Below are 60,948 nucleotides of genomic sequence, written 5' to 3' on the forward strand. Positions count from 1 at the left end.
TTTAGGACCCAGATTACTCCCAGATTTAAGAGCATCTTAGTCCGACAAATACGACAATAACAACGGCCGCTTGCATGTTCTGCAAAAAAATGTGCTTTGTTGTGTATCTGACGGACAAACACCAAACCAGTTCCACATCACGGAAGTTGCACCATTTTTACAAACCAATTCTGTTTCACTCAACAATCGGCCATGTGCGTATGAAAACAAAGGCACTGCGCATGCGCGTTTTACTCCCATTCTATCGCGATATTTCATTTTCCTATCGTTGCCTAACATTATACCGGTATTACCGTGAACGGTATAATATGGCCCAGCCCTACTTCTGAGGAAGCACACTGCTGAAGCTGACCGACTCTGACACGCTCACTGGCTTAGATACACAAAAAGCATTTTGGTGTGCAACAACATGTCAGCTAAATAAGACAGGAGTCATGAACCAAAAAAACCCCAAAGAAATTGTGACTCAAAAGATTTGATTTTTTCTTCTTTTTTTCCTCTGTAGCTTTTTTTATTTAAAAAAGTGTTAAAAAGGAAAAATGAAAATGAAAAGAGCCAAGTAATCGAGTTGTACAGATGGCTTTTCATTTTGAGTACATGTCTTCACTGACAGTGTTGCACTGCATCTTGCTGGATGAGATATCAAAAATAGAGAAGCTATTATTCACAGGTAGGAGGGAACAGAAGACTGTGACGTGGATAACCTTCAATCCTCTGTTAGAAAAAGGACATTATCATGGTGCAAAGGGTTACCGAGGCAACAGCAGCACCAGGATTTTCAAACATCTCCAGGAAACGGTATATACCCTTCTCACACACAAAATCAGTGTGTGTGTTTTTTTTAAAAGATTAAAATCTCTTGTAATCCCATATCCATCGTAAAATAGCAGTATCTGCAGGCGGCTCAATACACTGTAACATTAGAAACACTGCCCGCGGCTGAAAACAAAAGAGAAAAAAAAAAAAAGTGAAACTGCTTGTGTTAAATATCGAAAAAAAGAGACACATATAACTCTCACTCTCACTTCTTTGTTTCCTTCTTCTTTCTTCTCCCTCCAATCCCTCTTCCTTACATGCAGTTCATGTCCAGGTTGGGATTTCCCCAGGGTTCCCCTTAGGACCCAGGTCGGTAAAGGCTCTGACAGTGTGAGATGAAAGCTCTGCTGGAGGTACATACTGATCCACTACGATGCCAATCTCAGCTTTTCTGCCTCCTTTTTTTATAGCTATTTTCCTTGGAAAAACAACTAGGCTGATACCAGGAAATCGTCTGGTTGCACAATAAGCGTTTGGTCTTGTTGGTAAGCAGTGCCTATGTAGAGGAATAAATGAAGATTTAACCTGTCTTTGATGGGCAATTGCCGTCTTATTGCTTATAATAGGAACATCTGAGGGCTCTTCAGCAGATGGGCTGCAAAGCAGGAAAACACCAGAGAAGACACAGAGGGCAGTGTATGAGCTGAGTTTTTTTCCATACTAGGAAGTGCCCCACCCACACTTAGATCAATGCCCCAGAGACAACAGCTACACTCAATGGCTGAACAAGGAAACAGTTGCAGAGAAAAAAAGATTGGGATAATTCAATGTAGCTGCCACATGCTGGACATGTGGCCACATTTAAATACCTTAACAACAAGATCATGGAGCATGTGATCAAGGAGCACATTCATGTTCCTTATACAGGCACTTTGTGAGTCCTGAGATTCCAGCGCTTTCCGGCGCTGCTCTCAGAGTCTGGTCTATGAAAATACGATTTTTATCTGTGTTTGTCTTCCCACACATTTTGCATGCAGGGAAAAAAAAGAAGCAAAGCAGTATTTGCTTTGCACGCCGTTTGTGGATGTGTCTGTGGTAGCCGAGTCATAGTGTTGCAGACTTTGCAATGTCCACATGTCGTTTCCAAATTAAAATGGGGATAGTGCTTCAGCTGAGTAACGAGCTTGTGTAAAACAGGCTTCCTTTTTCTGCTGTAACTGTACCGGCAACAATACATACTTTAACCTTACATCATCTACAATCCCTTCATAAAGAGCCTCTAATCACAAAGTGCAATGAAAACTGTCTCCATGGAAATACATTTTCCAACAAAGTCTCCTGGCCGCCATCTCCTCAATACTATTTATAGAATGACCACTAGCTAGCCGACAAAAGATGAGTAACAGTGTAGTGAGAATGGAAATGTCTCGTATCTCCACTTCTCTACGCTGCTTGTTTTTTTTTCCCCCCTCACAGCCTCATTTCAAAACAAAGTCTTTAAACGAGCGTTCACACAAACAGCTGACTAACACTCTCCAGCCTCACAAGAGGAAAGCAGGTTTTATGTGAGTGAAGTTGGAAGACGCTCGCTTCTGTGTTCAGAACTGATGCGAGGCAGGCAGGATGTGCACACATGCACGACGGCAGACAGCAGAGTGCAGACAGAAGGCAGCGAGGGTCATCGCTAACCTCCTCTGACAGAAGGTCACGGGACTCACAGTCTGCTGCTTTTTGACCTCCGTGTGTGGAATAACGATGAAAACGCCATGAATGTTTTTTTAAGGTCAGCAGCTTCTACCACAATGTACATATATATGTGTGTGTGTGTGTGTGAGAGTGTGTGTGTGTGTGAGAGTGTGTGTGTGTGTGTGTGTGTGTGGGGGGGGGGGGGGGGGGGGGGGGGGGGTTGCACAGTTACATGTGTATAAATTAATAAACATTCCCTTCCATGCCTGTCACAGAACAAAGTGCTGGACTAGCATTGCATTGCTGTAGCAGACACAATGCACAGCCTGATCCCATCATCTGAGCATCTCACGGGCCTCTGCATCTCTGCCTTTAACAGCCACAGCCTGGACACACTCTCACAGCTCGAGGGAAAGGTCTTCTTGAATCGTGCAGCTATTGCTAATTAGCATTAGCCCGCATGAACATCACACATATTATTATCACAGCGCAGCTGCGCTATAAAGAAGACACGTTCCTGCAAACAGCATTGCATTAACTTAATGACTGAAAACAACAATTACAGATGTCGGTTTTCATTGGCAAACACAGTTACTCAGCGACAGCTAACAAGACTTGTTGAGTTGCAATTCTTTTATTCCACTGATCCAAGGTGCTGATCTACTATTAAATGCTCCGTCTTGAACTGACGGCCTGATACTGCTGTCAAGAGTCAAAAGGTAAAGCGCTCTTTTGATCCAAAGAACTAAAGCATTTCTAAAAATCAGCCTTGCAGTCAAAGGCATCATCAACAATGGATTATAGCAGCAGAGCTATTTACATAAGCAATTCACTCAGTGCCCTGCTTCCCAGAGGTGCCTTTGAGAAGAGAGAAGATTGTATCTCTCACACGTCGTCTCCTCTAAGTCCTCTCTGACATTTCCCATAGAAGAAGAGGACAGAACACAGTTTTCTAAAGGATTGGCGAGTAGGCCGTGATGCACTGGCCAATGAATCTGAATCAGGTGACAATATACATGCAAGGCATCTGCCAACTAAGAGTAATTTTTGAATGTATTGATTCATTATGGTCATTGTTTCAAGCTAATGGCCAGGACTGCTTTATAGTGCTTTTAAATTTACAAAGTTTTGTATAGTTTATGCACACATTAAATGAAAAATTCTAGACAGGGCAATAAGAATGTGTAATATAACATTATATATTATTAGAGCTTCTGCTGGAAATGTTGTTAACCCCAGCGACGTCAACCAGCAGGCGATTTGGGGGGAGGGGGTGTTAATGCTGCATTCAATTAATGTTTCAGCCGCTATAACACTAAGTGTGCGGCACAGACAGCATAATGGAGCTGTATTGGTTTAGGTGCATCTCTGCACGCACAGTAGGGGTTTAGTTCTTTCTGTACCAGCTAGAAAGCACAAAATCACTGTTAACACTGTTCTCATGTGTTAAATATTGATCTAGCAGGAACATAGACAGCGGCTAAACAGGTGAAGTATTAAATTACAACATTTGCCTGGTTCTGTATTCCTGTTATATGCTTTTTATGTTTCTATCTAAAAGGTTTCCATCTCAAAAAAATTACCTAGTGTTTTTCAGCCCAGTGGGATATCAACTTGAGCCACCCGGGCCATCGAGCTTGTAAATCATTGCATAATACAAAGTTTTCGACAAAGAACAATCTCGTGTTACCGGCACACAGATCTGGTTTCCAGTCGTGCTCTTGCATTCACCTGAAAATAAATACTTGAAATGCAGATATTGACAGTGTGTCATCCATATTACTACAAACACTATTGCTGAGCTGATAATACGCCAATCCCTCAAAAGAGACGTTCATCCAGCGAAAAGGAGACTAGATGGATTAATCTGAACGGGATGTGGTCAGCAGTGAGGGTACAAGAATAGATCAAAAACACTCAACAGTGTTTAATGCACAGTTTATCAACAGCAGCAATACATTAACACTTCTCTGACTCATATATAGTGTGATATTATAATTTGGCCATATCTCACAGGCCCCGTGACGATTGGCACAATATCATCATAATGAGATTATTAGATCAAAACCTCATGATCACGCAGAAGTATAGAGCACCATTACAGTGACCCTGTTGGTTTGAACGAGCCTCTAAAACCCCACCCATAGTGTACCACATAACCCCTCCGTGCTTTGTCTCATGTCCAATACCTCAGTTCAGCTCTCTGGATCAGTTATGTTTAATCCACACGCGTCTCCAGTCATTGACCCACTAGTGCTGATATAGGAGTTAATTAAAAGAGACAAGGCTCAAAGCTCAGACTCCCGATTCATTTAAAACAAGCAATTGAGAATTCAGAGGAGAGGGGCTTCTATCGGCAGGAAAACTGTTAGAATTAGGGCTTGTGAAGCCATGCACGGACACAAAAAGTAACACAAAAATAAAATAAAATATGAGCTTAGGTTACTAAGCTGCCCTTGCTGTGTCCTGGTGAAGATATATTTGTCTCTATCTGTTCCAGCCTATTATAAATATAACAATGGGACTTGAGGGCTTGGAGTCCATTGTTGGACAGAGGTGTGCATCTTTGTTTGTCTTCTCCATGGTGAAACCCCCATGTGTGCGCTTGTGTCTACCATGGCACCGGTACAATATGGGTAATCACAGTGCAAACAAACTGGGCGCCAGGCCGAACAGAGTGTCTTGTTTTATGGGGCTCATTGACTCCCCGGATGTGCTCAGACTCTGATCAATCTCAGCTGAAGCTCACATCTTGACTTCTAGTGGTGTAATGGGGATGTCATAAGCATCCTTCACAAAACACAGGCGGCTGATTTCAGACAGAGAGCGGGCTGGTGGTGCAAAAGCAAACGGGGCCAGAACTGAAGTTTGCGAGTCAGCCCTTTGGAGCTCTGGGGGATCAAGTGCTAAATTGTTGAATAATTAAATCAGATTTGGCAATTTAATGCATAATAACATAAAGCAAGCTAATTTTTCATTTGCTGCAGACTTCTTTCCTGCTCGTGCCTCGCAGAAACAGATCATTATGAACGTTATGGCACCCCACAGTTCTGCTCTCACACTCTACACATCCTTTTTCCTTCTTCTCATTCCCGTCACGTGGTCACGCATGCAGATGGCGATAAAGTTGCCATCATGGTATTTATTCCAGCAACTATCTAGCGAGTGCTACAAAAGAAGAGCAAGCACAAATGAAGCTCAAGAAACACACAAGCTGAGGACACGAGAGGAAGATGAGATTATTCTGAAAAGTAAGGACTTCCGCAGCCTCCAAATCTATTGGAGTCCACAGTACAATTGATTTAATATGAGATAAGGATTGATTTATTATATAATAAAATAATACAACATTCTTGGTCGTCTTTATTTGTTTGTTTAAAATCATGTGAATCTTGAAGTGTGCTTTTAAAGCACTCCTCTAAAAATAGTTGTATTTGTGTAAACAAATAGACTTTTTACATAATCTTCCCTGCTAGAATATTCTTGAGGACGACGCACATCAAATCTGAGCGCTTCTTTAATTTGCTTTTGGCCCAAAGCATGAAGTATCAGTACATGAGCGGAAGTCTACAAAACTCTGTTCTGACAGCTGTGGCTAATGCATGGCGACCGTGAGGGTAAAAGGAGCAAATAGAGGCAATGCTGAAAAGAAACAACAACCAGCAGACATCACGCCACACTGAGCCACCATGAGGAGACAATTTCTCTTAGGTCGACACGCGCTACCACTACCCGCAATGACCTCGACACAAGGATGATGTCACAGTGGCCCTCGTATCCTGTTTAGCCATGACTGGTGAAGGCCTCGCTTCACTAGTAACACAGCACGAGCAGGTTTTGTCATACAGATAAACTCTGAAACACATGCAAATTTCCCCCCAGCAGTTCTAGGTCCTGTGCCTCTCAGAGATCAGCTGGCTTTATCAGAGGAGACATTGGCTCACACGCTAAAAATCACCGGGACAAAAGACGTGCAGCCAGCTCGAAAATGTCAAGCTCTCGTGCCATTAACCCCGAGCATCGATCCAGCAGGAACAAAAGGACTGCTTATGAGCTTGTGCGAGTGTGCCGTTGTGTGTGCCGTTGTGAGGGGCCCGAGTAATTAAGAGTGCTATTAGCCTTGTTTAAGTTTGTCGGGATTCCGCTTGGAAAGTGAATCCACTGAGTCATTTGTACGCCTTAGTTGGCTTTCAAGGGCTGCCTCCAAAATCTGCAACACATGTTTTATTCTATTTTGGTTAAACTATAACTTAAAGGAGCACAACTGTGCAGTGAATGGCCAGTAATGTACTACCTATTCCTCCAAGAGACTCTAATATATACATAAATAATTTACAAAGTTACTATGCTTTGTCAGGCATGTAAAATGTGCTACTTTACCAATGCATGAAAGAGTCCGTGTGGAAGTGTGCATCTAAAGCTATGCAAAATAAATTCTGAAAAGGTACCCTGGAAGTCACAAAAGTGCTTCCAAGCAACAATATTTTTTGTTTTATTTATACATCTACTAGTTTCCTGGAAACTGGATAATGATCTTCTGAGTAAAACTCCAATTTCGAAGCAAAGACGGTTCCAGAGTTAGACACATGCAGGAATCTTTCCAATTCTGCTGTCAAAGTAATGGGAAAGTTGTAAAGGGAAGCAGCTAAGTTTCTGTTCTGTGAAATAAAGGTGAGCCTGAGGCCAAGGGAATCCTCACATCATAGATTCCCAACGTTCCTCTGAACCACTTTCCAAACATTACTCCATCAGCAAAGCGGGGCTCATTCGCACATGCTTCCATTTGTAATTAAGAACTGCCTCACAGTTGACCGATATCCCAGTTTCTTCTTTCCTGCTGCCTGTCGAGCAGTCGCGATTCTCCTCACACCACCCTGGTTATTTTCTGCGTTTCACTGAAAAACTGTAATTTCTAAACCTGTCATTTATAAACTCTAGAAAGTAATACTGGGCAGGCTCAGCTCAGGGAATCCAACAATGACTGGACTGATATGAGAAATTCAAGATACAGGAAGCTTTGAGACGTTTATACTCCATGGTCATATGCAAACAAAAGTAGGGCTGGGCCATATTATACCGTTCACGGTAATACCGGTATAATGTTAGGCAACGATAGGAAAATGAAATATCGCGATAGAATGGGAGTAAAACGCGCATGCGCAGTGCCTTTGTTTTCATACGCACATGGCCGATTGTTGAGTGAAACAGATGAACCAGAATTGGTTTGTAAAAATGGTGCAACTTCAGTGATGTGGAACTGGATTGGTGTTTGTCCGTCAGATACACGACAAAGCACATTTTTTTGCAGAACATGCAAGCGGCCGTTGTTATTGTCGTATTTGTCGGACTAAGATGCTCTTAAATCTGGGAGTAATCTGGGTCCTAAACTCCGTATGCTTCAGGTCAAACAACACTGCAGCATCACTTAGAGTTAAAAACTGTCTAAATTCTTTCATCTTTAATAAAACGATCAGCATTGCTGCTTTACCAGGTGTAACTATAAAGTTTAACTTCCAGGCATCCATGAAAACAAAAGTTATTACATTTAACGGAGTTAGAAGTTAGCAGGAAGCTAGCGGAAGTTAGCTCGCTAGTTTCGCTAGTTACCTAAGCATGATATTGCATGTTCTGACTGAGAGATTTCTGAAAAAAATCAAACGTACAGCTCTGCTATCACTTCCAACATAAATGAAGACAGGAAACTAAACAGCAGTGACGTTTGTAGGGTTACTGAAGTTGGGCTAGCTGGTATATAATGATGTGCTACGTGATCGCTAGCGACACAGCTATGTTAGCATAACATAAACAGTGAAGCTGGAGGACGAACACTAACACTTTTCCACTTATAAAAGTTAATGTGAAGGTTCTTCATGGTTAGAGACAAATGTAATCGCATGGCAGGATGCTGTAAACGGACCAAACTTCAGTCAGGAGAACAACTGAGATAATCCATCCACAATACGAGGTTAGTCATTAATATACTGCAACAACAAGGGAATAGAGCAGCTGCCAGAGAATTCAACATTAATGAATCAATGGTACAGAAGTGGAGGAAGCAAGAAGAATGAGTTTAATAAAGTTTGATTTATCTGACTGCTTTGTTTCGCTTAATGTGCCTTATAATCCCGTGCACCTTATGGTCCGAAAAATGCGTACTGCACACTGCAGTTTAATGTTGCAAAGCACCTCTTTTTAACTTCAGTGGATATTATACATGGTTATGCTCAGGATATGTCAGCCCATTTCTACTGGAAATGCCTTTTGGTTAAACTTTCAGCAAGGAATTTGCATTTGCACTGTTACATTTTTATAAAGCTTTAATGTACATAAAAACCAGCTTCTTGTTTAAGTGAAAATAAATGGAAGGTTGTCTTTTTGCGCTAGTAATGTTGTGGAGTTGTATTTTGTCTCGCATCAATTATATCGTCGGTTATATCATTATCGCAAATTTTCAAATATATATCGTGATAAATATTTTTGGCCATATCGCCCTGCTCTAAACAAAAGTCTTGCAAAAGGAGGAGAAAGACTGCACTCATGAGGTGCAATTTACATCCTAATGAAATAAAAGCACCCACTCTTTTCTTTTTTTATTTAATTGTCACCCCAGACTGTCAATGTGTCTACACAACATCCATCCAACTCTGCAGCTGCTCTTAATTCACCATGAACTTGAATAAACGATGCTATACCCAATCAATATTTCCAGAAGGAAAGGTCAACCCAAGCTGTATTTTCCAGACTCTTCATAGTTCTTCTGAACTGGTTTGTGACAGGTTGCAAATGTCCAGGTAAGATCCAGGTAAGAATTTACCCCGGTTACGCATGACGATGCCATGAAAATGACTGTGGACAAAGCAATGATTTCAGCGCAGCAAAAGTGAAGTATAGGTTAACAAAGTGACGGGACAACACGCGAGTCTGGAAACCGTTTCCCATAACTGTCACATATTTTTGACGAATTCGGGTAAAGCCGACCTTCACACAAGCTAAATCTGCCCGGTCTAATTTACACTGCTCATTTGGACCCAGCATTCCCACTGATTTGTCACAATAATGAGACCAATCTCATAACTAATGGCCTGAAAGGCAGGGCAGCTGATGACCTTCGGGCTCTAGTAGCAACCTGCCCTCCTGGCAGAGGATGCCACAAGCCCCCCGATCTGAGATGAGAGAGGGTAACCAAGCGATGCCTCCATCCATCATCACATTACGCAAGTTGGCCTAATTTAATGTCCTTTTCAGACCTGACTGCAGACACGCTGGGCCACACAGAAACATGGAAAGCAGCTAATTAGTCTACGCCAACAGCAGAGGTTCGCCAGTCATTTTCCACTTCAAGGATGAAATGCCATCCGGATTACTAATGAGGACTTTGTCCATCACGACAGTCTCACCCATTGCAATGCCAAACGTCACCATAATGAGGCGATAACTGAAGCATGCAGATCCTCGCTACAGTAAGGTGCTGGATCATTAAAATAATAACTGCACGGTAAATGCAAAACAGGAAACAGATCGAGTGCTACAGTAGCGACCACACTCGCTAAATACATAACACGGCAGACAGCAAACAGGCTGCAAATGATTGGAGCTCCTCAGAGCCTAAAAACTGTTTTGTTTTTTCCTTCTTTATGCCGATGAATTTGCTAAAGTTCACCTTGTTTTTTTAAAGGCAGTAATGCAGAACGTAGTAGTTAGAAAATTCACAGCTGGAGTATTTAGAACATTAGGCACACACGCTTCTACGGCATCCTTCTAACAGGACTAACCTACAACTGTATTTTAAAGCAATACTCTCCAAAATGAAGCCAGTAAACTGTAGAGAAATGAAAAGAATATGTTAAGTTTCTTTTTTTATATTTACAGAATTGTACTTATTATACTACAAACAATGACATACATATGTAATGTTACACAAATTTTACTACATGTTCATTTGTGAGTGTATGTGTGTAAATAGAGCAGTAGGAACAGAAAAAAATCCCATGTGGGGCAGCCCACAGTGGGTTAACAAGGCAGAGACAGCAGCCAAAAAGAGAGCACTGGGTGATTTCTCTGGGGCGCACACAAACCTCAGAAAGAAGAAAAAAAAATGTCAAACACGCTTCTTGCTATGGGCCGTGTGCCTGTGCTCTCAGCAGCTCACGGATCATTAAGGGCCAGTGAGCGTCAACTAGAAAGCAAGTTTGCTAAAAGATACGAAGCAGTGTGAATGAACACAGCGGGTGAGAAGCTTCGCCTCCTAGCACGTCCACACACGTGCACACAGGTACACGTGCACTCACTCACACACAAAATAAGTATTGGACACGTCACAAATTTTCTTGTAAGTGAACACATTTCTAAAGGTGCTTTTGACATGAAATTCTCAGCAAATTTTGACCAGTCAAACTCTCCTGTCAGTGTAAATAAGCTTAACTACACATTTAATCTATGAAAGATTTTGATATAAGAACAACAAGTGCAAGTTCAAATTGATGAAGAAATGCTACGTCAACATCAGTACGTCTCAGAAAAACTGAGACGTACTGATGTTTATGTAGCATTTCTTCATCAATCTGATGAAGAAATGCTGCTTTGGGTTGAAACTGTAGGAAAAATATCTGGAAAATCTCAGAAAACGTTTCGTTAGCTTTTGTTATTTAGTTGTTTATCTATTACTTATTTACTTTGGTTCAGTAGGAAAAGCTGAAAAACACAGTTAAAAGTCTAAAATGTATATCATCCCTCACATTTTCCAAAGCTGCTAAGCTGACCAGAGTGGAGTCTTTGGCTGGTTGATTCTGGCCCCTGGGCCTTATGTTTGACACTCCTGTTTTAGCTGAACTGTTTCACAAACTTGTCGACCTAACTGTAACAGACACAGTGAGTCACCCTGCCAAAATCTGTAGATGGAAAAAAGGCCCATCCGCCACATAACTCCTGAACCACAGCAGACCCTGGAAATTACTCTGGCTACCACTCGACAGGGTGACCGCCACCAGAGCTGACAGGAGCTCTGTCATTACTACGGCCGCTAAAGCTATCAGCTTTTCATCACCGTAATAAGATGACAACACACACTTGTCATTTTGTCTGGTGTTAAGATAATCCATGATCTTTTCACGACACTGCCACGAAATGCCAGGAAAGGTGCTGCAGCATGAGCCTTACAGACAGGAAAGAGACATAAGTCTGTACTGCCTGAAGCTTCAGAGCGAGTATGCGTCCACATTCTGGTGTTATGAGTTACTGAGACGCATTTAGACCCAGCCAGACTAGTTCATGTCCCTGGCAGAATATAACCCACAGTGGTACCAGTTTACTGTCACGTCAGCTTAATAATTAACACCCTAGATACGTTTTACTTCAACTAAATGAGGAAGTGCACCTCTTTATTTTCAGCTCATCTCTAAATTAACTCTTTATCTTTTATTAGGCTACATGCACTTTTACCTCAACCTTGAGTAAATGAACTATTTTGATTTTATGCTGGCCCAACAAATTAAACTGCTGCGGGTGCTCGGCTTGGCCTGATTGCTGGATTTGTTTTGATAAAGACGCATGATATATACCCAGAAGCCACTTTTGCTCTAAAAAAAAAAAAAAACAATCAAGAGATTTCAGGAAGTAACTACGAACTTGGTAAATATCTTTTTGGGAATGAGGAAAATCTATTTAGAGGAAATCCTTTTCTGTCAATGTGGCATGCTGTGTATTTTAACAACATTTACTTCTTCCCCGCTTTATTTGTTCGTTTAAATCAGGATTGGCAGGAAGAGTGGATGGCACGACATAACAACTGGCACAACCGGCATGTTATTATCTGGTTTACCTGTTTCGACCTTTCACACAGTGTTGCTCTGTTAATAACCAGATGATTTTTGGACAGATTTTATGCAAACAAAACCAAAAAAAACAAATGCATGCGGGTCACAGCTTGGAACAATGTCTATACGTTAGTGGGTAGTGAATCCAGTCACAGTGTCTCAAGACACCCGTTTGACTAAGATAGGTTCCCAGTGAATCGGGGTAAACTAACATGCCCGTCTGGCAAAACAAGATTGGTTGCCTCGTTGTTATTTCCTGTTCATTACTCTGAAGCTCACTATCTCAAACTCATAAACACTGGTGCTAGTGATCTTGGCTAATCAGTTTTTCAAGCTCATTATAGGAACAGATATGGTTTAGACTAAAAGTCGAGTCACACTGCAAACTTTTAAAACAGTCTGAATATAGCCAAACAATAAGGGCACTGCTGACGGTTCTTTCAGATTCTTCATATGGGATGCGTTGCATGAATTGCTTTCATGTATCTTTCTGACATGGTTTCACTTCAGGTTTTTAGGGTTTTGGGTCATCTATGATAAAACTAAAACAGGACTTTATAAAAGTGAAATCACTTAGCGTCACGATAACCGTCACTTACAAAGACAATGAAAGCCCTGCGAGAAAACTCAGATCAGCTTTCTCACCCACTCACCCAAGAAAAACTCATCCCACTAAAAACGCCCCTGTGTATAGATAGTAATCCAATATCAGCTATGTTGACCACACATTATTATCACTTCTCTCCTGCTGAGCTACTGGCCATGATGTGATAACATCTGAGAACAGAAACGAAGGTCATCGTTGTAAAACCCAAATGTCATAAACAAACGGTCTCTGAATTGCCATCAGTTATTTTTCACACAACATGGGGTCATACACCTGCCAATCATCTGACTGCAAACTGAAGACTGGACTCATTAAGTAGCAGATAAATGGCAGCCGAATGGACATTTCCCCCATCACTTCATACCATATACCTGTTTCCCCCCTCAGTCTGTAAATGTTGGATCGCTGAGTCTGAAACCAGTTTGTCCGTGAATGGTAGAATAACATTGATGGAACTGCCATTGCGGACACGTCTATCAGTCATTCAGCTATCTTATCACCCTTAGCACAGCCACAAGCTTAGAGTCACTCTCTTATCACACTAATCCGGACAAGTTCAGAGCTGAGTCTGTGAAGGCAGCACGGATAAATTAGTTTACTCCTTTACTGATTGGATTAAAAGCCAGGAGCGGGCCTCGGCCCCCCCGGCCCCAGCTGCTCTAGTCTCCAGCTGTTCAGCTTTAATGAACATAGGAGCTTTAATGTAAGTAAATGACTACAAAAAACAATATTTAATGCCTTTTATTGCCACATTTTCCATTAAATCACATATTTTAGATGCAAGATATGAACATATTGACTATCTCGCAGTACAGAAACTCCTGACTGATTTATAACCCTTTTACAAGGAGTATTCCCAGTGACTCGCCACTCCTACTACACATCAGGAAAGCAGCATCATATATGACAGCTGGCTCAATATTAATCTAGTGCAGGTTAAATGCAAGCATATGGAGTACACTGTCTCCTTTGCAGCCCCATCATCAGAGCCATTACACAGCTCTACATTTCAAGTTAGGCTCTAGAAACCATATTTAGGTCTTCTTTGAAACACGTGTGCATACAGCCTGCATGGAAACTGTATGCATCCCACTGCAGCTTTAATCAACACTAGTGCCGAAACACGGTTTCCACTGGAAGACTCACAAATGAATACAGAGGCTTGGCTGTCACAAAGTGACAGGCCCGCGTTAGGGGCCGCCGCAGCAACGCTTCACTGGACGGAGACACAATATGACAGACAAACAACACTACAAACCTGGGCAGCCTGAAATAAAATGAAAACTTATTAGCGGCCAACTCTGGCAAGAGACAGTGAGTAGTAACGTGCTTAAAACAGTTAAGGCTTTCTTAGAGATGGAAGAGGCCAAGAATATCAATTCAGACTCAAATTTTTTCACTGTAATAGTTCACAGTGGGTGATAGTTCACAGTGGGTCTAGTGTGGAGATATGGAGTGTGTGTGTCTCTTCTGACAGCTCCTTAACCTCCGGGCTGGCCTGCTTCGCTGAGAAGGAAAGCCTCATTTAATTTCATAAGGCCTGTGGAAAGTGTGCCTGAAGATGGTGTCAGAGATAGAGAGAAAGACAACAAAACTCTCAAAACATTACATCAGTACTTCTAACTACTGCAAAGACTTCCACATTCCCAGAACCCCATCCTGGGCTTCTCCTCCCTCCTCAGGCTGCTGCTGGAAAGACTCACAGTTTCCTCTGCCTCTGTGACACCCCCCCTTCTGACAAGGGGGGAGGGGCGGGGGTGACAGAGGCAGGAAAACGCTGTGCAACTATTGCATGGTAGTGACAGCTCTGTAAACGCAATTGCCTTCCTGTTATTGTGAGCATTGTTGAGGGTGCATCCATTACTACAGTGACCATGTAAAGAAAAGACCTGCATCAGCTTGCAGGAATACCTAGGATTTCCCTGATGAATGGGGAAACACCCACAGGGAGGGGAGAAACAGCAGGCTGGCTGGAGAGTCTGACATCATCCAAGTACAGACTTCCATGTTTCTGTGAAGCCTCATGTGTCAACACTGAGTGCATCTATGGATAACTCTCTTCAGCTCTCTTGCAGACACACACACACACACACACACAAGCACAACTTCCTCCTCAGGTCTGGACAGATGTTCATTGTTCTGAGTTTCTGCTGCTGCACAAACACACACCAGGTAATAGCAGAGAGATGGGGCTAACCATCAGCCACGGGCTCTCAATCACACCTTTACTGCAAAAGCACAAAAAATAAGGCATCCATACCCTTCCACAGTCAAACCAACCCTAGCAGGTACTGCAACCTAGAAGCTCAAACTGGGTCTTATTCTAATTCATATTCGCTGATCAGAATGATACTGGGATTAACATATGCCTGCAAAGTTGAAGGATTTCTTCTGGGTTTTGGGTTTGTTGTTTTTTTTTTTAAATCACGGGTTATGAAGCTTTTGAGAGGCGAATGTTTGAAGGCTAGTTACAGTAAACGGCGGGGCAGCAGCAGCGGGGTGTCGATGGGTTTCAAGTGCTCCAAAAAGCTGCATTGCCTCTCTGTCAAACCTCTACGTCCCACCGTGGATTAAAATATCCACGCGACACCAGGTTGGGATACGTATCATGACTCGTCGTGTGCCTCACCTTTACGTGAAGCTCGACCTCAAAGAAATAAATGAAGTGGGGGAGATATTGACGCTAGTTAGCTTCACTTCCTTAGCCAGCCCCGCTTGCCTTCTCTCCGGTCCAGCCTCGCCAGCTCGGTCCCTACCCCTCTCTCTCTCTCTCTGTTTCTCTCTCTCGGAGCTGTCTCAGACGTCCTGGGACTTACCGGTCTTATATGCTGATGATGCCGCTGTGAAGAGACAACAAGTGCGGGGCGGCTGCTGGCCACCGCTCCGCTGCTCCGGGACAAGAGGAGTACTGATCTACACACTTTCACAGCCATCTCTGTAGTGAAAGCTCGCCGTGAAGGAGACTGCTGCGGGCGGGCGGACGGAGAGGCACCGAAGAAGCACAGAGGGAGGGGTGGGCGGGTTTGCGGGGCTGGACTATGATATACACATGCCCAGTGTTGCACCAGTGTGCTAAGATAATGCACTTCTGTGCGCACTAGTTCAAAAAAATGTATGTTATGCGAAGACTGCAGTACACCTGTCTCCAGTGACAATATACCCTACTGCAATTCAAAAAAAAAAAGAAGTCTGGTGATAGTGGCATGGGTGAAGGAACTATATACACACATCTCGGTGAAAATCATTGTTTTTATGTCTAATGTGTTTAACCAAATAAGAAAACATGTGTACTATGTTTTTGTTGTTTTTTAAAAAGAGGGTTTCATTCTTAAAGCTTCACACTTAACACAGTGCACAGTGCAACCTGTCTGAATGTCTTTCTGTCACTCGTCACTCTATCCATCTATAGCCAAATATCAAATATAACCTGTCCTTCAGTCACACTTGTGTTCCTGGATCAAATATAAGTGAACTGATCTTCAGCGGCTTTTAAACAGGCAGGCTTTCATTACATTTCAGAGCTTCTGTGGCCGTTCAATGGGGCAAGCAGTTTATGAGGTGCACTGTTTTCTGGAGAATCATCCATCCACTGCAAATTCAGCTAATGGGAGTGCTAATGGGTCTGTTTGGTCAATGAATGTCAAGGAGACTCCCCACCGTGGAATGCAACCTGTTTTTGTCTGTAATCTTTGACCAAGCCCATCATATAATACCACCTACCACACCTGTGTTGGTCAAGGGTGAGTCCAGATAGGCAACTCTTAAAAGACAAAAACAAACACATTTTGTGTAATTCACCGCAGTGATTTATGTGATCACATGGTTTCTTATCACAATTTTAGATCCAAAGTAAGGAGCAGAAAGATAAGGAATGAGTCAAATTCGTTGTTTTGTTGCTTGTCTTATGTTTTTTATAATGTATTTATTTCAAATACAGTAGCAGTATGTCATTGCTCCTGAACTCATCCCAATTCCTTCTGTACTTCCTCAGGTGCACTGCATCAGGCTGTGTGGGTGATGCAATTTAAATGCAAATTCCCAGTCATGGACAAGGATCTGCTCAAGGCCTCAAGCCTGCATCGATTCACAGGGCGGATCTTTTGTGTGGTGCCAAACACTACCGTGCACTGGCTCAAATAAACCTTTAGACGTCTGCTCTAACTGTGTCACGGCGGTGGTGCATTTGCACATGATGCGTCAGCAGTGTAAACTAAAGAGCTTGCAGCAAAGAAAAGCTACCTGCATGTATTAGATTTCATTAGAGCTAAGACGTGTATGATTTGTTTGTACTCCAAACTGTGTCCACAGCATTAAATCAGCTAATAAAGAGAAGCTATACATATCAGACCGTGGTGTTTGATCTCAGTGTAACCTAAAATGCCCTACATGCCACATTATTGTAACAGCACAACTTCTTATCTTCCTCAAAATCTACAGTTATGATACTTCGGGTGAGTTATCACCAACGTAAAGACACTAACACTGCAGGTGCAAGAAAATAAGACCAGGTGACACCATTCCTTTTGAAAGTAACTAAGTATTTAGATATATCCAAACCAAAGTGGGAAAAAAAAACCACTTTATGGAAAATCTCAATGATACCCCAGTTAATTTCACTAAGACACTCGTGTTAATACACAAATTAAAATAAAAATTAAATTACTGATATAAATTGGACATGACAAGTCTCTACAGCACTAAATTTGTGCGACTCAAATAAAACCACTGCTGACAGTAATCTTTTTTTTCCCCCAGTTATCCTCATATGATTGAATTTTTAATTTAATTTTAATAGAGACGGTACAGATTTGAAACACCCTCTGCCACCATTTCTCAAGGTCATGATGAGTGATTTGAGGAGAGTACAAAATGAGGTGTGTTTGGTTGCCACGTAAATATGAGTGTTCACACATGTCTGTACTTGAATGAAATGTCGCCCAGCGTGAAAATACAAAAGAGCTCCACCCGTGGTTTTATGAAAGAAGTAACGCTCAAAGACAGCATGCATGGGTGTGCAGACGTGGAATACGTCAGAGAAATAAGACTGATGTTAGTGGAGCCAGCTTTTGTTCTCATGTCAAAAAAAGAATAAAAAAGAAGGTGTTGTTGTTGTTGCAGACGAACAACACACCTTCATGGATTTACAAAGGTGTTCCTCAGTGTGGTTCTCAACAGTGTGACACCCTCTTAAACCAACCAAAATTAAAAGAGTTAACAACAGTGTCTAAACATCCTTCTAAAAACAGTTGAGGTTTGGTCTTATCTCCTGCTCCACCTTTGCACTGCCACATTTGCAGGATGGCTTTGATCAGTAGTGGAAGGAAGACATGTTTCTGAATATGCTTCCATGCCTACAGAAACATTTTTGGCCTGGATGTTCATATTTATTTATATGTAGGCTGACATTTGCACTGCATGCATTCTTTTTTTTTCTTGTCTCACAAGTTTCATAGAAACTCCATTTCCATTCTCTGAACTGTAGCCCATTAATTTTGTACAAAATGTTATAAACCAACTTTCATGTTATACATGTTTATGGGTCAATAAAGGAGTCAATATGAATAAGAGCACTGCTGTGGAGTTCTAGGTGACGCTGAGGTTATTGTAGTAAAACTAATAACATCCAATTTGAAATTTCAGTATTTGACAGGTTTCTATTGTGGCATTCTGGTGATACATTGTGAGTCCTAATGAACTCTATGCTGAGGAGCTGCAGGCATATTTAAACAGTGTCCCTTATTTAAGAAAAAACAAACAACTGTAGACTAAAAGACAGCACAGATACAATTTGTTCTAACAAAGATTTTATGAAAAGATAAAAGGAAGGGGAATGGGTGACAATTTGCAAAGGAGGAAGGCAGCAATATTAGTTGCGGTGTGTGAGCATGTGATATTATTATACTGTTGATAATCACTTCAAGTTTGTATCACCTGTTTGAGACAACACACACAGACAGAGACACAAACAATCATAGAGAGCTGACTCAATGAAGCATTTCACTGAGTTATTATAAATTTATAGTTTAAGCCATGACACCTGGTTGCATAAGCATTGCATCCTACTGCATGTAATGCAAAGATTGTATGACCTGAGGCTGTTAGGTGGACATATAACGTCTTTAAGGCTTGTGTGTTCAATTTCAGATATATCTTGCGTGTTCATTCATTTCACTTAGTAGCTAAGGGATAAATGTTATCAATCTAAGTCTGACTAATGAGAATAATTAATATTATTAGAACTCTTCTGACATTTCTGGCATTTCTAAAGGCCTAGGTTGTGCATCATTATGAAATTTGGGTGACATTGTTAGTGGATGTGACAAAAGCCTGCAGTCATGAAACGTCCCAAGGCAAGCTCAGCCGCTCTCCAGTTTTTCCTTTCACATTTTGCATGCAAACCACCAGATATGTTGGCTCTTCAAGGCAACAATTATAACTGGCACACTGTGGAGAGGCTCGTTATTTAATCTGGAACTCTATAAAGACATATGACTGAAATCAGACACTCTCTTTCAGTTCAGTTTAATATTGTTACATAATACCAAATGAAATTTATTTTATTCTAAAATTTTAAACCTGAAATAGAATTGTTGAATCTGTATTTAGGCCTAACATTAGTAGGTACACCTTACTTGTACTGGGTAGGAGCCCTTTTCCCCTCAGAATTCTTCATGGTATTGATTCAATAAGGTACTGGAATGACAGCATCACACAGTTGATTCAGATTTTTGGGCTGCAAACCCATGAAGCGACCCTCCTGTTCTTCTGCATTCCAGAGATGCTCTATTGCATTAAGATCTTATTACTGTGGAGTAAAGTGCACTCATTGTCATGCTCAAGAAACCAGTTCGAGATTATTTCAGCTGTACAACATGGTGCGTTATCTTGCTAAATGTACTCATCAGAAGATTGGTACATTGTGGTCATAAAAGGATGGTATGCTATGCTGTGGTGTTTAAATGAGGCTCAGTTGGTTAAAAAAAACAATCCCTCACAACATTACACCACCAGCAGCAGCAGCCTAAACTACTGCTGTGAGGCAGGATGGATCCACGCCTTCATGGTCTTTACACTAAATTCTGAACCTACCAGCCAACTGTTAGAACAGACACCGAGACTTGTCCGACCAGGCGATGTTTCCCCAGTCTTCTATTGTCCAGTTTTGGTGAGTTTGTGTCAATTGCAGCCTCTTTCCTGTTCTGAGCTAATAAGAGTCCCACTTGGTGAGGTCCTATGCAGCTGTAGCAGTGTGTTGTGTGTTCACAGATGCTCTTCTGCATGCCTTCCTTGTAAAGAGTGGTTATTTGAGTGAGTTGAGTGCATTGCCTTCCCTTGAAGCAGTCTGTCTGTTCACAAAGAGAACTGCCACTCTCTGAATATTTTCTCTTTTTGGACCCTTCTCTGTAAGCCCTATAAAAAAAAAAAAGTAAAACAGTTGTGCTGTGCTGACCATAATGTACCTATTCGATTAGACAACTTAAAGTCCCCACAAGACTTTTGATTTTCCTTTACTTACACTGTAATTCCGCCTAAACCTGGACGGAGGGATGATGGGAGGGTGCCTGTGTGAAATGCATGGGGCTGGTACGGAGATGTTGTCCCACCCTCTCTGAAACACGGAACTATTAGCGCAGTACTCCATCACTGCAGACACACTGAGCAAAGACGTACTCTGAATCGGTGAAGACGTTATTACTTTGGACTGAGTGGTGTTTTTATCGCTGCTTATGTAAGTAACCGTGCCTCCTATGAGCTATAAGAAAGCTCCGTAATGACGCAGTGTGTAACAAAACGATGAAATAGCTGCTAGTAGAGCTAGCACTTGCCATTAAATCTAACGTTAACTAGCTAGCTCGCCAGCGTGAGTTACCCCACGAAACAATTACTTGACTGCCGAACTAACCAGCTAAATATTGACATTAACAAGTGACTGACGATAGAAGCATTTAGTTTATTATTGGTTAGACGGGTAGCTGCTAACCTTGTAGCCCGTCATGCTGTTGTCAACGAAGTTAACTTGCGGCTAAAAACAAAACACTGGGATCACTATCAAATGAACAGCTCTAGCTGTTCGTGTTTCCGTTTCAACATGCCAAACGCAACACTAACATCACCTTAACCAGTGTTTTTGAGCCAGTTGTTGACAGCTAGCTGTTTTTGTGTGTGTTTTTGGTGTTGTGTTAACAGTGGGCCATGTCATATTGAACACAAACACAGGAAGGTGTATCTTTCAGTTGTTTGTCTAAGATTATTATTATTGCATGTTTACACGAAACACCCAGAGACTAAAATGATTATGCTTCAAAGGATAGTGCAATGCTAGCTCTTACCCAAAGAAAACATTTCCTAATTTATTTGGGAACAATACATAGCTTTTTTGGGTTGGGTGTCGCAAAACACCCATTAAAAATTCAGGTCTGCATCTTTGTCTTTTATGTTATGTATATGATTTTTAAAAGCTTGGATTGAATTGAGGAGCACAAGTATGAGTAAATGTATAATGCATGTATGTAAGAGGCCATGTAAGGCTTTAGAAGTAATTTCTGTAAGTTTAAAATCAGCTACCAGGCAGCCAGTGTATTGTAACAAAGGTGAGAAAGTCCTGACCCAGATACACTTGACAACGATATGCAGTTTCTGAAAGCTTTAGTTATTTCTTTTTAATGAGGTACTGGTCCATATATCCAAACTGTTCTTTTTAAAATTCTGAATGCTCTTGATACTTCTGAAAATAACCCCATCTCTCTGTGTATGTGTACCCCTAGGGTGGGAAAAAAAGATCCCCAAGCAGCAAAAAGAACTGCTATATTTGCTGTTGTTTAACTGGAATGAATCTGTGGTCTCACCTGAGATCATAAAATGTAATTTTTAATGCCAGAGGCTATTTAGATTACACCCCCCCCCCCCCCCCCCAAACACACACACACACACACACACACACACACACACACACACACATTTTATATTAAAAAAAGCTTTGCTTTTAGGTAGTGAAGAATAATTGTTGAGGACATTGATTTACCTGCTCCTTCTTCAAGTCCAGGTCCAGTGTGCCTTGTAACTAGACTTACGATGATAGTTTTCTATCATTGTAGCTTCAGCTGAACTTAGCATTGAGCTTCTGGGAAAGTGTAAAAGCAAAACTCTCTAATTAAAAATGTGCTGGATTCAAAAAATTAGACTGAATTCTTGAAATATGATGTAAATTAATCATTTTTAAACACTCATAAATACATGAAAAAAGTTGCCTGATATCGTGAGGGCGGCACTGGATTTATAAAGCTGTAATAACAGGATGGAGTTTAATAAGTAGCTAAGTCATGCTCTGCAAGGTTTAGGATATTTTTACATGTACTTTGATAATAATGAGCATTTAACTTTAACACAGCCACCCCCTTTGTTGTGGCTGCTGTGTTCCAGATTTAGCTTGCGTTGATGGAGTTGATGAGGAGACAAGCATTGCAATCAAAAACAGCACTCAAAGTTTGAGCATGCCAAAGGAATGAAGTCTCGCACTCAAATTTCTCCAAAAACGTGCCAAGACAAAGCATTCCTGCATGGTTAAGTACAGGTGCAAAGAAAGAAAAAAATTTATGTTACTCCATTATAACCTAATTAAAAATATATATCAGGAACTCTAACAGCTTACAATTACCTTTAGTTTGTAATCAAAATATGCACGCTTTTAAAACTTTTTTAATGTAAGGTTTTCAAAAGAGTACATTGAAGGACTCTTTGTTGGTTTGTGATCAGACTGAAAGGATGATGAAATGCTGTTTTCCTTATGATATTCTCTCTTTTACAGCTTTGCTGTTTTGTTCAGATGAAAGATGTATGTTTTTCATTATACAGAACGTGCACACGGTAAAATAGAGCAGAGTAGAAACCGAATAAATGTATATATGCCACATAGATATGAATGAGAAGCAAATTTTGGACTGACTGCTTCATTTCTTTACATAGTTAGACATAACGAATGGGCAGGTTTTTGTTGTAGTGTGGCTCACTGGCTTTTATGCAAGTTAGTTTCCAGTGTCCTTTCACAAAGTTATTATCTGAACAAGCTTTAGGCTTCCCATTTGGAGATTACACAGAGCGTGTATAACTTCCCCTTTGAAAATGTTTAATTTCACTTGGTAGATGTATTTCAAAGATTTAAGCAAACATTATTAACTAGTTTAAATGAGTGACCCTCAACTAGTAGCTAGGAATCAAAAAGATCAAGAAATTTAAATCCATATTTTATGTTCATCCCTTTTTCTTTTTCTTTTTAAATTGAATCTGGCGCATGTGTGTGCTTGTCTTCTTGTCTGGCGGTTGGAGGAAAGGATTCACGAGATTGTGTCAAGTCAGAATTTGAAAAAATATACAAAAAATATGACATTAGTTCTTCAGTTTTGTGGTACATAAAGTGTCATTGCTCCATATTTTGCAGTGTAGTAAAGTTAAGTAATGCACCTTACTGCCTTACTTCCCAAAATCAAATAAAACCCAAGGTACTGCTGAGAGCTAAAATCATTACAAATTCTTTCAGCTGCAGTACAGTAATCACTGTAGCTGCCATAGTTGTTACAGTCAGGAGCAGTGTCCAGACATCACATTGCTGCAACACCACCCCTGGGGTGGTTTCCCTGCCATCTCACTTTTTCTTAGTCTTTGTTTTGTTCTGTTACTCTGTACAGAGGAGCATTTCAGAGTGTCAATAACTGTGTTGCTGCCTCTGCTGTGAAAAGGCAAAAACAGTGAGAGTAAAAGCCCATACTCTTTGTTTGGTGGTGTAGCTGTAACTCAGCAGCAGAGCAAATAGTGCTATAGCCAGGACTCACTAACCTGCTATGAGACTTACATATGTTTGAGATCACTCAGCATCTGTTCATCTTTGGTTTTAGACTAATAAACAAATTACTAGCTTTCCACTTGGCTTTGTGTAGGGCTGGAGATGTTGTTTGGGAGAGACAGGCTGCCGAAGACAGCTGAATTATAGATAACATTGCTGAAGTTGATAACATGTAGTTTTGTTACTTTAAGTGCTGTAAAAGGTTTCCAAACCTAAATCTGTTATTCTAGCAAAACGATGTAGCCATTGAGCTGCTGTGCTAGCTACAGAGTATTAGTTAATGCCAAAGAAATCTAACTGACTGTACTTAGGACCTGTTATCTAACTTCTTTGTGAAAATGTAGGTAATTATATTTGCATAAAATGGCAAACGGTTGGTTAATATTGATATCATATCATTTCTATGCAAAAACTGGTGCATTATATTTTAAAAACTTTATTTTGAACAATGGCTTTATTTTAATTTAAATATCGTAAATATCGTAAATATCGTAATATCAAAATGTAGTGGAGGTTGCGGGGAATAGGTGGCTGTCTGGTTTGGATTTCCAAACCAGCAGCACTCACGCCTCAGCAAACTTTGCATTTAACAGTTCACCTTTGGAGACCTTCATTCAAGTTTTTAAACCGCTTTCTATCGTCTTAGCTCCAGTTGAACTAGGCATCGAAGTTTTTGGGGAGGTGTGAAAGCAAAGTGCTGCGATGAAAATGTGCTGGATTCAAAAACTCAGACAAAATGAGTGCATTCTAGTGAAAATGAAAGCACTCATCAGTGAACTCAGTAATTATGAGTTAGATAACACAGAGTTGCAAATAACATTTGGTCAGCTGCTGTTCTGGGAGCCAACTAATTTCAAACTGCTGGAAAGACATTCAGGGGATGAATGTGTGGGCATATGTGCAGACACTCACTGGCTCTCACACAACTGTGGGGATATACCAGTGTCATAAATATGTTAGTTAGTTTGCATTTTGAAAATCTTTGTTTACTGTACATATACCTTGGTGAATTTTGGAAAGGCATTAAAATATAAAGAAGTTTATTAATACTAAAGATTTCTGCAACACCAACGACTTGCATTTTTGGGCTTTCTTGTTGCATCATGTGAGTTTTGGTCTGTTTCTATAAAGTTTTGGTGTCGTTCCTTTACCATTAGGCTTTCCCCCAGTCCCAAAAAGTATAATAGTGTGGATGCATGCTCACTGTTCCCTTTAGTCCTTATTGTCATGGGCTACTGAACACTCCAATTAGCATATGCCATGTTTCACTGTTCTTTCTGCTGAGTCTGCTTGACAGTTGGTGCCTGAATTGTTAATAGGATATTGACAGGTGGTAGCTTTGAGCCTCAGTGGGGTTAACTCCTCCATCATGTAGTTTGAAAAGTGCACACATGGGAGCTACAGATACACACCAGTAGCCCCTTTCCTAATTGTTAATCATCTTTCCGTGACACTGAAGAATTAAGCAACAGTATAGCTGAAAATGAAGTTCTGGAGCTTAGGTGCACTGGTGGCAATTAGTTTTATCCCTGATTTTCCGTTGTTTATTAATTGAGGTATGTGGGAAAACCAGGACCTTCTACATTGACTTTTTAGGGAACCATTTTGTCTACAGTGCCATGTGAAGGCAGATCCCAATGGTGAACTCCCATTGTTCTAAGCTTTGTCTCTTGAGGTGACTGTTAATTACTTTTTTGGGGGGGTTAAAATCTGCAAATCCTTACCTATGACTTCCATGGTTTATAATTGGACAAGGTAGGTGTTTAGTACTGTGGTAGCTATGTGCTAGCTTTACAGTGTTTAGAGGATCTTGTGGTATGAATCCACATGTGTAGTTCATCCATCTATCTGTCTGTTCCTTTGTTATCTTACATTCGTATCTGATCAGGATTGGCTGGGATTGGAGTCCATATCAGCGGACAAAGTGCGTGGACAAAGTGCGTAGAAAAAGCAAACAACCAATCACTCTTACATCCCCACCTACGGCCAGTTTAAAGGGATAGCACACTGCCATTCTAATCCACTAATCTTTTTTTTTTTTATGTATGTTTTTTTTAAGTAAATGTGTTAAATCTCAGCTAAATAATCCTAGTTTTGATTTCTGCTATAATCAGGCATCCTTACTTCACAGTGGAAATCCGACTGCCTGACATGCTGTTTGTTGGAATCAAAATCAAAGCAAATAAAAATACTACAACTGTGGCTACAAATCTTAAGGCCAAAGTACAGGTTTCTGTTTTTATTATCCTAACTAAGGGAGTTAATGAAATATAGGTGTGCACACATATATAATGATTCAATTGTCCAATACGTTTAATCAAAGAGTTTACAAAGTAATAACTTTAAAACAAAAAAAAAATGCTTAAATTAGTCACTAAATATACAGGGATGGGTGTTAATAGGTGCTGAGCAGGAAGCACAGAGGGCAGACCTTCACCTGTGTGGTCTTTGACCAGGTTTGTTTGGTTAATAATCTTTGCAGCAGATTGACTATGAAGGGCTGATTCACACAGACTTTTCAGAAAGTTGTTTCAACATTTATTATAATTGTGCAAGATGATCAAATGATGGCACATATAGTCTACATGTAATCTGCTATGGTGCGAACAAAAATGTAAAAGAATGACTGAATAAATTGAATAAAAAAACTGCACTAAAGTATGCAGTAAGTTCACAGCATGAGGAAAGAAACTGCTGATATTACAGCAGCAGATACTCCCGTTTTGCTTGCCAGGGGATAGCAAGGTGGATATTGGACTCAACTCCCTAATACCACTTATGATGTGTAGATGGGTGGTTGGGATACTCTTGAGGGGGGTTTAATTCCCCCACAGCACCCATCCAGTCTCTGCTGTGCACATCTCATACCAGATTGTGATGTTTCCAGTCAGGATGCTTTCATTGCTCCTCTTCGGACGTTAACAAGACAAGATGAATTTGGTCTTCTTTGATTTCCTTACGAGGCTTCTAAACTTTCTTTACCACGGTTGAGATCTGTCTGTGACTTAAACTCTGCAAAGCACTGATGTGGGCTCTAATCTGAGGTAGCTTTAACTGGTGATTTCTAAGACAGATAAAAGTTATGAAACTATGTACTCAGCTCAGAATTTTCATATCCTTTGTATTCACATACTTAACATGAAATTATTTCATAGTTTTTATTTATTCAGTTTTGGCATACAGTAGTAGAATACAAAACAGAAACACAATTTAATAGGTGTGTGTTGCTTTTTTCTGTCATTGTACATACCGATACTGCAAGAGTGTCATCTGTCTTTGTCTCACCTTTACTCTCGTCCCTCTGCAGGATGTTCCACTTGCGGGCATTGTCCGCAGTTTCAGTGGGGCTCGCGCAGCTGTCCCGGCGTTATCACAGCGGGGCAGTGCGAGAGTCTGGCCGGAGAAGGCTGATGCTGGCAGCCCTAGCTGGGGTAACCGGTGTGTCTGCTAGTGCTGGACTGCTGTGGAAGAGGTAGTTTTTTGTTTTGTTTTTTTACACCCTTGTGCCTCATTTTATTGCTCTTAAAATAATAGTGGTCTTAAAAAAATACTGCATTTGTTCCTTAAGAAGCAATTTGAAGCAAGCTGATGTGTAAACAACTCAGTGATTTACAAGCAGCCTGCTCAAGGTGCAGATTGCTTCTCGGCTGAAGGCCTGTCTAGTGTTGCTTAATACAATGTGGCATGACTGGGAATTCAATTTAAACATGTTTGTTGAGTTTCATTTTTATTGATTTTTTGTCACTTGAATGACACGCCATTTTTTGAAGTGGGTTTTCCATCATGTGTTTAAACTTCAGCACTGTTCTATGGGACAGCATTCAGTGAACAGGACTTGAGGTTCATTGAGCAAATTAGGAATTGCTTTTGGCTCAGTACTCAAAAGCAGCTAGACTTTAGAGCACATGTTACATTTCATTCTCCTGCTTGTTGTGTTTTTATGGCTATCCATTGCCTTAAAGCCTGTTGTTTAGTTAAGACAATGTGCTGGAGAAGGTGTTGAGGTTAGAGCTCTATGGGGACACACTGACTGTGCTGCAGGAGGCAGAGTGATGGATGGCGCCTCAGGGCATTTGAGACTGATGGAACGAGACTGTTCCAGGCCTTCACCCTGGGCTTCATTTTCAACGCGTGTCATTAAACTGAATTATTCAGCCTGCTCCAGACAGTCCCAGCTATTTATTATTATTATTCCAATTTCAGTTTAGTCAGAAAAATGGTAACGTGGGAGTCTGCCATAGTAAAACCTCCCCGCACTGCACCGATGAGCAAAACACAGCAGAGCACATAATCTCCTGGCCCTTTTGCCTCTCTGTTTTTCAATCTGTTTAGCATCATAGCGACAGTACACACCTAGCTGCAAAACACAGTCTGCTACATACCTCCCGAGATCTACTTGGTACTAGAGCAAAGCACAAAGACATATTGCTGAACTATCTATTCATCTATTCAGATAACATCGATCTGTCCCCCAGGTATTGATCTGTTTTGTAATCTGATCTCTCTTTTTGTTAAATTTATTTACAAAACCAGAGCATATGCAGATGCTGGGTCTTCTGTTCGACACTCTGAGCAAGTAAGTGGAGAGGAACCGGATTTTGGGAGACACCCAGACTCCGAAACGGAGTCAGAGAAATCGGTGGAGGCCAGCAGTGGAGATGAGGATGAAAAAGACGAAGGTGGAGAGGGGAAAAAAAAGAAGCAACGCTCTGGATTCCGTGACCGCAAGGTGATCAATAAACAATAACCATTCAGCCATGCAGTCAGTCTTCCTATTTAATTCATCTCCACAATGTTGTTTTGAAACCCCCAGCAAGCAATTTCCAGTATGCCAGAGCTAGTATATTTTGACAGAATATTTGCTGAGACTAAGAAATGTAATGGGGTAATCAGCATGCATAAAGAACAGGAATGTCCCACTCCTATGATTTTATTGCTGTTAATTAGGCAGAAGATGACAAAGGATATGGAGATAAAGAACAAAGGATCTTTGATTTGATGCCAAATAAGCAGTGTTTGTTGCACTGCTTGTTGGAGGATGTGAGGATAAAAACAAAAAAAAGGAGGAAGAACTTTTAAACAATTCAAGCCTTTTTTTTTTTTTTTTTGAATGATGTAAAAATTGCGCAGTCACTCTGAGGAGCAGCCACAGTCTGTAAAAAGCAAATAGATGTCTAAGGGCTGACTGTCTTTGAAGTGGTCCAGTGTTGGAATTTTAAGTGTATGTTGAGTATATCCACAGATTTTGGCTTTCTTTGTGTTTTATTCATTAGGTGATCAGATCAGGAGATGCTTAATAATAATAATAAAAATAATAATAATGCAAAATCATGCAGCAGGAAGACATTTTTACTCCAATGTTTGTGTTTGAAATTCAGTGGTGTCACTTTTTTAAACTGAGTGCTACCGCTGTCTTAGATGTTTCACAACACTGAGTGAAAATGCGAAACACAAAATAATAAGTTCCTCGTGTGACTTGAATTTTACCTTCCTGGTTTTGTTTGGGTTTTTGAATTTTTTATTTAAATTGAAAGACAGCTCATGTCTTCATCAGTGTTGAAAATGCTGAGATCCATAATCTGTAAACACAATCAGATGAAAGCTAGAGAGAAAGAAGAGTGCAACCCAGTCTTTCTGTCAGTCACTCAGTTCTCTGCCATTTCCACACAACTGTCTAATAGACCTTCATCCATACACAGTTGGTTGCCTCTGCTGGAGACATGCTCATGGTGATTTCCCCAAAGACTATTAAGGTCTCCTAAAGTGAGAGTACCGACACTGACACATGTAATCATAAATATGAAATTGAAGTGAATGTAGTGTGACTGTGTGACTGTTCCCCACAGATATTTATCATAAAACTGAGTTTGATAACAAAAAGTTGAAGCTCTGAAATGTTTTTTCTTTTGCCAAAAGAAGTTTCTGTAGTGAATGCAATCAATCAATGTCACACAAAATAACCACCTGTTTGGGTTCCAGCCCAACACAGATTCTAAACACACACTGCCCTGTATGTTTCCCAGGTACTCCACATCTGTTTGAAACTTTCTCCTGAAAAGTGGATGGCATTGCAGCAAATAACAGTTGACAGGGGCTAATGTGTCGCGCCATGCTGATGGTCTGTAGCTGTTATTTGTGTTGTCTACAGATTTATGTAGTTTTGGTAACTCTCCCTTCATATTAACCTAGCAGGCAGACTGACCCCGAATAGGAAAACACTCTGTGTTCCTGATTTGAATTTGTGGCAGTTGAGTCAGGAGGTTAATATACCTCCCGATCAAGGATGACAAATTGGTTTCCTGCTGCTCTGGGCTCCCCTTCACTCAATCTACTCTCACTTAACTCATGTTATTTTCTGTCTACACACATGGTTGAAATATTGCTGGTTCTTTGATTTGATCTTGTTGATTTTTATGTATATTACATTAAAGCTTTTGCCTAAAGTGGGAATCTTGTGATATTAATTTTGCTTTCTGGCTGGTTGGCAGGTGATGGAGTATGAGAACAGGATACGAGCCTACTCAACTCCAGACAAGATTTTCCGCTACTTTGCCACTCTGAAGGTCATCAATGAGCATGGAGATGCTGAGGTTTACATGACGCCTCAGGACTTCATACGCTCCATCACACCTAATGAGAAGCAGCCTGAGAGTAAGTTCTTAATTTCACCACTTTTGCTTATATTCTTTTAGCTCTTTCTGTGCATGCTCTTCTTTCCATTAATGGCATCTGCACACTGACTTAATGTGAGAGTGAGCATGTTTTCTGTAACACATTTATCTAACACTTTCAGCATGCATGCCTTCACATTACCAGATATAGGTATGGTATAAACAAGATGAAGACTGTGGAGTTCATTTTATTTAGTTCAGCTGAATAGAATGCAGGATTGTTTTGGAGAATGCCTTAAATGGCAGTAACATCTCAGTGTGAGATGCTCTAACTAATTTCACCGAAGTTTCCAAGCTGCTTTTTTATGGGAGTTTTTCTAAACACATTCCAGCACTGACATTGGTTTAAAACATCAGAGGAGTAAAGACACTGTTTACCGGCCTTTCGTTGCCAGACCTCTACAAAATTATGTTTAGTATTCCTGCATTCACTTTACAATTTCACATCTATTACAGATTGAAATGACTCTAAAATAAATATTTACTTATCTTCTTTATAACAAGTCAGAGGCTGGAATAGATCAAATTGATCCAGTAATGATTTCAGTCCATTGTTTTGAAAAACATAAATGAAAGCTGAAATTGGTTTCGTGTAACCAAAGGCAGCCTCCAGTTTTAAAAAAATGAAGTCAGCGCAAAAGTGCTAAAAACTGCAGTTTCTCAAGTGGCCACTTGAAGCTGGTTCTAAATGGGAGTCCCGTTTAGACTCCCATGTTGAACTGTATACTATACAGCAGAAATAATTTTGTTTACATTGTTGTGCAACAAGGGTTTGGTCTCTCCAACTGATTTATCTCTTTGTAACAACCTTTTAGGACTGTTGAAAGCTTTGAATGATAGCACAGCTAGCTCCCATGAAAATAGGACAACATCTCAATGCTTGAGAGTAAGATGAGTAAGACGTGTCAAATCAAATCAAATCAAATCACTTTTATTGTTACATCACATGTGCAGGTACACTGGTACAGTACATGCAAGTGGAATTCTTGTGTGCGAGCTTCACAAGCAACAGAGTTGTGCAAAAATACAATAACGTAAAACAAGCAAAATATAAGAATGGCTACATCTGAAAGTAATAAATATATGTACAATATATAAGAGTATATGCATTACTGGATGTGTATACTAAATATGTTTTTCTACGTGTGTGTGTGTGGGTGTGGGTATGTATACATATTTTACAAATTAAATAGAGTAAAGAATAAAATAAAATACCGTATTTCCCGGACTACAAAGCGCACCTGAATATTAGCCGCACAAGCTAAAATCAGGGGAAAATCCTGTTTTGTACATACATTAGCCGCACCTGACTAAAAGCCGCAGGTGTTTCAATGTTGACTTATCATATGTAAGAGAATATGCACAAAGGGAATTGTCAGGAAAGAGACGGCTGTTTGGAGACACACCCCTTTTATTAATATTTTGAAAAACAAGTTATGGGTACATATTTGCACATGTAGTACATAACAGTAACCTACAGCACACCAGAAAAATAGATTCGGACTACCTTTTAGGCTCAGGTGCAGTGACACGGCTTTAACAAGAAGAAAAGTCAGTCATTCACCATCTTTCTCTTCTTCCTGCGCTCTAAAACCACCAAAGTCCTCTTCTCCAATGTCGGAAACGAACAGGCTCAGGATGGCTTCGTCATCCACTCTCCGCTTCTCTCCTTCGTTGTCACTTTCAAAACCAAAGAAATCCTCGTTGTCAGTGTCGGAGTCGAACACCCTCAGAAGGGCCGTGGCGGTGTCCTCCTCTCCATCATGCAGCAGTCCAGCCCTTCAAAATCCGTTGGTGATCATGGATGTTTTCGCACTTTTCCACGCTGTCAGAATCCACCGGTGGAGTTGGGCATAACTTGCTTTTCGCAAGTTTATCGCCGCTCGTCATCCACGCCTCCCGCTGAATGCGTAACGCTACTTTGAAGTTTGTTTTTCGCGCTACTTCGTACGGCACTACGTTGCCTGGCGGACGGACATGTGACTAACATACCACTCTTGAACCCCGATCCTTCCGCCAGGCAACGTAGTGCCGTACAACAGCGGAACAAACAAAACAAATCGTCTTACGATATCACAAAAATCATGGAAAATCCATAGAAAAGCCGCACCTGACTAAAAGCCGCAGGGTTCAAAGCTTGTGCAAAAAGTAGCGGCTTATAGCCCGACAATTACGGTATATAAAATATACAGAGGTTGGTAGTTGGACATGTGCAAAACAGTGGCATTAATGTACAGTATGGAGTGCATAATGTTGAAGTTCCAGTAGTGAAGGTGAGGTGTCTATGAAGTGTTCAGCAGTCTGATGGCCTGGTGGAAAAAGCTGTCTCTCAGTCTGCTGGTACGGGACCGGATGCTGCAGAACCTCCTTCCTGATGGAAGTAGTCTGAACAGTTTATGGCTGGGGTGACTGGAGTCCTTGATGATCCTCCCCGCTTTCCTCAGGCACCGCTTCCTGTAGATGTCTTGGAGGGAGGGAAGCTCACCTCCAATTATCCGTTCAGAACACCGCACTACTCTCTGGAGAGCTTTGCGGTTGTAAGCGGTGCTGTTGCCGTTCCAGGTGGTGATGCATCCAGTGAGGATGCTCTCAATGCATCAATGCATATTATAGTCAAGTGTATCAACTTTAGATGTTTAGTTAACTAAAAAATTGATTAAAATTATAAGAATTTAGATTCCTAAATTATGACTAAAACTTAAAATAGTTTTGGTTAAAGGATTACGACTAAAGCCAAATGCTAATGCTAGCAAAGCTTGCTATCATTAGCTGATGAATTAACCACATTTAGATGACAGGGTAGTGTGTTAACTTTGGCTCAAAAACACCAATGTGGCTAAAGCCAAAATGGAAATGTCAATGCCTCAGAGCAGATACTTGCTAGTATCAGATACTAGTAAGATAAAAGCTTTTCCAAAACAAGTTAATTCCACATATTTACTCACATGGCAACATCTGTAGCTTCAGTAATAACAGGAAGTTATCAAGAGCACAGAGAAAGGATCATTTAGGAGCTAAGAGCACATGACATGGTATAGTTCACTCCAGACAGATGAGTTGTTGGTTGTAAGCTAGAGGTTAATAATTTTCCCATTTTTTTGCTCATATGTTTATGGATGCATTCCCTTGATATCTGCATACATACATACATACATGCATCTCTAATGATCAAAGTAGCTACTAAAATATATATGCCTGGTGGGCAAAACTCTAACCATATGTATTATATTTCACTTGATGTTCTGCCAAATCTGGCCTGTGTAGATCATATCATGTTCGTGATGGCTTGTCCCATCAGCGTTTTGGGTATTTCAGGAGAAACATTAGCATGACAGTGATGTAAATGGCAAAATTTGCTTGCTTTAACAGATTGATGGAGCTGGAAATGTTACGTGTCCCATGTGTGAAAAGGGCAATACTTTCACCCACTGACATACCCTCCTCTTTCATATGATTGTACTCCCTCTTTAGCTTCTTTGGTCTGTCACAGTGGATATAAGTAAATGTCAAGTCTGATTCCTCTCCTGCAGTAGAAGTGTAGCCCCAAATACAACCTGGAGATCTGAGATATATAGTTACACAACTTCTATGCAGGTTGTTTATGGTCATTAATAAACAGGGTAAGATGTTTCCATTAAGAAATGCTGAGATCATGTCACTTAAATGGCAGCGCCTTACCCAACACATCCCCCCTCCCCTGTGCTCCGTTCAGGGACACTCAACACACATGGCTCTGGACTTGTGAAAGTTCGTGCTATAAGGATACTAGTACGAGAAGGGAGGGGGTGGGTAGTCCCGTCATGCTGTGTTTAGAAGTCACGACACAGCAGTTGGTGTATCAATTAACAAGTTCAAACAAGAGCAGATCTCAGGCGTCGAATATGGAGCCAGTGAGAGATATTTGATCTACAGCCATGGGAGAGTTGTGAAGTTAGGAAGCTTAACTTGGCATAGATTTGTTTTATCACCTCCCTCGTCTCTATCTGTCATTACTATTCAACTCCAAAATTCAGTTAGATTCACAGTCGTATTCTTGGTTTATTGTTAAAGAACGTTTCATTCACAGTAAAGGACTCAAGCGTGCTTAACACTCAATAAGGATTAGTCTGGATGTCTCACATTTGTGTTGATTCTCAGCTATTCCATCTGTTAATAATGTTTAAGACTTGGCTTAGCTTGGTCCCCAAACCTTTTATTCTTAGATTCACCTTTTGCTCATGTGTCAATTTTTTTTTAAAGCTATTCATTTATTTAAGGTTACTGTCTTTTGCTAAACTGGCATTAAAATAATGATAAACTGTGCTCTGATGGACAAGCAGATAACAAAGCCAAAAGAAAGGATTTTGTTCATAAGTTTCCCCCCCTGCAGAAATTTTTCTGGGACCCTTTTGGACCTAAGTCTAGTACAACTTAAAAACTTGTTACTATTTCTTAACTTCCAGGGTTCGTACTTTCTGGAAGGTCAAGAACTTTAGGGGTTAAAGGTGAGGCTGAGATTTTCGCAGCAATTTGCTTTAGTTAGTCTGTCATCTTATGACAAAACAGTTTGCTTGTTTTAAATTGAGGAATTCAAGTGTTTTACTTTTGCTCACCGCTTTTCCAGAACTGACCCCATTAGACAAGCAACCAACAGCAGCATGGTTTCACCCTCTTTTCTGTTACGTCTATATGATCCGTCCAAGTTTGCCACATTTTCACTACACGATGTTCATGAGCAGAGGGATTTATGATACTGATACAATACTAGAACACTACAAGCATGTGTATGCTTGTAGTGTTCTAATATTGTATCAGTGCATACATGCAGTGCAAAGGTGGATAGGAAACTGTCATTTTATTCAAGCTAGATTATTTACAATATATTGTTATTACACAACGAGCTTCAAATTTCCTCCACCATTAAAACTGCTGAATTCTAATAGCAGTGATGCATGTAAGTTGTAGATGATGTGCAACAGCTGTCTGCTCTTTCTGAGTAATACTCAATATAGATTAAAACCCTCTGATGCATGAATTATGAAAGCCTTGGTCAAGATTTTTTTCTTAAGTGCTTTTATTCTTCTCAGGACATGAAAAAAAATGTTCAACTCTTTTTTCCCCAAAAATATGTTTTTTTTATAAAGTTATAAACTTGTCCACTCCAGTGGACTACATGCGCCTGAGCACTTAGCATGAAATACTGTGAATTTACTATAAAAATTAATTACCTTGTGTTCTATTGTAAATATACAAACACTTGTTTGCTTGTATCCTTTGAAAAACATCTCAGCAATTTTTTTGGAACTTTCAACTCATAAGGCCCCAATGTTTAGACGTAAATAACAAAACCAATCAACAGTCCTAGCTGTGAATCCTACACCTGAATATGGCAAACTATCTCCAACAAGAGAAACATTTTTGAGTCTACACAGTTCTATAACGATGCAGGACAGTATTACCAAGCCCTTAGTAGCATGCTGGAAGAAAACACAAACTGACATCTTAGTCTCTGCATCTCCAAACACTTCTGTGTTCATCACACCTAGGCTGTCCGTAGTTCCTATGTCTCTGTTCTGCTCTGGCAGCCACTCTCATCATCACTGGACTTATCACTGCACTCATCATCACTGCACTCATCAATGAAATCATCATCACTGGAGCTGGATGGAATTTCCTGGACTATTCTGTACGCTGCCTTATTCTTTGCTGCATTTGAAGTCTACAAAATATGATAAAATAATTATTATAGTAACTCAAACTACAGCTGATCTGCACAGAAATATACATTTTAAATGAGTAGCTTATAAATGTAACAATTATATGCTTACTTATAACCAAAACAGTCCCAAAAAACAGTGAGACAATTTATGACTTATGTTAAAAAAATATAGTGAGTAATGCATGATGTCCACTACAGTGGACACATGGTTAATCGTAGTTTTCTACATATTAGACACAACAATTTCTTATTCCAAACAGATAATATCCTTCCCTAGATGTTACTGCATATCATCATATTTTTTTTACCTGTTGGGATCTTTTAGCATAGAAGGATTGACAGGATATGCCAGCAGTGGTCGGCAGGGGTGACAGTTTGTCTGCCATCTTTGATTCAGAGGAAATTTACTTGCAGTTGCACTAACTGAACACTGAATTGACCTCAATGGAGCATGGCAGCAGAGAGCACTCTAGAGGCTAATATGCAGTTCCACCATAGAAACCAATGCATTAAAGAGATATGTACGTTTTAGTAGCTGTCCACTCCAGTGACCACTATGCATCAGAGGGTTAAAAAGAATGAGTTTTTAAATATCAAGCTTATCAATGTCTATACATCCTCACAGCCCACATTATTTTATATTATATTCTTCTCCATGGGAACCAACTACTGAAAAAAAGTAGCTTTTTCATACTCCAGTGAACTAATTTGTGGTTTCCTGTAATTTAGATGAAACAGACTTTTAAGTCTTTTTATTGTGTTAGAGTTAGATTTAATGAGGTCAGTCTGAACTTACTCTCTGTGTGATCCAAAGAAGCTTGAGTGTGACTTTTGGAATTTAAAAGGACTGCAGGTTCTGCATGAATTATCATATAATGGATGAAAATTGCCGCCTCACACCAAAGTTAGTTAGATTTAGCTTTATTAAAAGGTGCGGCTCTCTTTTATGCAAAACGAAGAACTTATTTTTCAGGGATAATTAATAGTTTAGTAAAAATCACATTTTCTGTCCTCCTTTCAGGGAGAAGCAACAGAACCATAATAATAAGCATCGAGACTGATTTTCACCTGATCCAAATTGTGTGTGTGTGTAACCGAAGTGATTGTTTGTTGTGTTGGCATGAAATAACACTGATTTCTAATTAAACCAAATGCCTGAAAGTACTCGTGTCAAGATAATCTGTGTGTAAATACAATTCCTGCATGGTGTGGATCTTGGTTTGTGTTGCTCATCTGGATCTATAAAATGAATCCTTGTTTGAGAACTGAGTCGTAACTGATGATCAGGCCAGCAAACGCTGAATGCTGATCATTGTTTGGCAAAATGCAAATGGGTTTGTTAATGACTATTATTATTCTCCAGCACATGTCTTTTGTTACCAGAGGTTCAACAGTGACACCAAGTAAATGTAATTGCTCTGGTTCATGCTCTTAATAAGTCTGTCTTCGTTTGTTAGAATTTTTCTGCCCAAATCTATAATCTCCTTGTATCTCTCTCTTTTTTTCATAGATCTAGGCCTCGACCAGTTCATCGTGAAGCGGTATGATGGCAAGGTAAGGAACAGGTGTCTAGGTCTTGGTCTATTTGGTCATCATGCAGGTCACCAGGAGTTTAATTGTGTCATAGCTTAATTTTTAATTCTTAAATTCAGCTTAGAGTAGCTGTTGTGGGATTTTTGTGAGTGTAATGTAAACCAAGAGAAGAAGGTTTATATCTTTCCTATTGCAAAGCTTGTTACATCTTACTAGTCCAACAGAGGGGTTTATTACCCAGATTTAAGAATCAGTTCATCAAATAAAAAACAAATAAAAAAAAAAGAAAAAGAATTTTTTCAGTCACACAAATTGTTGATTGTTTTAGTTTTTAGCTTTAAAAGACTGAAAACATTGAAAACTTAATCAGCAGCCTAGTTACTCTGAATAATCCACAAATCTAAAAAAGATGTGTGTTTTTTTCTTGAGCAGAAATAGACCAAAGTGAAGTCGACATTTAGAAAAATGCCTTTTTTTAAAATGTATTTAAAAATATTTAGAATTGTATCTTCATGCAGAAAAGATGAAGCAAATGAAGTCTGCACTTGATAATTAGCCTTTTAATCATCAGATTATAGTAAGGTTTTTATCTGTTCATGACTTAAAAAAATATGCAAACAGAGAGAGGGAATTATGAGTGAGGTTTTATAAGGTTTGGTCTTACTGAAATTAAGTGAGTATAAAAGTCAGTATTATCCCCTCTGAAAGAAAAATAACTAGAGCCAAATCACAGGTTAACTCGTAAAATATTAGCAACTTTGTGTGAAAACTGTGAATTAAATCTTGCATAGAGACAGAACTACATTTGTTCATTTTTCTGGATGAATTGGTAATGCTGGAGAGCTTTGCATGAAAGGAATCTATAACTCTGTTGAACAAACATTAAATACTTATCGCAGGAAGTTGGATTGCAGCATTTCAAAAGTGGCAAAGAGAAAGCAAAGAAATAGAAAACATCATTACATCCAGCAAACAATCCAGAAATTAGTAGCAAATATCTAATGCTGCTGTCTGAATAACATGTTTAACTTGTATTTTTTTGTATTTTCCTTGTTTCTGTTGTTAAGCTGTTGTGTGTAAGTCAGTTTTGTCAAAACAAAATATTAGATTAGAATAACAGTCAAAAAATGTTTTTGCCTCCCCCATCTTAAATATTGAAGAGGAACAGTATCTTATATACTTCTTTGCTCGTGTCTTTGCTTTTGGTCCTGCGTTTGCTGTCTGCTTCCAACCCGAATGTGTTGTTTTCTGACTATTGTTTGAGCTCTAAAATTCAGAAAAAGGATTAAAGGCCAGAAAAGCCATTTAGTGTGAAGGTGCCTTTAACAAAGCACTTAAGAGTAACTATAATAGGGACATGCACAAAGAAGGCCCGCCCACTGTATAATGACCTCTTCAAAGACAATGGCAGCATGCAAGCATTATAGGCTGGCCCCTTATGGACACTGATTGACTTCAGGGAGCTAGTGCCAGTGCTCTAAATGCTGACATTTCCATGAATATAAATCACCAAGATCATATTGCATAAGTACATTTATTGATATTGATTAGTGACCATTACTGCCCTTCCATAGATTTCGGACAGCACCTCTCAACACCCAACAGCTAAGCGTTCATTTAATATTAGCTAATCATCAGTGTGGCGATTGTAGCTTCTAACCTCATTACAAAATTCATCAGGCCTCAGGTTGCTACGAGTCTCTGCCTGATCTCCATATTGAAGTCAGATGAACAGGTAGCGAGGGATTGCAGTCTACTTTTTTGTCATAGGTTTCTTCCTGTACTCCTTTCTCTGCTCCTGCTCTTTTGCTTTACCTTACCTTATGTTTTGTGAGACCTAGAGTACTTTTACTCACCCATATTTTAAAAATCTGTTAAAAGTATGGGATATATAGTAATCAAAGGGGCTTATGAAATTGTGTGGCAGACCAAATTTAAAGTGGAGCACTCGTCCTGTCTGGCCCTTGTCTGTTTATGTAAATGATCCGATGCTTCAGTCCTCATGTTTCTTGCATTTGCCAGGCATGTTTAGCTTTGGATTTTCCCTGGCAATTTTACTGCCATGGCTAGAGTGGCCCGAGAGATTCCCATCTTCTTAACTCCTCATTTGCCCAGAGAGACACACCTTCTTCTCACCTCTAGCAATTTAGAGGAGTAAACTATTACTTTTTCCATTTTACTATTTAGGTTAACACAAACCTGAAAAGTACAATGAGTAAGACCTACATGAAATGCCCAGAGAAGTGTAATGGTACAATATCTGTTTAAATCATGAAGTGAATGGAAATATAGTTAAGTACGAAGGGAGCATTTCAGCTAAACCAAAGCTAAAGCCCACACCATGTGTGAGAATGCCATGAAAGGTCTCCTAAAGGCCTCTGTATCTCACTTCCCATGGTTTTATTTAAAAATAGCTAAGCCAACTGCAATGTTTGGGCATAGTTAAGTGGGAATATGTGTAGGTGTACGTCCTTCTGTCCACCATCTCCCGCTGACACTAAATTTGTTCCAGGTTCAGTCTTTATGTAAGACAAACTTGTATGGTTATTTACCAGTTGTGGTTCATATTGACTCAACCTGCTCATTGTGTTGTTTTCCATCCATGTGTGCAGTATCGCGATTGTTTTAAAAATCTTTAACTGCTTGTCTTTGCTCGACAAATCGTTTAAGCGCACCTCTCCTTCTGCTGTTATTTCCCTGCCTCGCTCTGGTTATTCTTTCTGTCCTCATCATGTTGGTATGCTTTTCAGCTGCAGTAATCCAATGTTGATGTGACCTGACCTTGTTAACTGTTGATTATTCTCTCATGCTCTTATCAACCATTCTCTCTCATTCATGTAACAAATAACACCCCTCCCCCCATGTTCTCTCTTCTCTTCCTCTTGAATAACCATCATTGTCAACTCCCCGTCTCCCAACATCCCCTCTTTTTTTCTCTGCCTCATTTTCCCAATCATTACATCTGCTGATCCCCACTCTCCACCAACCAACTCCCCTTCCCCCTTCACCTCCTCTTCATCTCCTCTGTCTCGCTCCCTCCTTCTCATTCTGCCCCTCCCTCTCTGCAGGACTTCTGGCAGGTATGGGGTGTGTGCCGAGCAGCATGTGTGCACCTGAATGAATATATGCACTCTGTAGCCACTTGCTACTCCCTCTATCTCCTTTATACTCTTTCCTCCTCTCCCTCTGATTTCTCTACTTTCTTTTGACTACTGGCTCTTTCTCTGCAGTAATATGGAGGGCATAGGTGTTCACCATTGTTAGTTCAGGGGAACGGCTATTCAGACACTTTTATTCTCCAGTGTTTACCACGACTTACATGCACTTTGACTAGGACAGCAGCCAAAGTGTGCTTTTTAATATTTACATCTTAACTAGATTGCCAATAACAATTCCTAAAATTCCATACTGGTTTTTCCCTCATAGCTTCAAGCTGCTGCAGGTGGGATGGAAGTAGAATAAAGCAGTACTGTAGTACTTTAGTGCTTTATTTTTTTATAGTAAGCAGAATATGGCCATGCAAAGTACTTGTTACTGATTGGCTGGTAACCGCTTTAAAGACAGTGCAGCTGGACAGTAACCTGCACAAGTAGCTGCTTTAGTAATCAGGAAATTGGTCTGTTTAATTGTTAACCACCTTTAAACAGACTCCAAAAAGCTTGGTAATATAAATGCTTATCTACCTTATGCACTTTGAGATTTATCTTGGCAAATAACTTACTTGGTTGTTATAGCTTTCTCCACCCCTGCCATGTCTCTTTATTTGATCCGCTGCAGTAAGATACCTAATACTTGTAGTATTGTTTAAATGTCAAAGAGATTTGGTCTTTAAGCAGGTTGAATGCTTCTGTCAGTCAGCACTGCATGAAGATAAGCTAGTCATAGCAAAGGGCAAGTTACAGCCTGTTCACCATATCATGACTGGTGGTGCAATAATGTGAAGTAGGCACACACGCCCCATTGTCTGTGATCCTGTATCAAATATGCAAACTCCAACTCCATATTGTTATTGGATGTTGTGTTGGAGACCTTCCCAGTGCCCTTTGTAAAGCTTTGTTAGAGGCAGCTATATACCATGCCTTCCCTGCTGAATTATTGAAAGTGCAGGCTATAGTTTGCCTTGACAGCGATTATTAAAGACTGCAGCAATCCTATATCATTTATATATACTAATCGGACCCCAAAGTAAAGTCCACCTACTTTCATACATAAATAGTTGTTTTAAGTTTTGCAAAGGTAGAATAAAAAGGCTCGCTGAAATGATTTCTTTGTTAAGAGTACTGGTCAGTAAGACATGCTAATGGTGCTGTTCCCCTGCACTCTCACTGTCTTGCTTTACACGCACACCTCTCTCTTCTCATCTTTCATTTCTTCTAATAACAGCTGTAGCTTTCCAAATGCTTTGGCACTTGAGCTGTTTCCCAGCATGCACTGCTCTGATGCCTGTGTCTCACAGAGAAAGTAGCTGGTGGCGGCGCCCCCTCTCTGTGCATGATGTCATCACAGGGTGGTTTGGGCCCAGAAAAAAGCCATAAAGGCTCTGTTAGCTGATGTCAAGGCTGAATTGGTGTGCTTGATAGTCTGCACAAATCCATCCTCTGGACTGTCCGGGTGTCAGTGCTGCATGATCTCTGTAGAGCATGGTTTAGAGTTACTGGAGGCAGGACTTGGTTTGTACATTTAAATGTATGCAAACTGTTCCTACATGTTCTGGCTCACTGTGTTTGTAAAGCAACGCTGTCTTCCGGATGACCTCCACCGACGGAGAGTCGAAACCTGTCACTCAGAGGGAGTGCTGCTCCAATGGAAAACACGCCACTTGTCACACCAACTGTTGTCATGTTTACCCTTTCTGATCTCACAGGACGCTCCCAGGGCCTGCTGCTTGGACTGATACAGACCACTTTTTATATATATATATAAAATCCTAATGGTGCTGTTATTTATATATATATATATATATGTGTGTGTGTGTGTGTGTGTGTGTGTGTGTGTGTGTGTGTGTGTGTGTATATATTCTTCCGCTGTATGTAATTTTCTACATGCTTTCTTTGTTCTCTGTTTTGTTGACACTGAAAGATCATACACAAAAATACACTGAATACTCCTGATCCTTCTCTATTTCTCTCTCTTCCACTCAGTTAGAGGTTGGTTTGTCTCAAAAGCTGGTCCTTTAATTCAGTTCAACCTGTCGTTTATAAGACAGCTGCCAGTCCTCAACGAACAAAATTTGTTTATTGAGCGTTCCACATCAGGAAGCATTATACTGAATGTGCTCACTGCATAAGTTATTAATGGCAAACCTGCTTTGTGGTTACCCCTGAGACCAGAGGTGGCTAATGCATTAATTTTCTCTCCTCCCACACACCTGCCGACCCACCTACAGAATGCAGTGTTTTGGTCCAATGATGCGATCATATACAGGGAGAAATTATCGTCTGCAGCTCAGTAAAAGATGAAAAATCACATCGTCTTTGTGTTTGTTGGGGTGCGTAGTTTGTGAATGGGGCGCCATGCTGTGTTGAAGATGCAGTGCAAGTGGGCTTGTAGGCTGTCAGACCATTCAGAAATATCAAGCTGAGACCTGGATTGACTTTTACCCTCAAGCAGGTCATCCTGAATTCAGTTTTCCCTGATACTCAAATCATTTATTGTACCCACAAAAGCGACAGTAACCTCAGAGCTACCACATCACATACTGCAGTGCAAAGGACACAACGGTCCTGATTCATTTTTAATGCATCTTTTGTCACACTCCTCCCGTCTTTCACTCTTTCTGCACTGTCGGTCAGGCTTTACATGTCACTGACCTTTTTTTCTTTCTTTCTTTTTTTTCCAGCCAGTTCATCAACACGCTCCAGTAAACCACGTTATTTTGAAACTCACCTTTGTATTCAGATGCGAGGTCACTTGAGGACAGGCGTCACTCAATAAACACATAAACAGCAGAATGAGAGCAAATTCTCCCTGTTGCTGCCTGAGCCTTTCATCAAACCCTAGACTCATAAATTTGTGTTTTTATTATGGCAGTCATGGAGGAAAAAGAGTGAAAGAGCAGAAAATACATGGATGACAAATTATGTATTTTTGGTATCCAAATGTGTGTACAAGCGGATTACAGAATTATGTGAATTGTGTCTCATATCAGTCAGTTGCTTCAGCAGTTGTCTGTTTGCTTTTGTTATGACACTGGATGTCAGGAGATTTGATCAGTCTCATTAGCACAGATGTGTTCATTGTCACATCCTTAAGTATTTGGAGCATGCCCCCCTTTTTTTGTATTTTCTCTGTCACTGACACAAGATAGGGTGAAGTGACTTTTAGTTTCATAATGAGCTTTTCTTCCCCCTTTTTTTTCACCTTTTGACATCTTGATTGCTGATCTCTAATTTTTTATAGTCGTGTACACATGCAAAACTGTGAAAATGAAATTACTGTCCAGATAATCATGTTATATACAGTTTGTTATTTGTAAAAGTAACAAAACACTAAATAATGAAGGTAATGCATTGAAGCATCTGTCATTTGATGATTGATATAGGGTGTCGATATAAGACTGCATTGCTGCAAGCTGTTTTGGTTTTATCAAAGAAATTAGGATCTAAAATGTTTCTATGGCAAGTTTTTAAGTATATCACTTTTAAGTGTTTAGAAAATGTTTCCTTAGTATTTGCGTGAAATGAATAATGAATGAATAATTTGGCCTTCTGCATGCATCCCTTCAGCTGTGCCTGGTTGTACGGGTCTCATGCTTAGTTTTCTTAAAGCTAGTTTAAATTTGGTCAGAGTAGCCATGGGCTATTCCTTAGCTCTAGTGCACTAGAGAGATTAGCCCTGACCAGACCTTTAACTCTGTTTGTCCATTCCTCCTTGCTACCAGTGACGCCCAGACAGCAGCTCTGTCAGTCCTGTGTTTCTGCCTCACCTAACAGGCTAGTCGGATTGTCATCTCTAGCTGAAACACAAGGACAAGTATGTAGACATGTCCAGGCTCAAGCCAGAAGTCTGAAAAGCAGCCACACTCACATGTATACAGACAGATATGAAGTTGGTACTGATTAAGAGATAGGTTTTAATTTACTTGATTGCTGCAGCAATCACGTTTACAGTCATTTAAGTGCTTTGGGAAAAATCTACCAGTGTTAAATACTGATTTAAATGTAGTTGGTGTTTTATAGGCATAATGTCCTCCCTGTTGAGCTATCAAAACTAATGAATTACTAATTAATTAGACACAGAGACGAAGTCTGTCTAAGGAATCAAGTAACCTAGTAGCTGCATTTTGTAGATAAGACTTTCTGCCTTTTATCTGATGTTGTACTCTGTGTGCATTTCTGTACTGTTCACTGGCTTTTTGCTGGAGAACCCAGTATTGTGTGTCTCAAGTCGGAAGCCGAGGCTTGCACTAGTGACAGAAAGATGGAGGATAAAGTGTAAGTCCAGGCATGATCCTTACAACAGAGCCACAGGATGGGGAGTATGAAACATGGAGCATAGGTTGATATTCACAGTGCCATACCTCCTCTTCTTCTTAACAGCGTGCACATTGTTATAGCATAGAGCGAATAGAAAAAAACAAACAAAGAGAGAATGCTTTAATGTCAGCTCATTGGCACTGAAATCTGTAGCTATAGAGGGGATCCTACAAGACTTAAAAAACTTCCATCGTGTGGCCTTTTTATAACCCTGTGAAAAAAAGTTGAAATTCTTTGTAAAATGTAAAGGAAAACAGCCCATTTTGAATTTTTGTTCAGCAACACATTTCTTATAAAGTAGGGTGTTTGTCACTGTGTTGCATCAACTCTTCTTGTAAAAACACGCTGTAAGCATTTGGGATCTGAGGGAATTACTGTATTACTGTAAAAGGAAAACATGTTTTGCTTAATGTGGGATTTCATAAGTTTGGGTCATTTGAAGTGTGAGATGATGGTCCTCTCCTCTTTACCCTGTTATACGTGGCTCCATGATTTCTGTAGAGGATTCTGGCTGTATAGTTATATTTTTTGTGTGTTTTGTGTAGGACAGTTGTAGATAAAGCTTGAAACTACAGTGGCATGCCTTCTTTTTTTGCACATGTCCATTCAGTACTGACTCTCTGAATTGGACTTTATGTATAATTCTCTGAATCCTTTAATGATTTGATGAAGTGTATGTCAAAAATGCCTAAATTAGTCACAATCTTACAATAAAAAACAATATTTTTCTTCATTAGTCTGTTACAGACTTATGAATCCCCAACCACCGCAGGGAGGCTCTTTTTATACCAAATCATCTTCATCAAGTAGTTTCATCAGATTTGTAGACGATAACAGCAAATCGAAAAAAAATTTGAAAAAACAAACCGTAGAATTTCTTATTTGAATATGTCATCTTTATACTGTTTTATATTAAATAGCGTAAAAAATTAGTTTGCTAATTTAGCATTGTCTTTTTGATTAATTTTAAATAGCATCTCAGTTTGTGGGAAGCTGGATTGTAATTGGATTTGTTTCACTCCAGGCTTTTCTGTGAGGATGCTGTTATCCTTGACTCAGACGAGTGAAAAATGTGATACTACCCCTAATGTGCTTGGTGCCTCTGCTCTGATCTTTATAATGAGGCCCAGTGTTTTTATGAGTCTTGGTGTACGGCCTTGTAGCTGTCCCATTGTGCCTACTGGCATACACACTCGTGCAGAAGTGTTTGTCTTTTCTGTTTTGTAGACTGGCATTACAGCTGCTTCTCACCTTGGACCCAGAGGACTTGTTCCATGTGTTATTGTACCCAACTTAGGGGACAGTACCAACCTCTTTCACTCTCGCACCTCTCACTTTATCTTGTTTTGCTCTTTCTTCTTCTTCTTCTTCCTTCTTGCATTTATACACACAGTTACACCAGAAAAGCTTGCAAAGCACCTGGAATTAAAACATTGCCCTTTGCTGTCTTTCTTATTCTGTCACTTCTTGTAAACCTGTATGATTAAAAAATAAATTTCTCTCCCTCTGATTTCCCCTTTCTCCCTCACTCCCTTCTCCTTGGAGAATGAATATATCTTAAGTACTAGTAGAAACTGTTGTTGTCTTTGTATCTCTGACTTTTAAAACTGAGGATAGACATGAACTGGAGATAGAGATAAACTTTATGCCCTCATACTAATTGTCTTTTGTTTGTATGCAATGAGAAGGGAGTCGGTCAAAGGGGTAATGATTTGAAAGATTTGATATGAAGGGGGTGCCACCAAATGTTTATATTTATACATGTTTTGGTTCATGTAGTTAGTATATGTCTGTGACCCTTGCAAGTGATAACATGAGATTAGCTTTGATTTGTAGTGTACTCAGCCTGCGTTTGTGATTATACTGCAACATGACTTTGATTCACTTCAGTTTAGATATGCTCTGTGTACACAAAATGTGATAATATGTAGCACAGCAAATCATAGTCCTAGTGTGATTATTCATTGTACACTAATTGTAGTTGCACACCGTGAAGATTGCAAAGCATAATTGAATTCTTAACTTTGAGTGGCATCGACCAATTATCTTGTTTTGAGCAAGATTGTTTCAGTGTGTGTGTGTGTGTGTGTGTGTGTGTGCAGCTATATGAATGCAAATCTGTGTCTTTGCCATTAAAGCCCTGCTATAAACAAAGCAAAAAAACAGCAGAGGCCATGATTTTGTTTTTCTAACAGTTGTTTTTCCTCCCTCCTCATACTCCTCTGAAATGGACCCCTTTACAGACGGAGGTAACTCCACATGGGCTCAGCGTTGCCGAGCTCCCTCCTCCACCCCTTCTTCCTTCTCTAGGCATGCTCTGTCCGTCTGTTTGGTGGAGAGCCCTACTAGTGGGACACTGTCTTTCAAGTCTGTCACTGAGTGTGTAGTGTGCATGTGATTAAGTCGCACTTTCATGCAGTGCTGTGGATATACACATGGAAAACATGTCGTTAACTGTGTGTTTGTGTGTGTGAGAGAGAGTTTAATTCGCCCTGTTTTTAATGATTAATGCTCTGGGTTACATTACAGCTATGTTTAACAAATGGTGTGTGCGTTTGTGCTGCAGTCTCTCGTGATGTTTTCCCTCTCTTTGTGTCAGTTTCTCATTGTGAGTACGGTCTCTGGTGGACAATGTTTTATACTCGAGCTGACTGCTGACTAACCATCATCATCCTCACCTGTTTGGCTTCATGTGTATGCAGCACTTGCATGACTGTTCATGTGATAACCCAGCTATATGAAGTGAACTTTTTATTGTGTGTGTATGTGTGTGAAAGACCAGAATGTGTTTAGATTTTTGTGTTTGAGCAAGTCTTTAATTGAGCCTTGGTCCTACACACACATACACACACGTACTTGCTTGCACACACACAACTGCACAGCTATAGAGGCTGTAAGGCTAGTGCTGGATCATGTGGAAGGTTTTTTAATATAGCTTTTACCTTTTTGTGTGTGTGTGTGTGTGTGTGTGTGTGTGTGTGTGTGTGTGTGTGTGTGTGTGTGTGTGTGTGTCCTGACCTGGATGAGCAGAAGATTGCCCAGGAGAGGGAGAAGTTTGCAGATGAGGACAGCATATTTTTCACACTGGGGGAATGTGGCCTTATCTCCTTCTCTGACTACATCTTTCTCACCACTGTGCTGTCAAGTAAGTACATTGTTGAAATGTGCAAGACTTCCTAGAATTGAAGTGGTTCACATGACCTGTCTCATTAAGTATAACATCTTTTAAATCGTCTGCATAGTTCACAGATCAGATCTCATGAGAGTCTCTTTTGTGTCTTCTCTGCTCTCTACATTTCTACTTGTCAGTTAGGACAGAAAGTAAAAGAATGGATGTCTTTTGATACGACGTTATTAGGGAGGACAGGACATGTATAAGACGTGGATTTTAAATGTTAATGTGAGCTGACCAAGTCTGCTTACACAGAATCAGTCTTACCTTGATCTAGTATTGGTGGTTCATACAGGAAATAAATCGCACATTAATGCCTCCACTCCCAACGGGCCGTAGTGTTTGGTAATAAAATGAAAATGAAGCTCAACTCGTTCCTCTCCAAAGGCTAGTAAACTTTTATCCCCAACTCTGCTAGACCTTTTATTATAATCCGTTCATAGGGAGAAAACCTTAAGGGAAGTTTTCAAGGGCAAGCCTTTTTTTAAAGCAGACGAAGCAGGATGCATTATGGTTGGTTTCAATCTGTTTAACACAGCCACAAAAAACAGCAAAGTAGATGTATTTTGCCTACCAGATTTAGATTTACACCTCATAGTGCCTTTTTAATAAAGATTAATCTTCCATAAAAGGCACTGAAGAATATTTGAAGCAATAAATATTCATAGTAGTTAACTGTACAATAACAATGTGAAGCCATGAAAAGAATTAAAAATTAAGGAGAGACTGTATAATATTTTATATTGCATGTTATTGTTTTGGTGTATGAAATACATGGATCGGTCAAAATATGACCACTCACAGATGAACACATAAATTTTGATTGTCACATCTGGTAACGGTGATTTTTATGTATTTGTTTTTTTTCCTGTGCTGGTGGATGGACAGACAGAAGCCAGTTGATAAAGAGCATGTCTAAAACTAGCAGTCTTGTGGGGTCAGCAGTGGTGAATCCCTGCTCGTGCTGCTCTGCAGCAGGTCAAACAGTTAATGAGGGATGGGGTTTGAAACACATCATTCGACTAACGGGGTTGCTAATAGGGCCTGGCACAAGCTACCAACAGGCACCTTCAGAGTTCGTTTTAAGTCCGTGCCTCGATGGCTTTAAGCTGTCTCGTCAGGACCAACAGCATATTAAGTGAGCGTGTTCGTAACATTTTGTCACATCAGGGTATATAGATCTTATATACATAGTCTCACAAAATATTACAGTTTAGATCAGGTTCCAAAAGTAGACAGTAAAGTTTAAGTTACTAATGTATTAAAGCAAAAGAAAATAACAGAGTGTGGAGTGTTTTTTTTAGCAGCTTCAGTGTTGGTGGAAGGCGGGGCCAATTTTTGCTGTGTAGTTAGAGGGTTGATTTCCCTGTGTGAGAACTTTGCGCCACCTTGAATGAGGAGAAGACTGAATATATTGTACAATTATGTGTTTTGTGTAATATTTGTAATATACTGTGTGTAATTGAGAGTATCTCTTCATGTGGCTTTGTGTGTTGCTCTTGTGTCCAGCTCCCCAGAGGAACTTTGAGATCGCTTTCAAGATGTTTGATCTGAACGGCGATGGAGAGGTGGACCTGGAGGAGTTTGAACAGGTTAGACTGACATCAGCAGGATGTCCTACGTGCAGCAGATGCATGCAAACCTGCGCAAAATCAACATATTAAACGTGACAGAAGCTTGAAAGAGCTAGCCCACATATTTATATTGAGATTGAATAACCAGAGTAGCTTTGATTGTTTTACAGTGACACACACTGACTAGCAATGAAGGTAGGCTCCCACACTGCTGTCCACCAGTGTGACCCTTTCTCAAAGAGACAGATAGATGCTGTGCTCAGCAGTCTGTGCTAACATCAACATATATGCAGCTCAGTTTGTCTTATACAGTCTATATAGTATATATTGTAGTGAATATATTGTAGTTTATAACTACCTCTAAAACTTAGTCTGCACGGACACTCTGGTTGACACTTGGCTCTCTGTATGTGTAGGTCCAGAGCATCATTCGTTCCCAGACCAGCATGGGTATGCGACACCGCGATCGCTCTACCACAGGAAATACCCTGAAGACAGGTGGCTGCAGCTCTGCTCTCACCACATACTTCTTTGGAGGGGATCTGAAGGGCAAACTCACCATTGGCAGTTTCCTGGAGTTTCAAAGGAAACTGCAGCACGACGTGCTCAAACTAGAGGTAACAAAAATGGAAAAATTAATGAGGAGATGATTCAACTTCAATTTTCCATCTACTGGTTTACTGCAGTTTGTGTACAGTTACAGTCCATTTGAATTTAAATGCATATTAAGTCTCTGTACTTATTAGGAGCTGCAGAGGAAAATGAATAGCTTTTTCACAGAGCCAAAAACAATCTCACTGTCTGTATTACATGTAGTTCCAGAGTCCAGTTAAATCAAAAAAAAAAAAATGTTTCTATCAGGGGAGAAGGAAGGAGCTAGTGACAGGTGGTTTTACACATAAATTAAAAACAAAAACGATGAGGAAGTCAGTAGCAACAGCTGATCAGTGCTGCTGAGCATATGGTTGAGCTGGTGTTTACCATGCCTAGTGCCTAAATGATGCTCCAAACCATAATGAGTGGCATTATCAGAGGCTCAGAGAACAGGACTCAGATCTGAGCATCTGCAAGAAAAGGAAGCATTATGTGTCAGGCCTTAATGATACCTCAGTAGTCATTCGGGGAAATCATAACACAACAGATAAGTTTGAATTTATTTTAACATTCAGCAACTTCATGTGAAAGCAGATTAAATAACTGCAGCCAACATGAAATGAGTGGTTCCTGAGTTTTAACTCTTCTTGAATTTAAGAAAAGCGATTGAAGTGGCTAGCATTTCATAGCGTTTTCAACAGTGTCTCGAGACTTTTTGATGTTGCTCTTATGTTCAGTGTGAAGGTGCTCTCCATCTCTGTAGAGAACGGCGCACCAGTGGCGGACAAGCCCGTTCTGGTGCTGCCAGGCAAATCCAACAGCTCTGGCCTATGAGCACAGTGACCAGTTTGTAGCTACATTGTACGACTCTTAACAGTGGTCATGTTGGTCCTCCTTTCACAAAAGAGCAGATACTAGTCCTGCTGCTAAGGTTGATCCCCTTTTACTCCCCTGTCCAGCACGCCGCAGGTCACAGCCTATCTCCTAGTATCTCCTTCACACAATTTAAATTGTGCTAGGGAAACAACAAACCTTACAGACACTGATCATATTGTTCTGCCATACTGGAGGCGCTGGACTACATGTGCAACCTGAAATGGCTGCAGGTAACATCTTTTGCTACAAGTAGTGACAAGGACAATAGCAAATGGAAAAACTAGAAAAAACAAATCAGTCTGGAAGGTTTTTCATGCTGAGGAAACAAATCTTACTATTATATGTAGTCCCAAATTACCCTAACAATTAAATAAAAAAATGTTTCTGTGAGGGGGGAAGGAAGGAGGTAGTGACAGGTGGTTTTACACACAAAGTAAAAGTAAGTACATTGTTGAAATGTGCAAGACTTAAATGATAAAAATCCATGAATTCACATGGTAGGATTTGTAAAGAATTTATTCGTAAATTAGGGTAAATTAGATAAAAATGATGAGGATGGTTTCGCAGGTGGTGTTGTTGTGTTGCTTCTCCAATGCATCTTTTGTTTCTTTCCTTTATATCAAAGCACATGAAATGGTTTCACAATGGTTTATGCTTCCTAAATGAACAGACTGATATCCCTGAGGTTTAACTGACTTTATGCTATACTGTAATCATCAGGTTACATTACAGGGTTACCTAGGAAACTGGAGCCTGGAATGTCTGCTAGGGACCAACCGTCAGCTTCAAAGTGATGCATGACGACTCTTTATAGTTGTAACTCTTATGCTTACAAACTTACAGGTCAAAGAATACGTGCCATTCTCATTATTATAATGTGGGGGGCTTAGTCACATCCTGCCTGCCAGAAATGCAACATTTCTAGAGGTTAACAAGTTAAGAGAGAAATGTCAAACATCCTCAGTCATAAATCAAGTGTGTTGACCTGACACAGCAGAGGCATGCTGTTGTTGCAGTGAAACATTGCAAAAATGCACATGCACATTTAATGTCACCAATGCCAGCTCCAGACGTGACTCAGCTTGAAGCCTGACATCAGTATTTACTGTTTCCCATCTCCCTGTGCGCTCCCTTACTAAAAATGTTGTTTCCTCCACATAGCACTTGATCTGTTTTTCTCTCTTTTTCCCTCCCTAGTTTGAGAGGAACGATCCTGTGGACGGCAGAATCACTGAGAGGCAGTTCGGGGGTATGCTGCTGGCCTACAGCGGCGTCCAGTCTCGTAAACTCAAGCAGATGCAGAAGGGGTTGAAGAAAATGTTTAAGGATGCACAGGTAAATAAATATGTCCTTTCGTCCATCCTTAAATGTAGCTCTGAAAGTCTTAGCCACTCCAGAGGTAAGATACAGCGCTTGATGAGTGTTTTAATTAATTAGCCTACATGGGAGGATGTATGACAGACGGTGCATGCGTAAGGGAAAAAGAGACTGTGCAGGGGCATTGAGAGTCTTTGTGAGAGTCTGGATGATAGAGGTAATACATCACTGGGAGTGGGCAGCACATACAGTGTCTGATCTTATCCACCTTACCAACTCAGTCTCTCCAGCCACCTTCAGCTCTATTTTGGGATGACCTCATATTGGTGCAGTTAGCTCTCTTCATTCCTCTCTGGTCGTCTCAGAGTCTTCACAAAATTGCACTGTGTTTTTTTTTTTTTAGACATTATCCTCAGTTGAGTAGTCTTTGAAAGAAAAAAAAAAGACAAGACTATTGCTTTACAGCCACATTGCTTTAAGCATAAAAATTCTCCACAGACATTCGTGGTAATGTAAAAATCATAATTTCTAAATTTAGTACATGCTTATATCTCCTTCCTACTTCAAGTTCTTTGCATGAACCCCGTTTTTATGCTGGATCGGTTTCACGGTAACGAGCCCCATCAGTCAACTGACTGAAGTTACACCCATGCATATCGTATTCCCAGGGGTGTTGCAGCGAAATATGTCCCATTTCAATTTTTTGGAATGTAACGATGTGGACTGTCACAGAGCTGTTTGTTATACATTAAAGCACCACAGATGTCAGACTTAGCTACGATAAGGCACGTCTGATGGTTAAATACAGCGATTAGGAGAGAAAAGGAACAGAAAGCAGGGAAGTGACTGTTCCTCCAAGTCATGAGGGAAAAGATGATGCTGCCAGAGTTGTCTCCCTAAGGAATTAAACAGCAGCAAGCATCGCTCCCTGTCTGTCTTCACTTCTTTTACTGTTTACCCTGTCTTCCTCAATCCTGCTGTCAGTCTGTCAGTATTGGCAGAACCTGTAATGTAAATGACTCAAGTATTATTTACAGCCCAAGACCAGCTGTTCACTTTTCTTTGCAAATAAGCTCATCAGCAGTGCAGCAGCTGTGTGACTATGTGTCTGTTTATATGTGTATGTGCGCATGTTTGCTTTAGGCTGTCTGTCCCCTTGTTGGTCTGTGTCAAAAGCTTATGCAGACTTCCTCTTGTCATTTGTGTCACACTCCTAAGGTCCTCCAAATGTGGTATTCTACAGTGGCAGGTCTTGTCTTAACAATAGTTGGCTGTTTTTCGCAGGTTTGGAATGCTCTAATAGCCCAAATACAAATGCAGGAAGGATTTGTAACAAATTTGTCCATTTTTCTTTATCGCACAGGGCATCACATTTGAGGAGGTGGAGAACTTCTTTACTTTCTTGAAGAACGTAAATGACGTGGACACAGCTCTGAGTTTCTACCATATGGCTGGAGCCTCCATAGATAAAGGTACACCCACAGTCACCCTTTACTTTGACATTCTCTCCCTTCCCTTTAGACTTAACTGTTCTCCGTTTCATCGTCTGCATCTCATGGCTGTTAACACTCTGACAGCCAGATCTGCTTCCCACATCTTTTTTTTCCTGGCTTTTCTCCCAAACCAAGCTCAGCTATTTGTCATCTTTTTATCAGTCCATCCATTTATCCACCACTTCTTCCCCTGGGCCTGAAGAATTGTGCAAATTCAAACACAAAAACTGCTTATGCACACATGACAGATCGCTTTGTGCTCCTACTACAGGCTGCTGATGTCCCCTAAAACATGCCAGCATTATCACCGGGCAAGTGAATGGATGATTAGGGTTGAGTTAACCCACCATTAAATGGTTTCTTTCTCCATAAGTCCGTTACTGCAGGGTGGTGTGCAACAGCAGTTGAATACAAAAAACTGGACGATAACCTCTGGGACAAACAGGCCTGGGGAGGCTCTGCAGCCATCACTGGCTTGGATGAGCAAAGAGAAAAGAGCTTACAGTAGAACAGTAAACACTCAACCGGCTGGTGGGGCCAGTCACTCATAAAGAAACCTGCTGCTCCAAAGATACCTGCACAAAGTTGCATGGAGAAAGAAGGAAGAGCATAAACTACGTAAGATGTGAAAGGAATAATGATGTGGCACAAAATCACAGGGATATAGAGTGTGAAAGAGAAAAGATTAGATGGGCTCAGTGCATCAGGGAGCACACTGGCCCTGTGGCACCTCTGTGAACATCTGGTTCTAGGGGCACCCGAACTAGCCTGAACTATAATTTACAGTGGGGCAAAAAAGTATTTAGTCAGCCACCGATTGTGCAAGTTCCCCCACCTAAAATGATGACAGAGGTCAGTAATTTGCACCAGAGGTACACTTCAACTGTGAGAGACAGAATGTGAAAAAAAAAAATCCATGAATCCACATGGTAGGATTTGTAAAGAATTTATTCGTAAATCAGGGTGGAAAATAAGTATTTGGTCAATAACAAAAATACAACTCAATACTTTGTAACATAACCTTTGTTGGCAATAACAGAGGTCAAACGTTTACTATAGGTCTTTACCAGGTTTGCACACACAGTAGCTGGTATTTTGGCCCATTCCTCCATACAGATCTTCTTGAGAGCAGTGATGTTTTGGGGCTGTCGCCGAGCAACACGGACTTTCAACTCCCGCCACAGATTTTCTATGGGGTTGAGGTCTGGAGACTGGCTAGGCCACTCCAGGACCTTCAAATGCTTCTTACGGAGCCACTCCTTTGTTGCCCGGGCGGTGTGTTTTGGATCATTGTCATGTTGGAAGACCCAGCCTTGTTTCATCTTCAAAGTTCTCACTGATGGAAGGAGGTTTTGGCTCAAAATCTCACGATACATGGCCCCATTCATTCTGTCCTTAACACGGATCAGTCGTCCTGTCCCCTTGGCAGAAAAACAGCCCCATAGCATGATGTTTCCACCCCCATGCTTCACAGTAGGTATGGTGTTCTTGGGATGCAACTCAGTATTCTTCTTCCTCCAAACACGACGAGTTGAGTTTATACCAAAAAGTTCTACTTTGGTTTCATCTGACCACATGACATTCTCCCAATCCTCTGCTGTATCATCCATGTGCTCTCTGGCAAACTTCAGACGGGCCTGGACATGCACTGGCTTCAGCAGCGGAACACGTCTGGCACTGCGGGATTTGATTCCCTGCCGTTGTAGTGTGTTACTGATGGTGACCTTTGTTACTTTGGTCCCAGCTCTCTGCAGGTCATTCACCAGGTCCCCCCGTGTGGTTCTGGGATCTTTGCTCACCGTTCTCATGATCATTTTGACCCCACGGGATGAGATCTTGCGTGGAGCCCCAGATCGAGGGAGATTATCAGTGGTCTTGTATGTCTTCCATTTTCTGATGATTGCTCCCACAGTTGATTTTTTCACACCAAGCTGCTTGCCTATTGTAGATTCACTCTTCCCAGTCTGGTGCAGGTCTACAATACTTTTCCTGGTGTCCTTCGAAAGCTCTTTGGTCTTGGCCATGGCGGAGTTTGGAGTCTGACTGTTTGAGGCTGTAGACAGGTGTCTTTTATACAGATGATGAGTTCAAACAGGTGCCATTCATACAGGTAACGAGTGGGGGACAGAAAAGCTTCTTACAGAAGACGTTACAGGTCTGTGAGAGCCAGAGATTTTCCTTGTTTGAGGTGACCAAATACTTATTTTCCACCCTAATTTACGAATAAATTCTTTACAAATCCTACCATGTGGATTCATGGATTTTTTTTTCACATTCTGTCTCTCACAGTTGAAGTGTACCTCTGGTGCAAATTACTGACCTCTGTCATCATTTTAAGTGGGGGAACTTGCACAATCGGTGGCTGACTAAATACTTTTTTGCCCCACTGTATATGAAAAAGGAAAGTTGGGGTCTTTCTTAAAAGTAGAGAGGGTGTCTACTTTCTGAATCCAAGGTGCAACCCTGATAGCTGAAGGCTCTGGGATTCACAAATTAGAGTGCGGTTTAAAAGGTAAGTGCTATTTCTGGATAATATTGTACTCTGAGGTGTTTGAGATTCACTGGGGGAGATCATTCAGGGTTCTGTGTGTCAGTATTTTAAACTATGATCTTTCTTTCAGTACTTGATACAAATACTAATGTACTTTTTGAGGCCTTGCAGCCTCAGTCACTTTACACGCAACAACAATTAAGTCTGTAGAGAGCTTAGGCATTAGGGTGGAGACTGTTATAGGGCTATTAGCACTGTAATCCCTAAGATCATAGTTCATCAGAAGTGGGGGCACAAATCACAGCAAACTTTTTTGGCACAACTTCACCTACTTTCAAGGTGCATGGAGAGGATGAAACAATTCACAATGCAGGAACTCCAGCAACACTTAAGGAAAGAGGAACAACTTTACTGACTGCGGCTTGTGGCCTTCATCAGGGTCATCCACAAGCCGAAACCCGTTGGTCAGTCAGTAAAGTTGTTCCTCTTTCCTTAAGTGTTGCTGGAGTTCCTGCATTGAGAAATGGGTGTCATGGGCTGGGTCTGTGACCCAGTGTTTGAGTTTTTATATATTTTGGTATTCATTTGTGCCCTAGTTTAGTTCATCTAGTTAATTTCAAGGTTGCTGTTTAGTCCTTTGTTTCTTAGGTGTTTATGTCATCTCCTCCTGTATTCAGTCTCCCTTGTCTGTGCACCTACCTGGCATGCGTCCTGTCTGTGTGGTTATGTTCAGTTCAGGTCGCGTCTAATCCCCATGTTTCCTGTTTTACTTTGAAAGTCCGTCTAATGTCAGTGTATGTAGTTTCACTTTCCCTGTCCTGTCATTAAGTTCATGTGTATCAGCTGTTCCCCCTCATGTGTTTCCACTTCCCTTGATCATCCCTTGTGTGTATTTAGTCTCTGTGTTTCATTCAGTCTGTGTCGCGTCGTCTGTGTTCCACGCCTTATGTCATGTCAGGTTTCAAGTCTCTGTGCAGGTCATGGCTCATGATGCTTATTCTTATATTTCACAGTTCCCTCATGTTCTGGCACAATCTTGTTCATAGTCTCACTGTTAGTAGTTTCTTCCCAGTTTAGGTTCCTGTTTAGTTGTTGTCCCTGTTCAGTTCTCGTTTAGTTTAGTTCATGTACTCCAGCCTCAAATAAAGGCTCGCTTTTTGTTTAAAGTTAATTTGGTCTGCTTATCTGTGTCCGCACCTGGGTCCTCCAAACACTCTCCACACGGTCAGCCACTGCGGACCGTGACAGTGGGGGCACAAACAGACATAAAACTTCGGTAAATATTTTTGAAGAGCGATTGGTGTAACTTTTTACAGTGGAGCCAAACTCCAGTTACTAACTGGCCTTTTTCCCCCCCCCATTATACCATGAACACCTGCAGTGTATTGCACACCGCACAGTAGTAGTTCTTCACTTTGAAAAGTTGGTTAACTCATCCACATAAAAAGCGTCACAAAGGGGTTTAGTTAGGGAAAAAACCCTGAAAGATCTCACATATTAAGACTTTAAAAATCGCCCACAGAGTTCACTGTGGTTATGCTGTTCTCAGTGCTGAAGAATTTATTTTCAGTGCTTACTGGTGAAAACTAATTACAAAGTTTAAATTCATTAAATCACTCGTACTGTCTTTATGTGGCTCAGCACTTTCATTACTACTCAATTCATTTGTCAGAAGCTGACAATGAAAATCTTTTTAATGTGAGAACAAAAGCGGCAGATGAGACCTGTGGCAGTTGTTTGAGGAGTCTGTTTCCTTCATTTGTTGCAGTGATTCAGTCCATCAATAGACCTCCATATGTTTTCGGTCTGTGCATCCATTTGTTCTGATTCATTTATGAAGCAGCTGCTGTGTTAAGGGAGCGAAGGGTCTACCCCGAGGTGCTTTTTCAGGCATTTGGTTTCAGTGGCATTTCTGCACAGTAACAAACCGCGTATGTGTATCAGTGTGTTTTTGACTTTGCGTAAAGCGGCTTTGGGAGGATGCTGTGGGTTCACAGCGAGCTGGCAGACACATGTCTGCGAACTCTCTGCTCCCTGCTGCCGTCCATGAACTGAAACCGTTTTTCTCCTCTTCGAGCCCGAAGCAGCTCGTGTCTCAGCTGAGCTTTTTAATGTCTTTGTTACTCTCTTTTCCTTTGCTTTCATCTTGCACTCAAGTCCACTGATTTCACACCCTTTCAGAACAGTTTCTCATGTGTGGGTGTGTGATCTGGATCTGCACAATGGCTTTGTTGAATATATAAAAGAAGGCCAGTAATGAGGTTCTTGATGGCGTGCTGGCTCATCTTTTTCTCTCACCATTTGCAGGGAAATTTTTGTCACGTTTTATTTGTTCACCCCCACTCGTCTTTCATACCTGCCCTCCTCCATTTGTGACTATTGGTAAATCCTGATTAAACTTACATCCTCCATATTTTCCTCAGTCCAGTTCCATTCCCAGCTGGATTTCCTGTAGCGGTCCGCTCTTTCTTCTCCTCTCAGCCCCTTCTTTCTCTCATGTGTCCATCCGATAGCCTCCCCAGCGAATTGAAACCCTTTTTGTTGATCCGAGCAGTCTGATTTGCACACACTGTTCTCCACTTGCACCGCTGATGTGCTGACATGTGTGAGTCTGTGCCTGTGTTGCTCTCACAGTGAATCTTTTTATCTGTGTATCTTTCCTCCCTCTGTCTCTCAGTCACCATGAAGCAGGTGGCACGCACCGTAGCAAAAGTGGAGCTGTCGGATCACGTCTGCGACGTGGTGTTCGCGCTCTTTGATTGTGATGGTAAGTAGCTGACAGTCTCATCATATCTCTCTGCTCTAAATATTTATGAAACACAAAGCCTCCGGAGGTAGAAATCATCAATAAATGGAAGTCAGCTCCTTCGTCTTACTTACTCTTCCTTTATTATTTCATCATCCCGCTCCCCTGTCCATCACCCCTCTCCCCCTTCTCTCCTTCTCTGTCTGTCTTCCTTAGGGAATGGGGAGCTTAGTAATAAGGAGTTCATAGCCATCATGAAGCAGCGGCTCATGCGTGGGCTGGAGAAACCCAAAGACATGGGCTTCACTCGGCTTGTGCGTGCCATGTGGAAGTGTGCCCAGGATACCGCCTGGGATTTTGCCACACCGAAGACATAATGTCACAGGAGACCAGTTGCAATTGAGAGCGGAAGACAGCAGGTGTATAGGGCAACATTACCAATATCATCAAAGGCAGTCTTGCTTGGACGGGTTTTAAGAAGTTTAATAGACAATTAAGACTGCAGCTCATCATCAATCATTAACGCATGTTGCTGTAGTTCCAGCTATCAGTATTGTGGCTGAAGCATCCTGACGCAGTGCACTGTGTCCTGAAAGGCTTCTCTAGTGTGCCTGCCTGAGGCATCATGGGTATTTGTATGTTTGAAAATATACAAAGTTTGTATGTTTGATTTTTTTTTCATGTTTTATAAAGGAATGCAGAACGGTGCATCTGTTTGTCAAATGCTAAAAACACCACTTTGCTCTTCTGTATTTAATGCATTTTACAGCAAAAGGGCAAGACTAAAAGATGAATCAATCTAGTTTGACCTTCAGCTCTATAAAGGCTGCAGTATATCTGTTCTACGCTGTTAACATAGCCTGGATATTTCTTTGGTGGGACAAAGCAGAAGTCTGTAATGTCGTTAGCACCTCTTCACTCAGTCTGCATCTTTATTCCTATAATGTCCCATAAAAGATTAAGTATGCCGTCTTACCCTGTGTTCTTAGCATTATTATTCCCCATGGAAACACTTTATATACGACAGATGTTAAAAGAAGAACTCTATTAAAGATGCTACAATAATGTAATGGTGATGAAGCTTTTTATTTTTTATAACAGAGTTCTGCTTGACTTGTAAGTTGTTGTCCTGCCACGTTCCCATTTTCCCTCTTTGACAGCACAGTGGGGGGGATTAGCACGACTATTTGTTGGAGCACCTGGGAAGTCATTTGTCAAGTGTAATGATTTTTCAAGCAAAAACGCATGGCTGATTGTAACCCCTGGCTTTGACTTCATTCCAGACGGAGAAAATTATTGTGTGTCTGTGTGTGTCTATGCGCAAGAGTAGTCAGCATTTTTGTCTAATTGAAATGGACAGGATGGGCAGTCCTCAGCCTCCGCTGCCCATTAAAAGATTGTCCTGCAGCCCTCCGTGCACACACACTGCTGCAATTTACCCGAAAGAGCTGGCTCGCTCTGCCGCACGTAATACGACTGACAGACGGAAGTGGTGCTCGGGAGTGATTGCTAGGCAGGAGATCAGGTACGTGGACCTCTCATCAGTATTCCTCACCAATGGTCTTTTCAGAGTTTCTGTCTGGCATTTCAATAGCTCAGAAGTGGAAAAT

The 60,948-nt window shown here is 40.7% G+C and overlaps 2 protein-coding genes and 1 long non-coding RNA gene across 6 annotated transcripts in view; 2 read left to right on the forward strand and 1 right to left on the reverse strand.

Annotated features, from left to right (window-relative positions):
• The window catches only part of mcu (mitochondrial calcium uniporter), a 59,885-nt gene extending 44,029 nt beyond the window's left edge, over positions 1 to 15,856 (reverse strand). For all 3 annotated transcript variants that reach the window (XM_076891799.1, XM_004556072.5, XM_004556071.5), the window contains exon 1: positions 15,678 to 15,856. In XM_076891799.1, coding sequence (XP_076747914.1) covers positions 15,678 to 15,794 — 117 coding nt within the window. In that variant the 5' untranslated portion in view covers positions 15,795 to 15,856. The remainder of the gene's footprint in view (positions 1 to 15,677) is intronic.
• LOC143421701 (uncharacterized) lies at positions 678 to 1,346 on the forward strand. The gene is made up of 3 exons (XR_013101261.1): positions 678 to 798; positions 1,080 to 1,125; positions 1,227 to 1,346. It is a non-coding gene; the product is annotated as an uncharacterized LOC143421701 (long non-coding RNA).
• Positions 15,857 to 20,432: 4,576 nt separating the features above from the next.
• Positions 20,433 to 60,408, forward strand: micu1 (mitochondrial calcium uptake 1). Of its 2 annotated transcripts, XM_004556076.4 has the most exons (12): positions 20,433 to 20,590; positions 27,006 to 27,170; positions 28,232 to 28,427; positions 30,187 to 30,349; positions 37,578 to 37,621; positions 48,106 to 48,220; positions 49,757 to 49,839; positions 50,238 to 50,438; positions 52,489 to 52,626; positions 53,972 to 54,080; positions 59,270 to 59,359; positions 59,555 to 60,408. In XM_004556076.4, coding segments are annotated over exons 1-12 (1,467 nt in total). In that variant the 5' UTR covers positions 20,433 to 20,588; the 3' UTR covers positions 59,716 to 60,408. The 2 variants fall into 2 exon arrangements, with proteins under 2 accessions (XP_004556133.1, XP_076747915.1); XM_076891800.1 differs by lacking the exons at positions 20,433 to 20,590; positions 27,006 to 27,170; positions 28,232 to 28,427; positions 30,187 to 30,349; positions 37,578 to 37,621 and adding an exon at positions 42,599 to 47,324.
• Positions 60,409 to 60,948: the final 540 nt, after the last annotated feature.

This window comes from Maylandia zebra, linkage group LG13, assembly GCF_041146795.1.
Source record: "Maylandia zebra isolate NMK-2024a linkage group LG13, Mzebra_GT3a, whole genome shotgun sequence".
In the NCBI taxonomy this organism is placed as follows: domain Eukaryota; kingdom Metazoa; phylum Chordata; class Actinopteri; order Cichliformes; family Cichlidae; genus Maylandia; species Maylandia zebra.

Excerpts from the sequence above, each read along its gene's own strand:
- micu1 (XM_004556076.4), top strand. Across the intron at positions 27,171-28,231 it reads GCTGGACTGCTGTGGAAGAG|AGCATATGCAGATGCTGGGT; the intron begins GTAGTTTTTTGT and ends TTACAAAACCAG. Across the intron at positions 59,360-59,554 it reads CGCGCTCTTTGATTGTGATG|GGAATGGGGAGCTTAGTAAT; the intron begins GTAAGTAGCTGA and ends TGTCTTCCTTAG.